The sequence below is a fragment of the Alosa pseudoharengus genome, unplaced genomic scaffold (genome assembly GCF_046254945.1).
Source record: "Alosa pseudoharengus isolate Yale_2024_CS ecotype anadromous, Long Island Sound unplaced genomic scaffold, YU_APseudo_1.1 YU_APseudo_1.1_scf_6, whole genome shotgun sequence".
NCBI classification, from domain to species: domain Eukaryota; kingdom Metazoa; phylum Chordata; class Actinopteri; order Clupeiformes; family Clupeidae; genus Alosa; species Alosa pseudoharengus.
In genome coordinates this window covers 29,292,414-29,364,502 of record NW_027468848.1, presented here as the reverse complement: position 1 = coordinate 29,364,502, position 72,089 = coordinate 29,292,414, and the positions used below count along the sequence as shown (strand labels likewise).

General features: G+C 40.4%; 3 protein-coding genes and 2 long non-coding RNA genes across 7 annotated transcripts in view; 1 reads left to right on the top strand and 4 right to left on the bottom strand.

Moving 5' to 3' along the window:
* Positions 1-16,648: 16,648 nt before the first annotated feature.
* Positions 16,649-22,351, bottom strand: LOC143106046 (arrestin domain-containing protein 3-like). Its single transcript, XM_076270219.1, has 7 exons — positions 21,047-22,351; positions 20,912-20,956; positions 20,444-20,504; positions 20,199-20,346; positions 19,871-19,967; positions 19,395-19,651; positions 16,649-18,001 (listed from the first exon to the last, which is right to left on the bottom strand). Exons 1-7 carry the CDS (start codon positions 21,306-21,308, stop codon positions 17,573-17,575), a joined length of 1,299 nt encoding a protein of 432 aa, XP_076126334.1. The 5' UTR covers positions 21,309-22,351; the 3' UTR covers positions 16,649-17,572.
* A 2,065-nt stretch (positions 22,352-24,416) lies between these two features.
* Positions 24,417-34,721, bottom strand: LOC143106073 (uncharacterized). 3 transcript variants are annotated; one of them, XR_012983619.1, is made up of 6 exons: positions 34,434-34,721; positions 28,538-28,573; positions 25,827-25,875; positions 25,562-25,709; positions 24,921-25,177; positions 24,417-24,774 (listed from the first exon to the last, which is right to left on the bottom strand). It is a non-coding gene; the product is annotated as an uncharacterized LOC143106073 (long non-coding RNA). The 3 variants fall into 3 exon arrangements; XR_012983617.1 differs by having other exon boundaries at positions 25,839-25,875; XR_012983618.1 differs by lacking the exon at positions 28,538-28,573 and having other exon boundaries at positions 25,839-25,875.
* Positions 34,722-52,932: 18,211 nt separating this feature from the next.
* On the bottom strand, positions 52,933-57,171 carry LOC143106072 (arrestin domain-containing protein 3-like). The gene is made up of 7 exons (XM_076270247.1): positions 56,824-57,171; positions 56,668-56,709; positions 56,520-56,580; positions 56,282-56,429; positions 56,084-56,180; positions 54,909-55,168; positions 52,933-54,299 (listed from the first exon to the last, which is right to left on the bottom strand). Exons 1-7 carry the CDS (start codon positions 57,080-57,082, stop codon positions 54,111-54,113), a joined length of 1,056 nt encoding a protein of 351 aa, XP_076126362.1. The 5' UTR covers positions 57,083-57,171; the 3' UTR covers positions 52,933-54,110.
* Positions 57,172-57,940: 769 nt separating this feature from the next.
* LOC143106010 (uncharacterized) lies at positions 57,941-58,602 on the top strand. Its single transcript, XR_012983605.1, has 2 exons — positions 57,941-58,205; positions 58,383-58,602. It is a non-coding gene; the product is annotated as an uncharacterized LOC143106010 (long non-coding RNA).
* A 6,625-nt stretch (positions 58,603-65,227) lies between these two features.
* The window catches only part of LOC143106070 (arrestin domain-containing protein 3-like), an 8,904-nt gene continuing 2,042 nt past the window's right edge, over positions 65,228-72,089 (bottom strand). Inside the window, exons 4-6 of the mRNA XM_076270246.1 lie at positions 71,905-71,998; positions 69,901-70,160; positions 65,228-66,735 (exon numbers count right to left, since the gene is read on the bottom strand). Of these exons, the coding sequence (XP_076126361.1) occupies positions 66,562-66,735; positions 69,901-70,160; positions 71,905-71,998 (528 nt within the window). The 3' untranslated portion in view covers positions 65,228-66,561. The remainder of the gene's footprint in view (positions 66,736-69,900; positions 70,161-71,904; positions 71,999-72,089) is intronic.

Sequence of the window (72,089 nt, the reverse complement as noted above, 5' to 3'; positions counted from 1 at the left end):
TTTATATAAGAGACAAGGCCAACTCCCTGTCTGAATGTTTATATAGAAATGAGCCAAGAACAAAAAACTGTAGCAAACACGTAATGATGAAAGATTAACAATGTCCAGTAAAAAATGGCAACTGTGTTCTGCCCAAATATTAAGCTTATGTATCACTTATTTAATTACTTAATCACTAAACTTTTATAATACTGTCTGAAACAGCATTATTTCTGAAAGGTTGATGGACACAAATTCATCATTCTATTTGAAGAAAAGGCATTACTGTTGAATCAATGTTAAGCCTCTGGGATTTAATCATGAATTATAGTATTAGGAAGTGGTTAAAAAAAGTACACACACCCTAACTAATTATTAGTGCAAAGTTTTGTATTTATTACTGCTAAGCTTGTGGTACATGTTTTGGAAAGAAAACATCTTTGCCCCATCCCATTTTGTTTTTTTAAAGCATGTCGTATTAAGGCAGCCTCACCAACAGACATAAAACATAAAACCAGCGCCATTAGAATCAATACAGTACATAAAGAGACTAATAAATAAACAAATGTGTAAAAGATGAGGGCAATAAAAACATTCAGATGGGTGTGACAGAGTGTGACGTGTGACTTTCCTTCAGTGACACAACACAGAGCCTGGAGTTCCCAAGTTCTATTCGGGTGATTAATCATTGACATAATGCTTATGTTATGAGCAGAGCCCCATCACTAAGTGGATAATTGAATCGGTTTACTTGAGCTCCAGTGAGGCCATTAAAACTATATTATTCCTTTTGTTTGTTAGACAAATGTTGTACAGCCGAACAATAAGTGGCTATTGCTGACGTACATAGCATTAAAACTAATCATGTTCAAACATCAAGACCAGATTGTTCACGACTGCAAGATCACAGGCCTGCATGGCAGATAACACATGGCACAGATAAACTATTTGACTCAATCGCCTGCATCATTCCTTGGAACTTTCCGTGAGTGTAGCAGACATCTGCAGACATGCCCGAGAAAAGCTGTCTCACGTTACCCCCCCCCCCCCCCCCATCTGTGGGTACTGCCATGATGTGGTAATCCATTGGCGTATTCATACAAGATAAGAATGAGAGAGCAAATGAGCAAACCCAGGCCACCGTGAGAACTCACACTGTCACTTCCTATCTGTAACCAATTGGGTGTCTCTCAGACATAAACAACCTGTCACTGCTATGGCTGGAAAGCCAGTCAGCTGTAGCCACAGCCCTCTCCTGTGCAATCACAAGCGATGAGGCCCACTGTCATTTGGACACTTCTTCAGGAAGCTAGGCCACACAGCTGAAGATGTGCATGTGTGCTTTTGATAGGTGCTGGGCTGTTTGTCAGAAGAGCAAAGTGAATCATCGATGAGCTCTTGTGTTTATGAGTGCCATTAACATGGTTGCAGGCAACCATCAGACACACAGCAAATGGCTAACAAATAATGTTGATGAAAAAATAAAGGAGAGAGTGGACAATGAAGGAGACAACAATAGATGAGAAGACAAACATGCATACTGTAAGTGTGGACGTCTGATATCACCTCATTCTTATCATCTTAATTTAAGCAAATATAATTCACACCTACAGTATATATTGCAATTCTGTATTCTCATTTTCAATGTGTCTCCTATTAAATGCCTTTATTGTAACATATCACCTTGTGATTTCATTGTTTGTTTATTGACTGATTAATTGATTGATTGATTGATTGGTTGGTTGGTTGGTTGGTTGGTTGGTTGGTTTGTTGGTTGACAGCAGGCCATCTGGACATCCTACTTATTCTAACTGGTTTCAAAACAAAAATTTGAATCTGTTTTTTGTGCACAAATAAGGGTGCAAAATTGTCACATGGGTGACCATACCTGCAAACACTCCCGTTTTTCCCGGGTTTTTCCTCCTATTTCAAGATCATCTCCCGTTGCCCTCCCATTTTGTTATTTCCCCCGGAAAACTCCCAGAATTTGCATGACCATCAAACTTCATTTGAAAATAAATTACGGATCCATTCATTTTTTCTGTTAGTCTGACATTTCCCAGGACGCCAAATTGTGTATGAAATACACCCTATACATAGCCTACACAACTTACTTTCAATTTCAACCCTTTTTCAAGCCAACCTGCCAACCCAAAACCCAAATAAGGAAGCGAGTGCACACTGCAAAGTCACTGAGAATGCAAATTGTGTCCTCGGAGCATAAATCTGACAGCAGATTTGGAGTTTAATGTTGGCAGATGCACGGGTGTCTTCTCTGAATCCCTCTGGTGGGCCATGACGCCCTCTAGTGTTTAACATAAAAAATAGACTCAGGGCAACACTAGACTTAGTCAGATGTCCCAGGTTAGAAAAACTTTTGAAACACTAAAATGATATCACATGACCCATTGATGAAGAGGGCTGCTTATTGTTATCTGTCTAAGACTGTTCCAGCAACACCGAAAAAACAGGTCACAATATGATACATGAAACATCCCACTGAGTTATTCCACCAAAGCCAAACGGAGGATAGTTGATCCAAAAAGGCAATTAGCTCATCTCCGTTGGAAAGTTACATTAACAATCTTAATGGTTTTTTAATAGTCTTTATAATCTCAGTCATTTTGTTTTCATTAACCTCTGTTTACTTTTCCAATTAAAGAATACTCTGTTACATCCAACAATTACTTTGCCAACTATGGATCAACTGAAAGCATGGACTGAAATAATACAGCTTGGGGTCATTTTATCTTGGCCAGACATGCATTAGGTTTTTGTGCGGCCTCAACCATAATCAAGCCAATCCAACTAAATTCACTCGATTGTGAATAACTGCAAATAAACTGCCTCTGGTGATGATTGGTTTATTAGTGTGTTTTCACTTCAAACAAAGCGTCAGATTGATTGAGTGTGATGTTTTTTTAATGTTTGGTTATACTGGATGAAGTTTTTACAGCACTGTACAAGTAAGCCTGGCATCCGGGCCAAAAGCCATATCCAGCTAAGACCACTTACAGGCCAAATGAGAAAATTCTCTCAAACAGCAATGTAACTTGGTTGTCATAATCAGCTATATGATTCACTATAACAAAACAGTCTCAAAGGAAACCATAGGGTCCTCCACACTCTACCTCAGGCCGGGCTGTAGAGTTGTTAAAGTGTATGTCTGACCACATGGTAAGCTGCTGATAACAAAATATATTCATAGCCTAATGCATACCAATGAAAGTGGCACAAAAATGGTAGATTGATATTTAGATGCTGAGAAGAGCACTGAAATGGGAAGGTTACACATAAGAGAAACCAGGGACACCATAGGGGATTGGGGGATAGGGTGATTCAAATGGCCCTACACTGACATGAGATCCCTAAAGGAAAACACTCTTTATAAATAATGGGGGGAACTATATATATATATATATATATATATATATATATATATATATATATATATATATATAATATTATTGTTATATTGTTATATACTATAATACTATATATATATAATACTATTGTTTCATATGGTATATATATCGTACATACACTCAAAACAATAAGATACAGACTACATCTGTCTCATCTCAATTTGAAGAAATGTAATAAGTCCCTTCTAATTAAATACATGTGTATGACATCATCATCATATCTGCAATAGATGTGTTGTCGGGCCACAGAACACACAAACGTCTGTCAAGCCTTAATTTATGGCACCATCTAGTGGACATGCAGACCTTCTTCACACAGTCTTTTTTTAGAGCTTTACCTTTGCCAATCATTTGTGCTGGTAACTTCTGATATTGTGAAATAGGAACACAGCCTTGCTCTTGATTGTATGATACATTAGATGTCACTCACAAATGACAGACGGTTATGAGTGCTGTGGCCTTCCCTTGTTTTCACATATCCATCAAGGGTAGCCAATTCGGTAAATCACATGTGCAGTTACCGGTAATAGTTTTTGTTCTGTAAAAAAAGAAGAAAGCAAACTGGTGGCAGTGTTATTCAGAGGACATGATAAACCAGCCCTGTTATTAGCACACGTGTTTGTGAATTTGTTTGCATGTATACTATTATCAATAGATCCTTACAAAGCACCTCAAAACAATAAATCAACATGCAAAGGACAACGGTACAATGGTCAACTATTGTCATTCAGATATCATGTTGTAGACTGACCGCACCTTCATTAAGGGAGCTATATGGAATTCTTTAGGCTTTGAGGTGTCCTGTATGCAGCCAAAAGGTACTCATTCATTGGCTTGCATTATATTTCATACAGTGGCCATACAAAGTACAACGTGATATTAGAGAGCCAGTCAGGCGCTAGTTGGTTTGCATGCAAATTGCAGTGGATATCTCGACATTATTGAGCGTGGGGGGGTTTGATATAACGTAAAAACTGTTGTTTTTCACCTTCTGTTGCAATTTAGGTTATTTTGGGTTATTTTTAAAAAAAATAAGTAAAAATATTTATATAAAAGATGTAGTCTATGTAAGAGAAAAACAAGCAAAGTAAAGATTCCAGCAATGTAAAGACATACAACTCAACTTATCTCATATTGAATCTTGCTCATCCTCTATTGGCAGTCATCCAGGGAAATTACATGAGTGAGTCCAATGGATGCCTTATCCTATTGAAAAATAAGTAAAGCTGCCCACATTGAAGGGCCAGCGACGGCCCACTTAGGTAATCCAGCCCCTTAGTCAGAGGGTCCAAGATCCCGTTTTGGTTTGGAAGAGTAATTGCTAGTCCATGGCTCACAGTCCCTGGGTATGCCACCATCGGTTCTCCTGTCATAAATCCCTCTCAACACAAGCCATCTGGTAAGCATGGCAAACTGACAACTGGGTTCTGTTCCTCTTGTTTTTTTTCCCTCGTTCCCCACAGACACAGTGTACAGCAACACATTTGCCCCCTTTGGCCAGTCCATCAAGCAATCTGTCCCCGCTATCATCTTACACAGAAAATTAAAAGGATTTTTCTCACCCCAACATGGCGAGCCAAGAGGGATACCAAAAGAGACACACAATACACATACCTACATGCACAGTATCATCTTTTAGATACTACATTGTATTTTCAGTCTTCCTTCTTTTATTCAGTATGTTTGTTGGGATCGTGCTCAGTTAAGGTGTAATAAAAAAACCAACAAGCAACTGGCAATTCTATCCACACATTAGGTGCACTGCACAGGATTATATAAGGGGAAAAAATTGCACCGCTCATTATACAAATGAAACGATATCTCAACAACCAGGGAACCATATGCGCCATGACACTGGAGCCAGAACTGGGGTGGGGGGTTACCCAAGCTGCCTGACCGCTCCCATGTCCTGCTTCCTCAGACAGACATCGAGGCGAGCTCTGAGCTGCCCTCTAGAGGTTACTGTGCCCAGAGAAGACCAAAATGGCCACTGCCATCAAGCCTAGACACAGAAAGGAAGTGGGGTGGGGGTGTCAGGGGGAAGGTATTAGATTATTCATTGACTCATAATAGGACTAGTTCAGGGACGGTAGTAGTCATGTGGTGAAAGCTATGCAGACCTCAAGAACATGAGAAACCTGTGCATTAGGTCCAAAGAAGGTGTTCTGACGATACGCCTGGATTTGTTACAGACTGAGTAAGAATTCCCCACAATATTGGCCTACTAGCGCCAGGTCCAGTCTAGTCCAATTGTTTTGAGAGGCTGGACACAATGCACAGAAGGGCAGGCCCAAAAAGGTGCTGATGATGGTCTTACCGTGATACAGAGGGTCCCAGCCAGATCAAGGCCAATCTGGAATCAGCACCTTTCTGCTCTGCCCATCTGTGTAAACGTGTGTCATTTTTTGAACCCCTCAAGGTTACAACACATTAACAAGACATACATTTTGTTGTAATGTGATTTTTTTTATTCATCTGATGGAATTCTACCATTTGAAAAACAAATGCAATTTGGAGACATGAGACATTTATATTGCTTTTCATTTAAAAAAAGGATTTAATGGTTGAATATAGTGAGTGCTTATTCATGCAAATGAATCCAGCCTATAACATTCATCTGACAAACACAATATGCCCTGATAAAATGGGATGTTTTAATGTGAATAATTTCTCACTTATGTATCACTGTGGTCTTAGATGTCCTTGAATGAACTCTTCAACCTCAGAAAACAAACTATCTGTGAAATCCTATTTCATTTAACATAATATTCAACTTAGGAGCTTAAGAGTACAAAACGTGTCATGGCTACAGAACTGTGCCATTAGTGTGTGTCTCTCTCTCTGTGTGTGTGTGTGTGTGTGTGTGTGTGTGTGTGTGTGTGTGTTACAGTTACAGTTACAGTTTGGCAAATCTGTCATATGTCATGACATACTGTCATCAGTTTCACTTGCCAATATCAGAAAACAAGACACTACAATCTCTGTCATTACGTAAAGGAGAGAGGGAGGAGCCTACCACCTCCCTCCTTCTCCCTCTCTCTCTCACCCACCCGCACGCGTGCTCCAGCTCTCTCTCTCTCTCTCTCTCTCTCTCTCTCTCTCCCTCACCCACCCGCCTACATGCTCCAGCTCTCTCTCCCTCTCTCTCTCTCTCTCCCTCACCCACCCGCCTGCATGCTCCAGCTCTCTCTCTCTCCTCGTGCCCCCTCCCCCTTCTGCTCAACCAAACCGCCCCCCCCCCCCTTCCACCCCAACGGCACATACACACTCAGTCCCTCTCTCACCACACACACACACACACACACACACATACAGTCTCTGTCCCTATTGGTCAGCGCCTCTCTCCACCCCACCATTGGAGTCTCCATGGGGTCTGCTGCAGCCCTGAGCTCCAGGGGCCTGGAAATGCTGGAGTGAGGGTTTTTTCCCTCCCTTTTCTATTTTTGGTTAGTTATCTTTTTAAGCACACCAATGCTCTCTCTCTCTCTCTCTCTCTCTGTCCTCATGTCTAACCATTGCCAATTTCACTGCTGGCTTGGTGTCGTTGTACAGAAAGAAAAAAAAAACCAAATGAACATTCCAAAGAGGTGTGCCCTACAGTGGTTGTGGCTACCAGGCAGGCACAGACCAACACTTCTAGAAAGAACCAAAGGCGTCTCACACAGAGCGTCTCGTACTAAAATTAAAACTCCCCTTTTAGCGCAGTCAGCGGCGTTGCCTTGAATACAGCAAAAACCCTGAGCCCGAAAAAAAGAATGTATAGAGATTTGAAGACAGAATAGTCACTAAACTAGGACAGCATGGACACAAGTATTCTCCTAGGAACTGTGAATTCTGCCTTTTGCAAAGCTGTGTTGACGAGAACATGAACGCCTGTGTCAGTCATGGACATTTTCTTCAGGCTTGGCTTCCTGCAATAGTTCACATTCTTCACTCACTGCACTGCAGTGCTCCCCACTGAACACCAGCAACTACTCAGTCAGGTTAGCCCACATTTCCACCACTCATATGCAAACCCATTCATATTCTAAGCAGCGTCTTAGATTAGGCTATTTTCCGCCATTGACTTTAATAAAGAGAACACCATACTGTTACAATAATAATTTAGTAAAAAAAAAAAAGCTATGGTGTGTAGAAGGCTGCCTCAACCAAAATGGAGCTTTCAAGGTTGACTTCTTGGAAGGAGGATGGTAGAATGGCCAAAAAGCCTGATGCATGGAGACACAATGTATAGGGGAATCATGGTTCTCTTCGCCTCTTTGCAATCTTGGAGTTAAATCTTTTCAGAGCTGCATGCTCAACCAAGCACAGCGCCAACCACAGACTGAACACGAGGGAGAGAGGGGAGGAGAGATATAGATGACTCCCAAGGCTTTTTAAACAGAGAGGGGAGGGGAAATGACTGGTGTGCTTGTTTGACACAAAGTTTACAATTTCTTCTGAGTAGCCTATCATTCTGCCCTCTGCTCCTCTGATTTTGATAGCTTACTACATGTATTATGAATTAGTGGTAGCTCTCTAGTAGATTGAAATTTCTGTTAGCCACGTTTTGTGATTGTTTGCTCTGCTGCAAAGCCTAAACATGGGATCTACATAAACTGTTGCCGGTAGGCTATAGGGTATTTACCTGTCAAACATCTGCGTCAGGCACAATGTCACGATACGCAAGGGGCTGGCAACTGCTGCCTCCATAACAACGATGTTGTTACTACTAGTCTACATGTGATTAAGGCATGTTGGCTCAGTAATCTTTCATTAAAACTATTGTGTGTTATATCAAGAGTGTTTAAATCATACTAAGGGACATTAACCTTATACCTGACGTTTCCCTGGGCTTTTTTCGAGATTGGTGGCCGGCTACAAAGAGTGGCTAGTGCCAGCGGGCATTTCAACAGCAAGCGGCCATCTGCCAGCCTAGCGAACTAGCAACCCCACCAGCTGCAGTCGCAAAACGCCCTTACAAAGCAGGACATGCAAGCAGCTTCTGACGTCTGCGGCCACACTGCGCTACAAAGCGTACAAAAACCAAGAGCGGAAACAATGAGATTCAAGGCTCCCAAAACAGCATGGTTTAAAGACCAACGAGTTACCCGTGGACGCACATAAGTACATTTCAAATAATTTTTTAATTTGCGGCTAGTTTTGAGAAATATTTACCCCGCTAACATAAATAAAAGACTCATGCAGGGGCAGTTCAATACCCCGACATGGCGGCAAGAAAAAGGAGAGAGCTTTTTACTATTTTGGAAACTAGCGCGGACACAGAAACTAATACCGTCTCCGACAGTGAAGAGTGTCCGTTAAATCTTTCAGTAGATGTGAAGTGGTTCGAGATTCCTTTTAGAAAGCCGGACTCGGACTCGGAGGAAGAAGAACTACAGGAGAACGAGGGGGAGACTGAATTCAAAAGCACAGCGGCAGCAGACGAGACTGCGGACTCAGCCAGCTACATCGCGGGAGGCGGTTGCAATATTATTTTAGTCACTGGAAATGGGATCAAGCACGAAGAGTACGCTGAGGAGTACGCTGAGGAGTCCTATTATTCTACCTCCAATAACTGCTCTGAAACAACGTCTACCGACTCGGACATTGATTTTTCTGATTTAGAGGAGGAAGAACACTCGGGGTTATTCAGTTCAGATGATCTTTTAGACGAAGACTGCACTTCTCCGGACTTCTGGGGAGAGCCCGATCAGGTAATATCAATTGAGCCATTCACTGCTGTCAGTGGCCCTCAGCACTCGCTGGGGGATGATGCTGACACACTAGACTACTTCCGGTTGCTCTTCCCAGATTCATTGTTTGAACACATGGTAGAACAAACAAACAACTACGCCCTCTATAGGCAAAGGAGGAGTGGGAGATCAGATGCCCACTGGCATCCCACTGACCTGAGGGAGATGAGGGCTTATATAGGTCTGAACATTCTCATGGGCATAAACCAACTCCCTGACTACGGCATGTATTGGGCCAGTGACATATTCATAGGTAACGCTGGCTTCAAAAAGACCATGACGGCCCGCCGCTTCGAGAAGCTGAACCAAAACATCCACCTGTGCGACCGTGAATCGGAACCGACGCGCGGCGAACTGGGCTATGACGGCCTTTACAAAATCCGCCCCCTGCTGGACGTGGTGGAGAACACCATGTGGGACTCATACGCGCCCAACCGCTGCCTCACCATCGACGAGTGTGCAATCACCTCGAAAGGCCGCTTCTCGCCCACGCAATACATGCCCTCAAAGCCCTTGAGGAAGGGGCTGAAAGTGTGGATGCTCTGCGACTCGCGCTCGGGCTACTGCCACCGTACACGTGTCTATGTGGGCAAGCCGGGCGAGGAGGCGGCGCTTGGCGTAGCCCGCAAGGCGGTGACCTCCCTGGTGCGCGGCTTGGAGGCCAAGCATCACCACATCTTCATGGACAGCTTCTTCACCTCCGTGCCGCTGCTGCAGCGGCTCCTGCGAGACGGCCTGTACGCTTGCGGGCCCACCCATCCGGCCCGCCGCGGCTATCCGGACACCCTCAAGCCACGCAACGTGGGCAAGCTGGCGCCCGGCGAGTTCTACCAGTGCCAGCACGGCAACCTGGTGGCCACGGTGACACGAGATGCCAAGGTGATGAGCTGCCTGTCGACCAACTCGGCGCCGGGCATCGTGGGCATCAGCCCCAGCAGGCAAAGGGACGGAGACAGTGACGGGGACAGTAGTGGCGGCGGTGGCGGCATTGGCCCCTGCGGCATGGGCCTGGGGGTGCCGCGGCCGCTGCCGCTGCTGCTCTACCAGGAGAACATGCGTGGCGTGGACCTATGTGACCAGCTGCGGGAGTGCTACCAGGTGGGCCGGCCGTGCAAGAAGTGGTGGCGCTACTTCCTGTGGTTCTACGTCAACCTGTGCATCGTCAACGCCTACGTGATCCTGCGGGAGACGCGCAGCGGGGCGCCGCCGGCTGGCTTCAATGGCAAGCAGTTCACCCAGCGGCACTTCCGCGTGCGCCTGGCCCAGCAGCTCATCGGGGACTACCAGGGCGCGCGGGGCATGGAGCGCGCCGCCCGCAAACGCCACGCAGACTCGCCCCTGGAGTACGGCCACCGGCTGGAGCGCATGTCTGAGCGCTCGCGTCGCTGCCGGAACTGTACCAACAAGGGCCTACGGCATGAGAGCGTGTTCGGCTGCAAGATCTGCAATGTGCACCTCTGCCGCGGAGGCTGCTTCTCGGAATTCCATAAATAAGCCTTTTTATTCATATTTCTTTGTTTTTTTAATCTCTTATTTACAGTTGTTTTTGTTTTGTTCTAATGTGACATCAGAGAAAACAAAAAAAACTTCTGAAGTTTGTTATCCAAAGGTTATCATTACAGGTACTGTACATGTCATACTTAGATTTCAGTAGTAATTGTTAACTAGTCATAATTGTTAGGATAGTAACGCACGTTTCAATTAGCAATGAAATCTGTTATCCTTAGTTGCATTAATGTGGAATTCGTCAAATTGCCTTTCGTAAGACAACAAACAAGGCCTTGTGTCACTTTTTTATATTACAAGAAAATAAAAAAATGTTTTATTAAAACACTAAACCTAGATAACTTTGAAGCCATTAAAGTGGGATTTTTTTTTTTTCTGTGAGACCTTCTTATGCTTTTCCAAAATAAATTCTCCATAAAAAAATGGCTTTCCCTCACGTTTTGTTGAAATTAGTGATCCTATAGTCTCAACACAAAAACACACAAGGTTCTCAATGAAAATCAAAGACTTGTAATTGTTGCATCTTGAAGGGGGGACACAGCTTGCTGCAATTACAGGGCCAATAGACTTCCCTCTGGGTTTCGGCTCACGGACAGACAGATTGGTGCCATTTTAAAAGCACCTCAAGCTCCACAGCAAGACCATCCGCGTGCTGATAAGCAGTGTAAAAACCGAGTATGCAGCATGTCAATGAAATACTGTCAAATGGGGGATTACGTTATGGAGAGCCCTTAGAGAACTCCTTACATTATGTGTGCTTGTGAAGAGTGTCTCTGTTAAGTGGGGCCACATTACTCATTTCAAGAGTATCTGGCCGGTAATGGCTCATCCATTCACAGTACACACAAGGTGCGTATTTATCGCAAGTGCTCATCATAGACGGCTTATCCTTTCATCACGCGCAACAAAGTTCTAGCAAATGTCGGCCATCACTTTACAATGGCAAATATATGTCCTTGACATGAAGCGCTCCATTCAGTTTAGGGCATAGCCACTGAAATGACATTTCCACCTGGCCTTTCTCAAGGGACACTTACTCTCCATATCCCTGATGGCAGTGTCATAATAATAATAACACACTACCATGACGTTATATGCGGTTTCATTAATAGTAGTTGTATTGGATTCCTCAGTCACCTTGATAACTAGCCTTGTAGTATCCACTGTTGTAGTGTTCATACAAGAGGAATTAAAAGAGTGGAGTCAGGGGGTGTGGATATTAGGACTGTTAATATAGCCACCATTGGCAGGTAATAGCAGATATGTTGAGTCAACATAGGCACATAACACTGCTTTTTGGTGGGGTTGTGAACAGTTGTCCTTTGTTATTTCTTCCCTTGCAGCCACATGTTGGTCTTCACACAGAAATTTGATACCTTCAATGATCTGTAGAAACGCGAAGGCCTACAAGAGCTGTTTTTCGGGGGAGCATTGGAGCAGGACTTGAGCCTTTTTTTGTCACACATTGTGTCACTTAAGCAATGTCTTTTCCTGCCTCAATGAAAACACACCACAAAGCAGTGCTCTTTTCGAGGCTTTCTTGCAAAAACGCAGGCTCCCAGAAATGAAAATGTTTGGCACAGGGAGCAGCATTGCCTTCAGGCTCCGTGGTAGGGCATTCATCCCAAAGCCAGAGCGGCATGCATGCCACACTTTCATGAACGCGCCTGTATGAATAACCAAGCAAACAGGATTCATTTTGATGGCCATGGAGTGATGCATGTGTTTTCTGTTGGCTTGTTTTTTATCCCCCTTCTCTCTCTCTCTCTCGCTCTCTCTCTTTCGTGGTTATTCAGAGTCCAGGGCCTCTGGTCCTAAGCGAGGGGGTTTTTTGGTCTCTCAGATCTACTGCAGTACATTTTCCCCGCAGCTCCCCAACTGGGAGAGGGTTAGTCAACTGGACGCCCCTCCCGTTGATCTGGGGGAGTCCCACGGGGAGTCTCCATGGCAACCCCAACCAGCGAAGACAGGGAGTTGCCAGCAGGCTCAAACTGTTGTCATGGGTACTCGCTGGCGGTTGGGGTAGGAGATCTCTCTCTCTCTCTCTTTCTCTCTCTCTAAACCACTCCTCCAGCCCTCCTTTCCAAAAACAGCCTCCCCGGCACGGGAGTGGAAAGGGACACTGGGTGTTCTATTGTGACTCTAGATTTGCATGGGCTGCAATGGAGAATGTGCGTACACCAGTGCTGACGAGCAGAGCCATATGGCTTGCTTTCTTTCTGAAGGAAAGGCACGGATGCACGTTCTCCAAATGGTGTTTACTGGCCCACTGATCACAGTAAACTAACATTGTCCCCTGACTGTCATTGTTTTTGGAAAGTTGTGGGAACATGTGAGGGTTGGGATGTTCAAGTGACCTCTACAGGCATTTTTTGCAGTTGCTATGGGTAAACAGACTCTTGGCCAAAACGTACTGTAAATGACAGATAATTGCATCGTTACGTTACCTACATTCTAGAAGTAACACGCAAATACAATCTATATATACTCTATCAATCAGATCACTTCAGAACAGTTATAAATACCCACAAATTAATTAATAATACAGCAACAAATCATTTTATTTCAATAGCAGAGTGTCTGTCTCTTGAGAAGTTATGTAGAAGTCCATAAAAGGGGGGGGGGAGTCTTTGATTGACAGGACTGTTACTATGCATACGGTTCTCATTTCTCTTCTTCTGGTTCAGTTTATGTGAAGGTATTTATGTGCCAAAACCATTAGGATTATTTTATGTATTGTAAACCTTTCACCATGATCTATGTCATTTATGATTTTTATGGGATGCTACACAGCACTGGAGAGAGCTGTTAAAGCCATTAACAAATCTCGATGAAATCTGAGATTTATGGGATTAGTCGTTTCCACAGCAAATGTGCAGGACCTTTCTAATAATTGAATCACTGTGACCCATTGACTTGTTTCCCTTTTAGGAAAAGTATTTTTATTACTTTGTAACGTGTGTTACTAGTGTCTGTGAGACCAAATCTTTCTAAAGTGTAATGAAAGTATATTTACTTAATGTGGACCTGAAGAGCATCTAAAGAGCATCTGATTGTGGAGCAGGTCAGCTTTGATCAGGAGCATGGTCCAAACAAGATCAAAGCTCTGTCCATTCCGTATTTCAGAGGAGTAGCTCTACATCTACCATGTTATCAATTTATCATTCACTGCGGTTGTAGCCGGTTAGTCCAAGCCTACATTCTGTCAGCACTGGAATTACATGACTAATACAAAGTTCACACATTACTGGGGAAAACTGTCAGCTTGATTTCAATACACATGCTGGAATTATCATAATTAGTTTGACATTTCAGACAATCATCTCTTACATTATCTTGCTTTAAATACTTTAAATATCTTAACTCTTATAAAACAGTAAGAGCAATTTGGTATTAATTTCGGACTGTGTTTCTATAACTAACTTTGTCAACTGCGAAACATTATATCATTATACAACATGTTAGCAACAGTGGTGGACATTATTTGAGTACATTTACTCAATTACTGTACTGTTTTTTCATGTATCTGTACTTTACTTGAGTATTTCAATTTTGTTAAACTTTTTACTTTTACTCCAGTACATTTCGAGGCCAAATATCTTACTTTTTACTCCACTACATTTTGTGACAGCTGAAGTTCCTTTTGGAAAAAAGCCTGTCCAAATACATGTCTTACATGTATATTTTCAATTAAGTAAGCTAGGCTTTACATAATGGTGTTGCCTACCCTATGTTATTGTCATATCCACAATTTACTGTACCTTGTTGACCCCTTTTCACAATATTGATGTTACCATAACTAGCCACTTGACGCCATCGAACAAATGATAGACAATGATAGACAATCTGACACTATCAAACACAAAAGGGAACATCTTGATTTGGTCCGAAAGTGTAAAGCATTCAACAAAGAAAAATGTGGTTACTTTGAAGTATCGAAGATAAGACAGTGTTTCCCACATAACTGAATTCTATTTGTGGTGGTAGGTTTGCAGAATTAACTTGAATGCAACAGTTTTTAACAAATTAGCGCAGCATGGTTATGATGCTAACCAGATTTAAGCAGAATTTAGTACATCCTGGAAAATCATTGTGTGGTGGTCAATTTTGATATTGTGGTGGGCCGCCACAAATTAGTCAATGTATGGGAAACACTGTATCACATTCGTTTGTTTTTAGTTCTTTCTACATACAACAATTATAAGCTGATTTTGTCCTTGAATGGAGGAGAAAGGCTCAATGAATGCCTATGTCTGTGCCGAATCATTTCAACAATAGTAAATGCAACTGTATTAGTCATAATACATTTCAGGACTTTTACTTTCGATACTTAAGTACATTTGAAGGCAAGTACTTTTGTACTTCCACTCAAGTGGAAATGTAAAAGGAAACTTTTACTGGAGTAACATTTGACCATGTGTATCTCTACTTTCACTCAAGTACAGGATTTGTGTACTTCGTCCACCACTGGTTAGCAAAATAGCCTGAGTGAGAGTGGATTTGGTAAAGTATATACCCACGGCTGCAGTTTAGCCAGGGGCATGAGTGCCAGTGGTAATCACACATAATGGACTATTGAAATGTGCAATTTTTTGTGACTACTCTAAATCAGTGCAGTGTTTGCCAGTCACCATTGTGACAAAGTAAAAATAAGGCAATTGTAATAACATGTTATATAACACAACATAAAATAGCCCGACCTTATATTTACCTTTGGAATGTACTTTTTTTGATATAGTAATTTCATTGGTAATTTCATGCAAAAGCTGACAATAAGCAATGACAGTTGGCATTAGTTAATTTGTACTCATAATTGTTTATAAAGGATGTGCTACCAAAAATGTTACATCATGAATATCAATACATATTGCTGTGTTATAAAATTATGTAAGGTTCATAGGCTTTTGTCTGCTTTGGCCCGAGTGTGTTTGCAGCTAATATCAAAAATGGCGAGTCATGCTTCTCCTTTCAGGCTTTTTGTTTCTCAGACCACTTCTAACTGAAGTTTGACCTGTTGGGTCTCCATACAGAGTGGATATCGGTTTTACTCTGGGGCCCACTGAGCATGCTGTGACCTGCAACATCTCACCAAACAGCACAGTTATGTGGAACTTTGGTAATTTATGGAGCCGGATTTCAGAGTTCAAGTTAGCCAGTAGGTGGCACCCTTTACAAAGTAATTACAAAATAAACACTTCTCACTCGAAGGGTAACAGCATTGTTTTGTGGGGAATTATTGTGGCTGAAAGTCAGCATACTAACCATGTACAGTATATTGAATACATTTAAATGAAGTTGGTATGGTTTGTGAAACAGTGGTAACACTTTCTATGAAGGTTGTATTTATAATGCCCTATGAATGCATTCATAATGTTTTATAAGGTGTCTATAAAGCATTGTAATGCTCATTATTACCATCTATATGTATTCACAAGTCGTCATAACCAACTTCATGATACATTATGACAGCTAATTATGAATGATTATAATTTTAATCTGAATAATGCATTATAAATATGTCAAGATCTGCCTACTCACTTGTCACTTTTATGATGCATCATAACTACTTTGCTTTGCTAAATGCGTATAGTGATGCATACAGAGTTTTGACTTCTAGTGTAGTCCTATATATCTATAGCTATAAGTATATGTAATAAAGTTATAATCATTTATACATCTCCCTATAGCACACAATTATAAACAGCTATGCAATATCACAAGTGTTATTTGTCAGCTCTAAGTAAAGTGACAAGAATATGACCCTATTATTAAGAGATATAAGTTTACTGAGTAATTAAAGGGTGCAATGAACTAAGTACCAAGTCTAGCATCTTTACCCCATATGCACAATATTATAAATTACTATGTTAATGTCATAGGTGTTATTTGTCAGCTTTAGGTAAAGTAGAGCAAATGAGGTGTTGTTATAAATAGATATAAGGTTATTATAAACAAATATGAGGCACAATGAAATGAGAGCATGGACAGTAAAGACAAAAGGAATGCATTTAGTTCACTTTATTTTCATTTAAACCAACACACATAATCAGACTGATTATCAATGCACTGAGCACATTACACAAACACAATGAGACAGGCCAAAAAAAGTGGCACGACATGGTCCTATATTTTGTGGTGGTTATTATTATTGGAATAAAACTCACAATGCCACTGAAATCTATCTTGGGTCATTATGAAAGATCGTTCGAATCAAAATAGACCTTTGGTTTAAATGAAAATAAAGTGAACTAAATGCATTCCTTTTGTTTTTACTGTCCAGGCTCTCATTTCATTGTAGGATAATAGGGTCATATTCTTGTCACTTTACTTAGAGCTGACAAATAACACTTATGATATTGCATAGCTGTTTATAATTGTGTGCTATAGGAAGATGTATAAATTATTATAACTTTATTACATATACTTATAGCTATATATAGGACTACAGTAGAAGTCAAAACTCTGTATGTATCACTATACTCATTTATCAAAGCAAAGTAGTTATGATGCATCATAAAACTGACAAGTGAGTAGGCAGATCTTGACATATTTATAATTCATTATTCAGATCAAAATTATAATCATTCATAATTAGCTGTCATAATGCATCATGAAGTTGGTTATGACGACTTGTGAATACATATAGATGGTAATAATGAGAGCATTACAATGCTTTATAGACACTTTATAAAACATTATGAATGCATTCATAGGGTGTTATAAATACAACCTTCATAGAAAGTGTTACCGCTTAAGTTTACTGACAAATTCAAATGACATTGGCACTACTTTTCTCTGTGCCCCTGATAAGATCCTCATAAGAACCCAGGTAGGAAAAATATACAGTACATTATTTGCATCTTCTTCTTTTTCCTCTTTCCTCTTTGATCATCTACTGATAAATATTATTCATCACTATTTGGTCACTCAAGGTTTTTCAGAATAATTAGGTAATGGAGGATACAGTGCATAGGACTCATAGGCTGGAGGAGGAGCAGCAGAGGGAGCAGAGGGAGCAGAAGGAGCCGTATACGGTGCTGCAGGAGGAGCTGTATACGGCGGAGCCGTGAACAGCGCATCAGAAGGAGCATTATACGGCGGAGCCGTGAACGGCGCATCGGGAGGAGCCGTATACGGCGGAGCCGTGAACGGCGCATTGGGAGGAGCCGTATACGGCGGAGCAGGAGGAGCGGAGTACGGCGCGCTGTTCCACCCTGCTTGGCCAGGGTTCCAATAATCCCCAAACCCAAAAGATGGAGCTGGTGGACCAAGCTCTCCCTTGGATGGTGCAAGCGGAAGAATGACAACAGGAAACTTGATCTCGGGGTCAGAAGCATATGGAACATCAAGGTAGACCTGGAAAACACCGGCAAACATGGATTACATGCATGGCAATGGGAAACAACGTCCGAATTTGAGCTTCTTTACCACCATTTAAAACAATGGCATTTGGTTATTGTTGAACCATGAACAGGTAAACTGGTTTATCACCCACTCTTGCAAATATCCAATGCATTGACATGACCTGACACCTTTTAGTGTCTGCCTGCATACTGCTCTCTCTCCAGTTCAGTTTGTGTGTGTGTGTGTGTGTTTGTGTGTGTGTGTGTAAAAATGAAATGTCAACGTAAGCTTTTTACACACTGTTAACTGCATTAAACAGTGTGATACTGAATTGCATATTATAAGATAATGTTCATACTCTCATATGACTTGTGGCTTGAACACATTGCCTGTGTCATGTCTGCGGAATGGGTCCGTTGATTTTCATTTTGGTGCCCATGTTAACATGTCACAGCACAGCAGCCAACTGTGCATCTCAGGCGCGATTCAAACTGTGCTGCAACCGCGACCCAGCTAGCGATTAGAAAGTTTATCTATTTTTTCTGCTTTACGCGAGCGACTCTGTGCAAAAATACATCAACACCAGTTGATAGTCAAAATTTGTGTTTAAAGGAGGGAAATGGCTAATGTAGGGTTACCAGCCCAGACCAGACTGTGAAAAAGAGTCACTTGTGGCTAAAAGTGAGGTCAATTGGACCAAAATGACACCCCATGACATGTCTGCAAACATACCAGGTCTTGTTCACCAATACGTTCAAATGCAGAGACAATGTAGAGAATACCAGTGATAGCATTTTTTTTTTTTTTTTTATCATCGCTACGTATAAACCTTGTTTGTAGTGGAACACTTGTATCCGCTACCTATAAGCATGCACAAAATGCCCAAAAAGGATGGCACTCTACCTAGGTCCTGACAGAAGCCTCAAAATCCAGACTGTCGTGACAAATGTTCACCATAGTATTTAGTCCTTGCATAACGATGCCAGTTATTTGCAGTCATGAAACTAAGAATATTAAGTGAATGATCAAGGATGGACAAAAAAACTTCACACAGTGTCTGTCATGCTGGTATAATGTTTCTTTGATGTGCATGGAAACTCACATGGTTAAGAATGCACATATTATTTGTGCCTCAAACCAGATCAATGACAATGATATTTCACATTTCAGTCAGTTGGCATCCACTTGGCCATTTGTTTTCACAAACAAGCCAATCAGATCCCACATAATTGGTGGAAACAAAAATATGGATATATGGATATTCCCATGATTTGGCAGTTTCCAAGCTAGCAATATCAACCAATCCATATGAACAACATCATGTGTGGCCATCTGTAATGTGTCACAATTGGGAAGGCACTTCATCATTCTCTCCAAGTCTATTTAATACCTCCATGATTCTTACCTTGAGTTTGTATTCAACCTTCAGGATCCTACAGATGAGTATGGACATGGTGAGACTTGGTGGGATGGTGAGGATTTTGGTTATGGTCTGATGTGTGGATGGTGCAATGGGCTCTCCTTCCTCTTTCAATATCTCGTGAGTGTTTAACCTCCTTCTGCCCCGTGCAAAGAAACTATGCTTAGAGTAAAGGCAGTACTTGGGTTTGAGGGCCCGAGAGGAGCTGTTCTGAACATCGGCCACAACCTTAATTCCTTCACCTGTAATAACAACAGGGTTGTCACGGGAAATTAATTAATATGGAAGAATAACAGATATACACTATAATTGACAACCTACTATATCAAAACCAGCACCTGCAACCATGTCTATTTAGAGCCTCTGCCCAAGGGTTATTCACACACACACACACAGAGAGAGAAAGAGAGAGAGAGAGATATTAGTGGTCTGGACCATGTCTCCATGTTTTGAAATCTTACCCAAAGAGTAGCCCATTCTCTCTGTGTGGATAGTGAATGACACACTTCCAGAGGTAAACAGTTTCATCTTCTTGTCTTTTGTACCATACTGGGGTGTCTGAATGAACAGAACAATGTGTAACATAAGGCACACAACAGTGGTTGACCAGAAAGCAGACCCTGGCAAATCAATTCAGAGCAACTTTATATACCCAAGTGGTAAAGAAACAGTACAACGTGCTTACAATAAGACAACTGATTTGCAGTGAGCAGCACATATATTGGTAATGAAAAGGCAGGGTGTATTGCATGAAGTGCTGTATTAACGAATAAATCACCATGGGCTTACCATAAGAGCTGGATCTGTCATGTCTGGCTTTGGAATATAGCATATCTCCACTTTGTCTTTGCTTGAGATTCGCATTGACCTGCTCAGTTTGGTCTCCAAGAAGTAGCCAACATATCCCCATGCACCTTTAAAGGATGCTGGGAGAGTCCTGGGGAAAAGGGGGAGTAAAATAAAATGGCCTCAGGTCACTTTGTAACCTGATGTCTGCTACAAAATTAGGTGTCTGCTACAGTATTAGGACTCACTGCTGGGGGATCTGAAATGTGAAAGGGTACACATGAGTCCCAGGGGCAACGACGTCACAATCTGGAGAAAAAGTAAAAAGGGGAAATCGATTTTTACAGCACAGTGGTAGAGAGTCGGATAGTTTAATAGTCCAGGTCACTGTTTAAATTAGTAATCAGGTTTTAAATTTGGTGTTAAAATGTGTGTAAAAAAATCTAAAAATGGTGGAGAAGTCTGTGGAGAAATACAGCAGGTCAGTATTACTCCCAAATGTTATGTAGGGCGGATCAAAAAATACCTGAAACATGATAGACATAGTAATTTATGTTAAAGAAGTCCACAGTCCACCTTTTCACACTTTACTTGTTTGATCACATTAGTTGGATCATTAGGCTATATTGGTGAGGAATGGTGTTAAGTAGGCTATGAAATTGAAATTTTGGAGTGTTTGGGCATTTTAGTTACATTCAGATGTGCAAATAACTTACAGGGCTGTCCAGCTTCATTTTTCAACAGACCTGGGGCAACGTCATCTAAAACATTAAGCATTAAGCACAGGTTACGGCCACGACACATAGGCCTAGCACATTGGTTCACTATGACATTCTACTTATACAACTTGCCGTTGCCTTTGTGTTCCCTTATGAAGTATTGCTCCGAGGTAAAGTACTTCTCCTTGTCCCAGTAGGTGTGTGTTGTTTTCCCGTGACGCTCGGTCCAACGTACGAACGCTTTACCTTTAAATTTAATGAGAAGACTGTCTATTTTCGTGTCCTTTGCTACTTCAACGGTAACTCGTCCGTGTAGTAAATCTCCGTTGGTGAACGTGTTGCTGGGATTCAAGGCATTGTAGGAAATTGAAATCCTCTTAATAGTTTGTGACATATTGTTCTGGCTGTTCACGGTGCGAAGGTGTACCTGTTGCGTTCAGTCACGGCACGGACTCGCCTTGCTACTCATATTGTGTTTCAACCAGACAGACACACCCATATTTGCTTGGTGTACTCGGAGCACCTCGGAATGACAAGGACCGCCCCCATGCCTACTTTGTTTTTCCGACAGCAAGTGTTCATGTGCTTTGCCATCGGAATGTGTGACAAACACGGATGCCACAACAAAGGTTAAAACATACACTCACTAATCCTAAACAAACAACTGTATTTGCTTAAAATATAGGGGAGAGCGGGGTTAGATGTCACACTTTTTACTTAAAATTAGTTTCCACAAAAACCGTGTCCTGCACAAATTCCCTTTCACAAAGGAAGCCTCATGTGTCAGGTAGGCTAAATGGAGGGACCTTGATCTGCTTGAATCCAGTCAGTTAGAAGGATGTGGGCTGTCAAATGCACCTTGCACAAATGTGACAACCATCCCCATCACGGGGTAGGTTGGGGTTAGTTGTCCCAATGTTATTCCAATGGGATAAAAATAAAAAATGGATACATTCTTAAAAATAATGTAAAAAGTTTAATTTCATTGAAATGCAAACTACATACATCTTATGCGTTGAGAACATGAACAGGAAACATCAAGTATGTTCTTTTCATTAGTATTTTATGTTTTAAGTTGTTTTTTAGACTATTTAGATTAAATCCCTATTGAAACTAAGGTAATATGATATAATGAAATACTGAAGAGTCCATAGGCCAACATGTTACAACTAACCCCACACAAAATGTGACAACCAACCCCAACTGACATTGCTAGCTCTTTTGATGGCCAGCAGCCACATGTTTTAGCGTAGCTATGATGAAAGGTAACTGAATTGTAGCTCTTTCTTTATACTTCTAAATGGTACTAATTATTTTATTGTCAACCCATTGTGTAATGAGTTAGAAGAAAAAGACTGAATGTCTCAAAATTTACTTTTAGACATGAAAAACAGTTAAAGTTGTCTCACATCAAGGTAATAAATCTTTCATTTTAAATTCCAACGTGGATGACCTCTGACACTAATTCTGATAATTTCTGTAGTTTTGACCAGTGCCCTTGAGTGGCTGAGATCTAACACATGTGACAACTTACCAGTGTGACATCTAACCCCGCTCTCCCCTAGTGTAAGATGCTTGTGAAAGAAAGATATGCAGCTTTCAAGTGACAAAAACGGCAAATTCCCAAGTTCACATTAAAACTGTTGGACATGAAAGGCCACATGGACTACAAACGAACTAAAACGTGACGACAAAAGTGATGACGAGCCCCTAACTGGGCAACTCTGTTAGCAAAATCTAGCCCCAGTTTCCGACCTCTGACCACTGATCTATAAAGAACAGATATTGTAGGTCTCGTGACGACGAGGCTTTCCCGTTTGTAAAGCAATGTTGCTCTGTATTCGGGAAGTAGGCCTAGCCTGCCACCATCAAATAAAGTTTGTTATTTTTGGTCTGAGACACCAGGGAAGACTGGAAGACAGACATACCTATTAGTCCGGCATCCAAATACCATAATTTAGGTGAACCTGGTTTTGTCGGTTAAAGTTTTTTTTTTTTTTGCTGTTTCTTGTAGCCAAGGGGTAACTCAATAAGATTAGAGAGGGTGCCCCAGGGGGAACGAGTTTCAAAGTGCAGGGACCAGATAGCAGAGTTGGGTGTAACACGTATCACAGTTCCTACAGTGTGTGAGCAAAGATATAGCCTACAGAATTCTGGGAGGGCGACAAGAATATTGGCAAAAATAATATAATAATAATACGTTTATTTTATATAGCGCCTTCCTCAAACCCAAGGTCACTTTACATAGTAGGAAGGCAAGATAACACAACAGCCCAATCGCCTATTTGTGCAATAAAATCAGTATCATCATAGCAGTATTATCATATCATCGATAATTGTTCACATTTTACTAATGACTAATAGGCTAATGACAACCACTGTCCCACAGCTGGAGCTGCAGAGGAGTCTCCAAAGTACAGGGAGACAGAACACAAATGACAAATGAGTATGAATATCACACTTTTTGAAAAGGGGAAAAAAGATGAAGGCATGATTAAAGGGTGAGGCTATTGGAGGAATTGTGTCTTGTTGCTGTAAAGGAGAATGCGAGAATGACTCCCGATAGAGTTTCTGAGTACAAATATATTGGTATATGACAAACTCACATTTAATTACCATATAGCCATTAAAAAACTGAGAAAAAAAAATGGTTTCTTCTACAGAAACAAAGCCAACCTCCCGGAATGTAGGAAACAAGTTGTTGAAGCAGTTTTTGTTAGTTCTAGACTATGGTGAGGTGATTTATAGAAATGCTAGCCTACTGCTTGCTTAAAGCCCTGGACTCAGTCTACCACTCTGCCCTGAGGTTCATTACTGGTGATGGCTATAGCACTCATCATTGTGTCCTTTATGGTAAAGTGGGTTGGTCATCTCTGACTGAGAGGAGACATAATCATTGGTATCTGTTAATTTACAAAGGTATTGTTGGAAAATTGCCAGATTATATTTCAAACATGCTTGTTTGGCATTCTGGTCCCTATCAGACCAGATCAAATGACTGTTTGATGCTCAAGGTTCCTCGTAACCACACCGAGTTGTGAAAGTCGGCCTTTTGTTATGGTGCCTCTACTTCCTGGAATAATCTCCAATGTAACATAAAAATGAACTCTCTTTACTTTCCTATAATCAATTCAGATCTGTAATCACAAACCTTCCTATGTCAAATTGGATCTGTTTTATGTAAATGTTATATTATTATTGTTATTATTTTATTATTCATATTTTCTGTATTTTTTATTTTTTCTCTTCCTCCCTTATAATGTTATGTAGGTTATCTTATTATTTGTTTTATTTTGTTTTATTTTCCACAATTATTATACTACCCTCAATGAACCTCCGAGAATAAATAGAAAGATTGAATGAATGAATTATATTATTTATGCAAATTCAAATTAGACAGTAACTTTGGCCTACTAATATTCAAGCTGTAATAAAGAACAGTCCAAGCTGTCTATATTCTATGAGTGAAATGAGTAGAAAACATAAAGGACAACATCAGGAGTGGTTCATATATAACTTTAGTTAGTCTTATCAAAATGTACAACCTTCATCAATATGGAAGAAAATAGGATAACTGATTATGGAAATATTCACAATGCCAAGTGTTTATCCAGCATGCTAAATCTTTAAGATTTTCAAGGTTAATTCGGATATGGGGGATAAGCCCCATAGGACGCATAGGCAGGTGGAGGAGCAGTGTAGGGAGTGCTGACCCATCCTGCTTGGCCAGGGTTGGAATGACCCTCAAACCCAGTATTGGGCTGTGGAGGAGCTGACAGGTCCCTGGTTGGGAGAATCGGCAGAATGACAATTGGAACCACAATCTCTGGGTCAGCGGCATAAGGTACATCAAGATAGACCTGTAAGACACAGATCGCAGAAAAATATATGTGGCATCTCCCATAAACTTCTGAATGAGATAGGTTTTACCAATTGCTGCAAGGACAGTAGATATTTCACTTGACTCGCCTATGATTTTTGATGTTTTACCTCGTATGGTACTCACCTTGAGGTTATGCTCAACTTTCAAGACCTTACAGTTAAGGATGGATACGTTGGCACTTGTTGGGATGGTGAGGACTTTGGTGAGGGTTTGTTTTGTGTCAGGTGGAATGGGCTCTCCATCCTCTTTCTGTATCACATGGGTGCCTACCTCCCTTCTGCCAGATGCATAGTAAGTGAGCTTCTCGTAGAGACTGTACTTGGGTTTGAGGGCGCGAGACGAGCTGTTGTGAACCTCTAACACAACCTTAATGCTTTCTCCTGTGAAGGAAACAGGAGCAGAAAGACATGGCTATGATTGATGTCACAGATGGACACGCACGCACGCACGCACGCACGCACACACACACCCATACAAACACACACATGCTAGTCTCAGCATTGCACATTAGTCTTTCTCTCTTTTTCTCTCCCTCTCTCTCTCTCAGTAAAGATGTCTCCTACACACACAAGCACACACACACAAACACACTGAATAGTAGCCCATTCTCTCTGAGAAGAGGTGAAGAGCTTCATCTTTTTGTCTGTCATGCCATGCTGTGGGGTCTGAATGAAAACAACAGGTGGAATTGGCTAACTGCAAAACATAGAACATAGCACGCCCATTCATGAGCTGTAAAGGCAAAACCAAAATAGCATCCTCACCATGAGGCCTGGAATTGTCAAGTCCGGTTTTGGCACGTAGCGGATTTCTTCTGCTGCTTTGTTTGGGACTCTCATTGACCTGCTCAATTTTGCCTCCAAGAAGTAGTGAACATATCCATGTAACACTTTAATAGAGGCTGGGAGAATCCTGCTCAAAGAAAACAAAGTAACTTGCCCGGCATCATTGGCAGATGTGCAAAAGAATGAAACCATATAAAGCACCCCTCCAACCCCTTGTCTTCTACCACATACAAATCGAACTTACTGTTGGGAAAACTGTTGGGAAAAAGTTCCAGGGGCCATTACATTACACTCTGGAAAATAAGAGGCATTATGTTTTAAAGGATGTTTGGATTTATTCATTTGGTGATACTCCCCAACATTGAGATGTTTACAAGTATAAACAGCATGAAACAAAAACATGGAAGAAAAGTTTTACTGAGCATACTATTTACCTACAGTATAGATAGATAGACAGACAGACAGACAGACAGATAGATAGATAGATAGATAGATAGATAGATAGATAGATAGATCACAATATTTGGTATCTTGATTTTGGTAGAATTTATAGATCTACATGCCATAACAACAGCGTACGCCCCCTTCAAATCCAACCACATCACAATATCAATGGGCCACATGATTTGTTTGTGCAAACTAAATGGTTATTGTATTTGCATCATTTCTACAGGTGTACAATATAATAGAACTATACTAATGAAAACTTTAATAAAAAAAATCCACTATTTTACAAAACATTACGGTTTTTTAAAAATATATAAACACAACACTTTGTCACACCAATTTTTTTTTTACCACTGATAATGACTCATTTACTCATATCATATCTAATTTAGAGTAGAAATAAAAGTGTGGTGCCTCCATCAGCCTCAATTTGTGTGCACACAGCCCTGCAGTATCATGCCATCTTTTGGGGACTGCCGACTGACGGGGCGTTCACCTAATTGGAAACAACTGTCACGTCCTGTCAACTTTAGAAGAAATGGGATACAGCATGATAAGAACAAAACTGAATGATTCTGAGGGTTAAGAACACCTTCGTTAATCTGCTTAAGAGTTTCTGTAGGACCTTCGTAAGAACAGTTAAAACATTTCTAAGATATGGGTGAATGAAGCCTATTGGGCCTCGTTCTTATCATGCTGAATCCCATTTCTTCTTAAATTGCAGGGCGTGCCAGTTGTTCTTAATTAGCTAGGTAAACGCCCCCTCAGTCACCATAAAAGGGCATGATACTGCAGGGCCATGTGCACACAAATTAAGGCTGAGGCAACATGCTTTTATTTCTACCATAATATAGAGCAGGGGTGTCAAACATACGGCCCGCGGGCCGGATGCGGCCCGCTAGATGGTTTAATCCGGCCCAGACTTGTAGAGAATAAATTTCTGACGATGTCAAAAAAAAAAAATCTCTAGCCCATTCCTGTGAGGAGTTATGAATTTTCAAAGAAATAATCGAAATGCTCAATTCATCCGCTAGGCGCAGCCAAAAAACAAAAAAAAAGTTCGGAGTTGACTGGTCCTGTGCTGTCAGTTTGGCTACATTGTCGGGAGAAAAGCAGGCGTTGCGACAAAATTCAGAGACAAAGTGCAGCCTGCAAACGGAGGACAAGATGTTTGGGCATTTTATTGTATTTTGCACCAGGAAGTGTTGTGTTGTAAAACACTAAACTTGGATCATGTTAAAGTGTGGTTGTGCAAACTGTAAATTTAATCAGGTCGCGAGGTCTGACTCACCGTCAGTTTGATTAGTGATAATGGCATTCTGTCTAGCTTACCATACCACGCTGTAGTACGGTGGTTAAGCCGAGGTGCCGTACTCAAGCGTTTCTTTGAACTACGAGAGGAAATTGGACAGTTCTTGGAGAAAAAAGGCAGACCAGTAGCAATTTAAATGCCCGGAATGGGTGCAGGATCTGGCCTTTATGGTGGATAGCCTATTACACAGCACCACCACCTAGCCTACAAAATTATTTGATCTGATGTACCTAATCGTATCAGTTGATCGTATTGCTCATGCACTGCTAACTTATGTTTGTTAATTCATTTTATTTTTCATACATTTGCACATTTACATTTTTAAGGCAGGATGTTAACTTTCTTCATAGCTCCCACTTGAGTTTAGTGTGGTGAGTTGGTTCAGGTGGTCAGATGTAAAAATGTAGGCCTATCCACTCAACTATAAAAATAAACCAGTTGTTTATGAGAGTGAAATGCATTTTATTTCAATTTCAATTTCAATTTATTTGCTTAGGGGGATAGCCCCTTGAGATAAGATATCTCGTTTTCGTTTTTCGAGGTTTTCATTGGCCTCTCTGGATAAATGTGTAATAATCTAATATATCCCTTGTGTTACATACAAATGTAGGCTGAAGGGTAAAGCATAGCCTACTGAAAAAAACTAAGCTGTGGATGTTTTGCAATTATTTCACTGGTCCGGCCCACTTGAGATCAGATGGGCTGTATGTGGCCCCTGAACCAAAATGAGTTTGACACCCCTGATATAGAGTATATGAGCGAGACAATTTGATTACCGTATATGGAAGCTGCTGCCGCAGAAATTTAACAGTAAACAAGTTGTTATATTTAGTAGTTGGTATAAATGGTGTATTTGGTATTTGTAATTTTACTAAAACATATCATAAATGATCAAAAATATAGCTGTAATTTAATTCTATTATATCTTACACCTGCTGAAATGATGAAAATGCAATAACCATTTTTTTGCACAAACAAGTCAGTGCTCAAATGTGCATAAGAGTGCTCTTGAGTGTGCGTAGATTATGTTCTTACCTAAGAACAAAATAAACAAATGAATGCCAGAATCTTTGTAAAAAATGACTAAGTGGGTTTTAAGAACAAATTTCTTCGTAAGAACGGTTGGTTAATGAGGCTCATTGCTCTCTATACAGGCATGCAAAATTACACAGGCCCACATCCCAACTGTTACTTACAGGGCTGCCCTTCTTCAGTTTTCAGCAGAACTACATCTGTGTCATTTGAAAAAAATAATTAAGTTATTACCACAGACATTGGTAATTAGACCAAATTATTGGAGCTTTATTGGTCTTGGTCTTTGACCAATTAGATCAGATAGCCTAAACAAATTAATAATAAACTGAAATAAAGTAAGGGTTAGTTAGTTGAGTGGCTGCTGTAACATAGCACAATAAAATGGACCTGAATAGAACAGGGGGATGAAGCTAAAAGGCCCAAGAGGCTGTGCAGCTAAGGGGCTTTCATAAAATGGTTACTACATACAGTGCATCAGAAAGTATTTACAGCGCTTCACTTTTTCCATATTCCGTTATGTTTCAGACTCATCTTAAAATGGATTCATTTTTTTCCCACATCAATCTACACACAATACTCCAACATACCACAAAAAACTAAGTGTTTGGAGTGTTTTGTAAATGTATTATTATTATTATTATTATTATTATTATTAAAAGACTGAAATATTCCATTTACATAAGTATTCAGACCCTTTGTTATGACACTTGCCATTGAGCTTTGATGTATCCTACTTCTATCAATGGTCCTTGAGATGCTCCTACAACTTGATTGGAGTCCACCTGTGCCTAAATTAATATTAGGAGAGGCACACATCTCTTTATATAAGGTCTCACAGTTGATGTATGTCAGGTGTCAGAGTGAAAACGACAAGGTCGAGAGAATTGTCCGTAGACCTGCGAAACAGGGTTGTGTGAAGACACAGATCTGGGGAAGGGTATAAGACATTTTCTGCACCATTGGAAGTGCCCAAGAGCATGGTAGCCTCCATTTTTCTCGGATAGAAAAGTTTGGAACAACCAACAGTCTTCCTAGATCTGGCCGCTCAGCCTAACTGAGTAATCCGGGACAAAGGACCTTGGTCAGACAGGTAACCAAAGACCCAATGGTCACTATGAATGAGATCTAGAGTTCCTTTGAGAAGATTAGAGAAGCGTAAAGAAGGACAAACATCAGCTCAGTGCTTTGTTGGGAATTGTGGCCAAATAGTTCAGTCTTTGTTTCATCAGACCAAAAGATTTTACTTCTCTGAGAGTCAGAGGGCCAGATGAACGCTCACTTCAGGCGTATTTGTTTCGCAGCGTGCGTGGAAAATCATTGCGAGGTATGAACAAACAGGCCGCAATGATGTAAAAGCACAAACTGCCTGTCACAGGAGCTGAAAATGGCAAATTGCGTTTTTCGTGTCATGCATATGCATTCATGGGAGGATCCAGGAGAAAGTGGGAGTTTAGCGTAAAGAGATGGCAGGGGAAGCGTAAAGATCGCCTAATTATGTATTCCGCAGTATGTAAGTCTGCTCGTGAAAGCGCACGTCTATTCTGCGCCTAAATACTTCCGTCTTGTAAAAGCAGGTGTTACGTAATCCAAATTGCAGTTCAATGTGTCAATAAGAGAAAATATCAAAGTCAACAGAATCGCTATTTAGAGCACCAGTTTTTTAAGTCTTTGTACTATCAAAAGCAACCTTAACTTTCGTTGGCCTTTCGGATGTCTTACTTTCACTTTCACGTCATTCACTTAAACTTTCCTACTTGCTAGATTCGACCAATCTTCCATAGCCTAGGTGCAAAAGTAGTTTGAGTAGAACTACTGATCTTCATTATCTCCCTGCTTGTTGACATCTTATCATGTATGGTATTATTTCATGATCGCTAAATGTTTCTTTTTAATGTTAACTTCATTCAACTGTGCTTGTATGTAAGCTATTCCGTTCAGTTGTGGACCTTCGTAATTAGGGTAATTATTAAGTTTGATAAATACAACGTAACCTTGGGTCTGACAGCGTTCGCAATCGGCGGTTTGTCCACGGCGCTGATAACGCCACGTTCGTTAATGTACGTACATCTGGCCCAGAGAGTCGTTCAGGTGGTTTTTGGCAAACTTTCGGCAAAAAATGGCTTCCATCTGTCCAATCTAAGGCCTGGTTGTACTGCACTGATGTTTTTCCTTCTTTACGCTTCTCTCATCTTCTCAAAGGAGCTTCAGGGGCTATATTTTGGCGATCTAAAATGCATGGTCACTGGCGAATAGCTTAAACAAATTTCGGGGTTTGTCCAGTCCATATTGGAGGTGGTTTTGTTATCAAACGTCTGCGCCTGGCGCAAGGTTGGTCTTATGTTTCTTAATCAGTCATGGGTATGTTTTGGGCGTAACATCCTTTAAACCAGGGGTGTCAAACTCATTTTGGTTCAGGGGCCACATACAGCCCATCTGATCTCAAGTGGGCCGGACCAGTGAAATAATTGCAAAACATCCAAAACATCCACAGCTTAGTTTTTTTCAGTAGGCTATGCTTTACCCTTCAGCCTACATTTGTAGCCTACATAATCACAAGGGATATATTAGATTATTACACATTTATCCAGAGAGGCCAATGAAATTGAAATAAAATGCATTTCACTCTCATAAACAACTGGTTTATTTTTATAGTTGAGTGGATAGGCCTACATTTTTACATCTGACCACCTGAACCAACTCACCACACTAAACTCAAGTGGGAGCTATGAAGAAAGTTAACATCCTGCCTTAAAAATTTAAATGTGCAAATGTATGAAAAATAAAATGAATTTAACAAACATAAGTTAGCAGTGCATGAGCAATACTATCAACTGATACGATTAGGTACATCAGATCAAATAATTTTGTAGGCTAGGTGGTGGTGCTGTGTAATAGGCTATCCACCATAAAGGCCAGATCCTGCACCCATTCCGGGCATTTAAATTGCTACTGGTCTGCCTTTTTTCTCCAAGAACTGTCCAATTTCCTCTTGTAGTTTAAAGAAACGCTTGAGTACGGCACCTCGGCTTAACCACCGTACTACAACGTGGTATGGTAAGCCAGACAGAATGCCATTATCACTAAGAAAACAGTCAAACTGACGGTGAGTCAGACCTCGCGACCTGATTCAATTTACAGTTTGCACAACCACACTTTAACATTTTTTACAACACAACACTTCCTGGTGCAAAATACAATAAAATGGCCAAACATCTCGTCCTCCGTTTGCAGGCTGCACTTTGTCTCTGAATTTTGTCGCAACGCCTGCTTTTCTCCCGACAATGTAGCCAAACTGACAGCACAGGACCAGTCAACTCCGAACTTTTTTTTTGTTTTTTGGCTGCGCCTTGCGGCTGAATTGAGCATTTCAGTTATTTCTTTAAAAATTCATAACTCCTCACAGGAATGGGCTAGAGATTCATTTTTTTTTTTTGACATCGTCAGAAATGTATTCTCTACAAGTCTGGGCCGGATTAAACCATCTAGCGGGCCGCATCCGGCCCGCGGGCCGTATGTTTGAAACCCCTGCTTTAAACCAATGAAAATGACATCTGTCATTCCCTTTAACAGCAAGCAGCGCAACTTCAAACAGTGCATCAGTATTTTGATAGTCAGCGGTGCATTTGAAGGAATCTGCTTGCACGCGAGACCATATGGAAAAGGTATTCCACTAAACCATGCTTTACTAAAACCTACACGTATCTGCACTCGTCTATTATTTGAACTCATAGGCAAAGTGAAACTAACTTCACCGTGGTGCCAATGTCAATGACAAAACAGTTATACACACTTAAAGGAACCGTATGTAAGAAATGTATTTCAATTAATCATAAAATGGCCCTGAAATGTCACTAGACATTAAGAAATCATGTTCATTATAAATACTTATATCACTGACAACAGTAGTCCGGCCAGGATATTGTCATTTAAAAAGTGAAGTTGCAGCCCTCAACTGATGTTGATGTTGATGACAGTTGGCCTTTGCTAATTTGGCAACACAAATAGGAGGACACGCCAGCCCATTATTAAAGGACAATTCCGGCGCAAAATTAACCTAGGGGTTAATAACACATGTGTAACGAGTTCGACCGTTCGCTGGGATTTGTTTTCATGCTAGTCGAATGTGACCAGTTTTATTGCAAACCGCTTATTAGCATTTAACGCTAGCCTTCGGGGCACACGTACAGTAGAAAGAAATCGCTATTTCTATACCACTAACAAGGCTCAAAATAGCACCACACTTACACAGTAGCATAATGAGGGTCTCTACATGTAAACCAAAGCATTGAGAACTTTGTAAGTGTATAGGCAGTTTATTAAAAAGAAACACATTACCGTTCACGTCTGGTTCACATATACAGGCAGGCGATGTGAACTAAAATCAAACGTAATTTACGTAATATACGTAATACGTAATTACGTAATATACGTAATTACGTAATATACGTAATTACGTAAACGTAATATAGGCCTATCAGAAATAATAGCTCCGATGTAACATAACTTGTATAGTGTACTTAGTTAGTGGATGTCCATTTGGTCCCTCTGGTATGGATCGCCGCCGCCTGTGTGGCATTGACTACAGGTAGCTTCTAGCTCTCTCTCTCCTAGCCCTTTCACGGAGCTCCCGCAGCTCTTCGTTGGTATATTCCGACTCGAAAAGATAAGGACGTCCAATAAGGGTTCATCCTCGATGTCTTCAAATTCGTTCAAATAACCTGCCATCTCTTATGTCTCCTGTTGCGTTCAGTGCTTCTCTTTTGCACAGTCCTTCTGCAACAACGTTTCACCCGAGATTCACTTCACATCCCAGAGTTCTGTTTAACCAAGGCGCCTGCCTGTATGTGAACCAGACGTGAACGGTAATGTGTTTCTTTTTAATAAACTGCCTGTACACTTACAAAGTTCTCAATGCTTCGGTTTACATGTAGAGACCCTCATGCTACTGTGTAAGTGTGGTGCTATTTTGAGCCTTGTTAGTGGTATAGAAATAGCGATTTCTTTTTACTGTACGTGTGCCCCGAAGGCTAGCGTTAAACGCTACTTCGCGGTTTGCAATAAAACTGGTCACATTCGACTAGCATGAAAATACATCCCAGCGAACGGTCGAACTCTGTACACATGTGTTATTAACCCCTAGGTTCATTTTGCGCCGGAATTGTCCTTTAATACGCTATTCTAGAATTAATCTTTCAAAACATAAACGAAAATTCCAAGAGATTCTGCCCCGTAACTCATTTTTTTTTCATGGGTTTTACGGGTTATAGTAATGTTGTCAAATAAGCCATTACTTCAATTCATTGTGTTTCCTTACTCTCTGACAACATATGGTGATCATTTTTGGAATGGTTACAGTTTATTTTCCATTATTTCCTACATACTGGTCCTTTCATTACTATCAAAAACATCCTGAAAAAAGCAACACTTACCCCAATAATGTTCGAATGACTGAATAAAAAACCAGGAAAAAACATTTATCCTACAGAGGAGTTTCTGCTTACATCTCCTGACAGTGCGTCTTCAGCTGTGCTCCGTATGCACCTTTCGCTATAGACCAGGTTTTTCTTGGTCAGTGGTGTAATGTTTTTTAGATAGTGTAAAATAGCTATTTGTGAGTGTACGATAGGAATACACTTTGCGTCGGGATAATAATACACTTTGCGCCGTGTTTTGCGTCGCGAAAATAGGGCCCTAGATCTCAAAGGAGCTCTAGATCTCAAAATATGGAAAAAGTGAAGCGCTGTGAATACTTTCTGTATGCACTGTACAGCTGGTGATCTTTCATAAAAAAACACGCAGCAACAAAAATGCAATCACTGGATTGCAAATCATAATTCTTCCGCCAAGCTGTTCAGCGATCACGGTTGGCAAGCCACACACAGACCCAGCAGCATAGTCTTTGTGTGACACAGTAATACTAATGCAAACCGATCACACATGTGTGATTACTGAGCATTTTGCAGTAGTTTCCAACACGGCTCAATTAATCATGATCAAGGACCAAAACTATCTGATTTATTATTGCTAACTTTTCACTCCTTCATCAAAACAACTTACCATTATTTGTGTGTTCTGTCATGAAAAATTGCTCCAACTTGAAATACTTCTCAGAAGCATGATATCTTTTCCTATCCCTGTCTTTCCCTTTACGTTCAGTCCAACCAACATATGCTTTACCCTGAAGTTTAATCAGAAGCGTGTCAATTTTAGTGTCTTTTCTGTTCTACAATAACCCGTCCATGTATTATATCTCCGTTGGTAAAAGTGTTGCTGTCATTTATGGCATCGTAGGTAACTGAAAACTTCTTAACAGTCTGCGACATCTTGTAATCTGAATGTTTACCCTCTAAATGGAAGCTCTAGCATACATTCTATCAGGAGGATTCATCCGGGGGGAGCTCCGCCCTGTTCAATTTGACCTGGCAGACGTCTGTACAAGACCTGGATTGCGGCCAGGGGCTAAGCAATTGTGTTTACCTAAATTTTATATTTACATTACATTACATTACATTACATTACATTTGGCTGACACATTTAACCAAAGCGACTAACAACATGGTAAACAGTTTAAGTTTTAAAGCAATTCTCTCAACAATTTTAGGGCAATTTAAAAACGGTAGAGTACAGTAAGAATAAGTGCATCAGTGAGTGCACATATTTCTATGTCATGCAATTAAACTTCGAGCCGCATTTTAACTTTTAAAAATGATATCTTTCTGGTAGAAAGATAGTCTTGCTGTCATCTATTTGCACTGTTCTTCCTGCTTGCAGATAATGAATGGAATCCTCTGTGAGATGTATTTCCTTTACAGACACACCCATATCACAATTACAGGATTAAGCCTTTTGACTTTCCGAAAAGGTCACATTAGGTTTCAGGTGTGTTTTATGATCAGCGAACATTACAGACAAAAAGACTGCAACAGTTGGGTTACATCAGTATCTGTCACACCCTTAAGGGCAGGAAATGTCACTGTGTAGGCCTACTTTCTTGAACAGTGTGCACAACGAAGAAACACAATAAGATGCTTGGTTATCTTTTGTCACCAAACTTGATCACATTGTTAATGCACTGGCTGGCTTTTGCTGGCTGCTCTGTTCTTGTATACGGAAGTGTCTACACTAGTCCAACAGTCAAAGAAGCGGAAAAACTTGTCTAACCACTTTAAGAGTCTCCACTCCAGCAACATGCACATTTATTTAGTGTCTGTTGTAAAAAGTAAAATGACTCACCTTTTTCTTAATATGATTGGATCTTTATCTTCTTAGCTTAGAAAAATTTACATTGGATATACATGAAATTTAATCATATTTCCATCTGCACACAGCACTTCGTCCTCGGTGATCTCGGTACTCTCGGTGGTATATCTTGCTTGCTTGCTTTCCAAATCAAAGAATCAAAAGTTGAACATGCCATGCACAGATCAACTATATGCTTTTGAATAGATATTTCTACCAGCATGCTTCAGGAGTATTTTTCCTTAATATAAAGGCTGACATTAGAATTTATGCAAGCATGATCACATCATACTTTTCCAGATAGTATAAGTATATATACTTTTTTGATCCCGTGAGGGAAATTTGGTCTCTGCATTTAACCCAATCGGTGAATTAGTGAAACACAAACAGCACACAGTGAACACACAGTGAGGTGAAGCACACACTAATCCCGGCGCAGTGAGCTGCCTGCTACAAAGGCAGTGCTCGGGGAGCAGTTAGGGGTTAGGTGCCTTGCTCAAGGGCACTTCAGCCGCGGCCCACTGGTCGGGGCTCGAACCGGCAACCCTCCGGTTACAAGTCCAGAGTGCTAACCAGTGGGCCACAGCTGCCCAGATATGGGTAGCCCAGACTAGTCTAGTCTATAGCCTAGCATATGAAGAGCTCTTTTCAAAAAGGCTAAATCCATTTTTGTAAACATTAATAAGTCATGTTATTTAATTGTGTTTTTCAGGTAATATCAATAAAAGTGCAGCTGCTGTTTTGATTGAGTAAATAACAATTACCCAATTACAGTTCCGAAAACAACATTTAGTGATTTAAAAGTAATTTATGACAATGCATTAAAATGGAGGATTTAGTGTTTAGGAGTCAAACTCTTCTTATATGGCCCTCACAATGACCAAGATAAGAGCTTAATAGTAAAATAACACTGAAAATAGACCTCAATGGACTATTATACAGTATGTGATATATTACAGTGGGAAGCCTACTATTCATTTAAATATTTAAATTATCACCACAGTTTTGGTGTGCCACCCCAAGATTTGCAATGGCCTCATCTGGCTAGCCATGTTAAAATGTTCTGGGGGCGCCACTGCTCAAACCCAGATATCATGTTTCCTATTATCATTCTTTCAGCCAGGTGAATATCATGATTTTCATGAATATCATGATGAGGTCAGCACCACGGACAGAATGAACTACGGACCTGAAGTGGATAAACCAGCATCACTGAGTTGAAGTACTTTAGCATGGAGAACTCAGAATATATGAATAGAAATAAAAAAAAAACTGAAAAAAACAGAGAAACCTGCATGACTGAAGAGAAATAGTCCAATATTCCTCCCAATTATTGCTGATAAATAAAACTGATAAAAACAAAGTGACTGGAAACGTTAGAGTGAAATTAGTGAAATTATCAGTAATGAAAGGAGGATCTCATTTATCGTATATAAAGTGTTTAGAGTGACTGTTCACATGTCTTTCCATATAACTTTGCTGAATTGTCATAAATAACTATTATTAAAGCCAGGATATCTGTGAAAAAAGTTCAATGAACTCAGACATTCTGACTTCAAAATGTACTGAAACTACTAGTTCCCTACTCCTCAACATTTTCTTCCCTATCTCCTCAACTCCTTGCAGTCACCTCTTATGCTGTTGGATGGATTGTCATCATACCTTCTAAATCTTGTTGTTGCTTAGTGGGACTGTGAGAACCTAGGTCACAGTTTGCAATGTGAAGGATATGATTGGCTCTTCATCCTGTTTCAGAATCTCTTCTGTGTATACATTCCACACAGCTTTTGCACAGCAGATCGTACTTTACACAGATGTTGTAGTTGCGTTGGATGGCAGCATTTGTTCTGACAATCTGTCAAAATCTACGGTCCTCTTGACAACAGGAGAACCCCACTGAGCAAGCAACGTCTATGGACGTCCAAGAAAAGTTGATATCACGTCGGTCCGTCCAGGCTATGATCTGGACGTCTATTTGACAGCCAGAATTAGTTGATAAATTACATTGAGACAATAGTCCAGGCCAACCCGGTTTTGAACGTCAATAGACAACCAAAATTAGTTGCAAGTAGACGTTCTGCCTGGCCATTATTTAGACGTCTATTTGACAGCCAGAATTAGTTGATGAACTTGTCCTGCATGTGACAAACCGACAATGATTATGAGAATGGTAAACAACAAAGGTGTTTTGCCTGCAAGATGGCTGGACTCAGTATTCTAAAACTGAATAACAAAATGTAGCCTACACTGTAACATTTTTTGTAAATGTAGCCTCCTAGTATTTTACTGTAAGACAGGCATTAAAGCAACACCAAAGCACTTTTTTCACTTGGGACAGCGCCTTTGTAACGTCGAACGTAAGAAGCAGCGTGTTAAGAACCTTCCTAAGGGACACTTCGGGGAACACACTTAGGAACATAAACAACTTTGGAAAGATATATCTTTTGAGTCTTCTTAGCGCGCTAAGAGTGAGCGTTATCGGGGAACCGGCCCCTGTCCAGTCATTTTTCCGACACCAAAGATGCAAGATGCTTATGGCAGGCATTCCACGTAGCTACAGGTTACAAGCCTACTGTACAGGCAATGGACAGCAAACCCTCCCTACCAGATAACCGCAACACCTTTTTCCCCTGGTTCGAGGTTACAGATAACAGAGCAATACAAAGGCAGGCACTCCCACCTGCCAACCAGGCACAGTGTGAAGAGGGTGTTCTCCAACATCAGCCCCCGGAAGGCCGCAGGTCCAGATCACGTCCCAGGCTGTGTGCTGAGGGACTGTGCAAAACAGCTGAAGGACATCTTGCAGACATATTCAATACCTCCATCAGTCAAGCCAGAGTGTCCACCTGTGCGCCACCAGTACCTGTACCCAAGACACCAAATCCAGCCTCCATGAATGACTACTACTCTGTAGCCTTGACCCCCATAGCCATATAATGTCATGAAACACATCAAGCCATGCCTTCCGGTCAATCTGGACCAATTACAGTTTGTTTATAGAGCGGACTGGTTTACAGAAGATACCATCTTCACCCTGCTCCATCTCACTCTGACTTACGCCAGGATCCTGCTAATCGACTTCAGCTCAGCTTTAGCTTTCAACACAATATTGGCACAACAGCTCATTGAAAAGTTGTTGTTACTGGGTGTGAATCCTTGCATGTGCAGATGGATTATGGACTTTCTGATGGAGAGATGGCAGACAGTCAGATTAGGTAGTATAACATCTAAAACAACCACAGTGAGCACAAGATCACCACAAGAGTGTGTACTGAGCCTGTTACTGTTTATGCTGCTGACACATGACTGTGCTGCTAGTTTCAACACAAACCACAACATAAAGTTTGCAGACACCACAGTTGTCGGCCTCATCACCAAAAATGATGAGTCAGCCTAAAGAGGTGGAGCAGCTAACAGCTTGGTGCACAACAATCTTGCCCTGAACACCAACAAGACCAAGGAGATTGTATTTGACTTTAGGAGGACTGGTCACCTGCACCATCTCCCACTGACTATCAGCGGCTCTGAGGTGGAGACGGTTCACAGCACCAGTGCAGGGTGTCCATCTGACAGACAAACTGACCTTCAGTGACAACACCACAGCTGTCAGCAAGAGGGCACAACAACATTCCAGCCATGACTGTATTCTACATTGGAACTATTCTCACTTACTGCATTTCTTCATGGTTTGGCAGAGGAGAGACACAAACTGAACAGGATAGTGAGAACTGCTTAAAAAGAAAATCATTGGTGCTTTGCTGCCACGTCTGCAGAAGGACTTTCACACTGAGCGATTTGTGCGCAGAGCAAATGGCATGAAGAACTATACACATCCCTATCATGGCTTGATCACACTTTTGCACTTATTCTAATGCAAAAAAGATACAGAAGCATCAAATCAAACTACTTCACTGTTAAACAGCTTCTTTGGTGTCTGCAAACTTTATGTTGTGGTTTGACAACAAATTTCCCCCTGGGAACAATAATGTATGAATCTGAATCTGAAGCAATCAGACTGCTAAAACAGAGAATGTGAACATTAACATCATAGCAGGGACTTTTAAAATATCCTTTTAAAACATTTTAGAATATTTAAATGTTTAATTAAATTATTGTTGTAGCTAAGTTATAAATGCTCTTATTTATTTATTGTCACATTATTGTATAGTCTTAGTTGGTACTGAACTTTTGAACTGGTGGATGTCTGAAACACAATTTTGTTTTTATGTGGCCTATAAAAATGACAAATAAAGGAATCTTGAATCTTTATCCAAAGCGGCATCCAAAGTTAGCTGTTTGTGTTCCTTTAAGGCCAGTAATTTGGATACGTAAACCAGTGGAAAGGTCTCATGTTGACAAAAGCAACAACACACCCGTTTATACATACAGTGAAGTCTCTGGTTTCAGCTGCCATTTGGTCTTGGTTCCTGTCACCCTGCTGAGGGGCTTAACTCAGTCCCGGGCCTGTCTTAGACCACAGGAAAATACCTGAACTCTAACTATATTTGTCAAAGGAGAAATTATAATCTGCTTGTCTTTGATGTAATTTTTTACGCCAGTTGTAACCTGGAATATTTGATAGAAATTGATAATCGGTGTTATCAGTATATCGTTTTAACTGTCGCTCTAGGCCTCCACCTAGTAAGATGAGCTAAGTATGTCACACCTGCCCTACATTAGTAGTTTATGTTGTGTTAGGTAAACGTGTCATTCCTTGTCAAGTGTCTTTTCCATGTCACATTGGCTAACAGAAACAGATTAAGTATTTAAGTATTTGATCAATCATTTCACCACAAGAGGGCTGGCTGTGGAAATGTAGTTAGTCATACCAAAACACAGGATTTAACTAACAACCATAAACATTACAAGACGTGAATTGTATCATAAAATATCCATTAAAGGGGTCCTAGAATGAATGACCAGATTTTCTTTGTTATTCTCTGATCTTAGAAGAAATGCAACTTTCTGCTGTAAAAAAAGCTCAGATTCTATTTTACAAGTCCATTTACACCTCACCTCACTTTTATTAGTTATTTTTTCAAAATTGCCATATAATAAAGAGCATCCTTTCGAGCCTTTTGGATAACTGAAACAATATGATCATGGGGGAAAATAGTGCAAGAACATAGCGGTCATAGCCTATAGCATTTAATAGACTAACACACAGAATTTACAGAATAGCATTGCATAGGCTACAATTAGGGCTGCACAATTAATCGAATTTTAATCACGATCACGATTTTGGTCTCACGATCAAATTTGCGTGATCGAGCGATATTTCAAATGTGTGCTCTACCCATAGAACCAACCTGGCAACCCATAGAACGCTCCGCTACAAAACAAATCAAGCGCTCCTTAAACCTGTCTGACCATGTGCCTGCATGCAGCCTACCAATGACAGCTGTTCCCTGCACTGCTCAGCCTGATGCACTGTGGACTAGTGACATTATGTTATCTATTAGTAGGCTAGTTAGACTATACAATAAACGACGATCAAAAATCAAATGTGTGACACAGCAGAAGGCCAAGAGCTTGTCCCTCGAAGCGGATCATCCATTGTTCGAAAATATTTCGGATTTAAGTTAAGTTAACCAAAAATATAAGCAAAGCAGGGCTCTCAACTAATACCGTGAAACACATCACATGACGTAAACCACACATGCCTTTTTTATCACGTTAACTTGTAGTCCTTGTTTGCTTCCTCTGATAGCCTATACTGTAATAAGAGTTGAGCTAACGATGGGATCCGTGAATTTTATTCATGTATTTTATAAGCTACATGTGCAACCTACAATGCATATGCGTTTCAAGACACAGCCTACTCAAAACGAGTGAACAATCTATCTATCTATAAAGCAAGAAGCGTCTGTGTGTCTGTGTGTGTGTGTGTGTGTGTGTCTGTGGCACGCATATCTCGCTCACCGTTTGTCAGACTGATTACAAATTGGCAGGTGTCTTGCTACGGACATGAGTAAGTGCACTGCCGAATTTGACGTTGTTTGAATAAGAAATGCAAAATATATCGTTAAATAGCCTATATCGGTAAAAGAAGCACGCATTGGCTTTCGACGCTAGCCACTCCCCCTCCCACACAGCACTGTAGGACTGTAAGCTACCAGTGAGGATAGAAGCAGGGCTTTGGCAGAATTGGATCAGTGTAGGTTACACGGGTAAAAACTTAAGCGAGTGCAAGATAACTCCACGGATTTTGCAACAACACGCCAACATGCCAACACACACAGGTAGGATATGCAGTGGCTCTTCAAAATGACGTAAAAAAATGATGTGCAATCATAATAGCCCAGGCTACTTTGGACTGTCTTTAGACTTTGAATAAGCACACGACAATTCAAACTGCAAGGTCCTAAATCGAAACTAGCGATAATGGTCCCGAATCAAAGAACGTCCCAGAATGCCACACATGCTAAGCATAACCAGCGACAAGCAACGTGGCAGACAGTGTGATATCACTTATGAATAGCCCAGGTTACTTTGGACTGTCTTTAGACTTTGAATAAACAAACGACAATTCCAACTGCAAGGTCCTAAATTGAAACGAGTGATAATGGTCCCGAATTAAAGAACGTCTCAGAATGCCACACATGCAAAGCATAACCAGCGACAAGCAACGAGTGGCAGACAGAGTGTGATGTCACTTATAGGCCACCAGAGACTGTTTTTGAGTCACACCGTTGCAAAGTCCATATGATGCATCATTCCACAAAATGGTTTGTTTTCTCTATCATCAAGTTATTCAATAGGCTAAGCATATAGCCTTGACTCAAAACAGCTGTTATTATGTCATTTTGATTTGTAAAAAATGTCACATGCAGCCATGCTTAAATTCTGCTTACTTCACATTTATTATATTATTATATTATCTGTAGGCCTATTCATTATTGAATGCTTACCTGGAATTATGTTTTTCCCTATCATCCTATTTTTAAAGCAGGCCTACCTGCAGGCATGTAATTGGGCTACAGGAATAGCATGTTTGAACGGGCACTGCACTAGTAATGAAAATGTAGCCTACACGTCAGTGTTTTACATATCAACGAATGACTAAACCAGGGGTGTCCAAACTGCAGCCAGCCATGCACTTTAATCCGGCCGAGCATTTATTAGTTTATCATAGGCCGCTCGCTATTTTTTTCCAGCGATAGACGACGTTGTGGTTAACTTTAGGCTACTGCAAACTGCTTTACACTCTTCTTAGAGAACGTTTACAATGTCAATGTCAAAACAGCTTGTCACATCGAGATACATAGAAGCTCCATTGCAGCAGGTCTAACTACGTTATGCTAGTCCATTTAATTGGGGACGCATTTGAGCGTGGGAGAGAGGGCGATGGCAACAGTAGTTCCCATTACTGACCATTTATAAACAGTGTTGGGAGTAATGCATTACAAAAGTAATGTAATTACTGTAATATATTGCTGTTTGCGGTAATGCGGTAATGTAAGGCATTACAAAAAAAATGGGTAATATTTACTCGGTACAAACTTCAGTAACGCGCGTTACAATGCAGTTTAACCCAAAATTAAGCGCTTGTTTTGTTTTGATACATATTCGCAAACACCGCAAGAACAACCGAGGAGAAAAAATCCGCGCAAAATAGTAGAACGTTATCTCCTGATACTGGTTGAATATGACTGTGGCTGCAGCAGACTCGCAGGCGGACTCTATTTGCGGGATGGACATAAGCCTACGCTCATTATTTTCAGCTTGTCAGAGACAAGGCTATGAAGAACATAATAGTTAGTGCACTTTGTGTGCGAAACCGAAAGATCTCAGCTCGCGAAATAGCACAAGTAAATTAATGAAACATCTAAAGTAGTGCCACGCTAATCTTTTTGATTCTTGATAAAACACAAACTATGCTGTTGTGCATGTCATCTTTGTGCTGTGAACTTAAATTGAAGAGAATAAAGGGATAGAAATGCAGAAAAAGATTGTGTAGCCTGGCAGTGCCACCGCTCCCACCACGCGCATCACGCACTTTGCGTTGGGCACCAAAGGACAGAGGGGGCACCCAAATGTAACCAATGAATAGTAGCTTTACTGCAAACTGCGTTTCACTCTTCATCAATAACGTTTACAATGTCAAAATGCACTAACACGATGTTACATGCAAGTTTGATACCTTTTGGGTTCTCTCAATCACCACGTAGTACTAGAATTGGTGGGTCTTCAATCATTCGTTTTCCAAGCATTTAGGCTACACGAAGCACATGATATGCTGAGTCGGTTGAAACGCATTCCATTCAGATAGCTAGGTGGATACCAGGCTCATAATTCACTTGTATTCGCAAAATTAAATGTGAAGCAACATGTCATTGCATACTTCCATTTCCAAAGCAATGAAGGTTGCTTAAAACAACTTAACATTGTGCATATTATTGTTAATATTGTGCTATCAATGTAACTCAAACAAATAAGGCTTGTAAACAAGAGCTGGCAAAAGGGCATTATGACAACGTAAAGATCAATGCTCTTAAAGTGACAGTGCACCATTTATAAGTAAAACAGCATTTCTTCAGAAATGAATGTTTAAAAATACACATTAATGGTCTGTAAATAATAGGCCTTTTATTTTACTTTAGGTGTTTGAGGTATCATTTAAATGTCACTCACTCAAAGCCACTCACTTAGGGCACCGAAATGGCCAGCAGGCCACCATCTTGACATGTCTTTATTAAAGGAACCGTATGTAAAAATTGTATTTCAATTAATCATAAAATTGCCCTCATATGTCACTAGACATTAAGAAATCATGTTCATTTCAAATACTTATATCACTGACAACAGTAGTCTGGCCAGGATATTGTCATTTAAAAAGTGAAGTTGCAGCCCTCAACTGATGTTGATGTTGTCATGTTGTGTTTTGGCCTAATGCGCCACCCTCCACCTATCTACTAATCACAAAGTCAGTAGTGTTTCGTCATCCGGTTGCCAACTCTGCCAGTCAGAGGGGAGGGGAGGGGAAGGGGATACACCGCTCTACAGTAATTTGAAAGTGATTGTAGTACCTGTTTTGGCCACAATCTTACATATGGTTCCTTTAAGCTTTGATTTACAATATAGTAGGCTCTCTATTGATTTTAATAAGTAGGCCTAGGCCTTAAAGTTACAGTATTTCTATCACAATTTACCAGACTTTGACCTTTTGTCGGTTTTTAACAAAATTCTGACTATGATTGTTCCTTGTATTGCATTATGAGCACTGTGCCTATTGCATTCTACTGTTGCCTTAAGCCTAGCTCAGTCATTATGCTATACCACATCTCCCTCCATTGGAAGAGCAAGCTGAATTGAGCGTAATAAACTGCATTTAGAATGGCAAATCCATATTTCTAGATATTATGGTGAAAGTAACTTAAAAGTAATGCAATAGTAGTGTAATGCCTTACAATTCAGAGACAGTAATATTATAATGTAACAAATTACTTTGAAATGACAGTAATAAGTAATGCATAGTACATTACGATTTTGAAGTAACTTGCCCAACAGTGTTTATAAACTGTGAGAGGGCACAGCCATAGGCACAGCACTAGCCATAGGCTATATTTGAGTGGAGCTGGCAGAGTCTTAAAGTGACAGTGCACCATTTATAAATGAATTAAACAGCATCAAATGAACAGTATTTCTTAAGAAATTAATTTTCTACAACAAAATTATTTTGTCATTTAAATAATACTAAACATTATTATTATTATTATTATTATTATTATTATTATTATTATTATTATTATTATTTGTGTGTGGCCCGCTGGCCAATTTTCAAAACCCAATGTGGCCCTTCAGTCAAAAAGTTTGGACACCCCTGGACTAACGATTACAGTAAACTCATGAACACGAAGCAGAGCTTAAGTGGCTAATGGGGAGCGTTGGGAGGATTCCCGGTGGGCGTTTTCCAAAATATTAACAAAGTAGCACGCACAAAACATTTGTTTGGAAGTTGTTTGGAAGTTTGGAAGTCGCAGTCAAATTTATATTTGCAGTAATTTAGGGGAGTAAATGTGAGGGGAAGAATGTGGGTGAGCCAGATAGCAAGTCCAATATGTTTAGGGAAAAAATATTTTTGTCACTAAAATTAATTAAGAATCGTGATAAATAATCGTGACCTCAATATTGATCAAAATAATCGTGATTATCATTTTGGTCATAATCGTGCAGCCCTAGCTACAATACAAGTAAATAGGCTATAACAGACTCAGTGGCGGTTCTACACGGAGGCCTAGGGTGGCCTGTGCCTCTGACATTTCCCTGGCCACCCCTGCTCTACACAATGTTGTGATGTTAACCGTAACTTCATCCGTCTTGGCAGTTGCATTGCGATAACAAATACATTTGAGTAAAGTAGTGATCAACAGTAGGCTATCTGCCTGAGGGATGGTTAGGCAACGAAATGCATACCCCTACGTTTTTTTCCTTCTAATCATGAAACGAGGAAGGGACATAGCGTCTGTTTTTGCCCCAGTAAACAAAAAAGGGAGAGAAACAGCAGTGAGAAACAAGCAGGGAGAGGGAGAGGGAGAGCCAGAGGAGTCGGTGGAGGTTGGAAAGATGGCATGTGATGCAAGTCAGGGTTCTGACACAGAGAGTGAAATTCCAGAGGGTGAGGAGCATGAAGAAGATGGAGAGGAAACATACAGGGACAGAGAGAGGAACAGCCAGCTAATGGATCCATGTGGATCAAGTACTGCACTATCAGGTTTGTGAAGAAGGTTCTTCTTACTATTTGCAAAGCAGTGCAATTATAATTTCATTGTAGGCCTTAAAATAGTGCTTTCTGCTGTAAATTATTTTTTGTGTTAATATGGCTCTGATGTTTTTTTAAGTAAATATTTGGCCTACATGTTTAATTACATGCCGATATATAAGTTAATGCATGTTGTAGTTGTGCCCTATGTTTAGCCTACTGTACATCTTTCTACAAATATCAGCAACTCCAAGAGTACAGCCCAACTTGAATATATTCCCAACCACTTTGGAGGACAAAAGACAGAGCTTCAGGCCAAACTGGTATAATCTTCATCAATGGATTGAGTATTCTGTCATGAAGGACTCTACATATTGCTATGCATGTAGACATTTTAGCACACCAAATGCCCCAGTTGAACTGAATTGTTTTATTGAACCATACAGGGAAGTTTTCTTTGAGCTCTTTAGACTGTGCAAGATTGCTGTAACCCTTCCTGTAAGCTTCTGTTGCTGTAGAGAAGTGTATCTATATTTCATTAAAATTCAATTGATCCCGCATTGTGCCAATTCAAATACTTAAGCGTGGACTCAACTGTGGAATTGACACCCTGTACTGTATTTTTCATTTTTTATGACCCTACCTCTCTTGCACCTGCACTCACTCTTGTACAAAATAAATATATGATTTTAAAGTAAAATAAAGTTTATAATTTTTAAATATAATTTCTTGCCATTTTTTTTTAATGTGCCCCTCTGGTTAAACACTGGCCCCTCCTTGGCCCCTGTAGTACAATTTGTCTAGAACCACCACTGAACAGACTCACCACTAGCAGGCCTAGGCTATCTCATTCCTGTGTCTTTCCATTCATTTCAAAATGTTATTGTAAGATCCTGCTCAAAAGGAAATTTCACATATTGATAATATCGCAACATTGCATGTAGGCTATGTGATTGCTCAAAATGTTTTTTAAAGTACAGAACGAATTCTAACACATTTACGAAGTGGCTTAGCCTGACGTTGTCATAGTCAAATTCTAATCAGAATATGAGTCTGATACTGCTCTATTGGGACGTAATTATGGGGCGTGTTTCAACCGATAGGGAAGGGAATGCCTCTGCACTCAATTGGATAGACCTAACCAATCAGAGCAACGAAATAGCTTACCATGAGATGTAGGAAGAACACACAAACTATCCTTCTTCTCCACAAATGCCTTTTGTAAAAGTTATTGTGCCATCAATATCTCCTACAACACTCATTAGAGAAGAGATACATAGTAGGGTAGGCTATTAGGAAAAAACTGATAGCCTATATCCCATCCGTTTTTAAAAATAATTCCGTTGAACACTGATATGCTACAAACATGTTATAAACAGCTGGGAAAGGCTGTCGCAAATCCCTCGAACAAGTGGTCAATCAGAGATTTTAAACAAACGAGGAAACATGTCACAATGCAACACACTGTTTTCCCTTGATGAAAGTGTTTTCCCTTGACGAAAGTTTTCCCTTTGGCCAAAGTTTTCAGAAATAATCGTTTTCAGTGATAAAACCTTATTAAAAATAATATGCATTTTCCATATGGGAAAGAAGCCATCTGTCTCCTTCTAGCCACAGCGTTTTTGTTGCAAACATAATCAACCTAAGCCTGCTCAGATGACGTGATAGACGAGGCGCTGTTGCTCACCAGCCATCATTGTAAAGCCTGATTTGATGGGTCTGCCCACCTCTGGTGCGAGCATAGTTGCTGCACAATGGAGCAATACCAGACCGAACTTCCCGTCCTCAAATGTTATGGGTGGGACTAAGTTCTGCTGGCACCCAGGCAAGAAGTGGCTAGGTAGAGGCACCAAATGTGATGGAAAGTTTAAGAGCGAACAGGACACTGGGCATGGCTATTAGTATTTTGTGCTGCTCTGACAGTCCACTTTTATGTGCTGTGTTGCACTCACTAAAGGGCGATTCCATCTCCCCTCTTAAAGTGGCCTACATCATCCAAAGCACGATAGATCTCCGTTGCTCGAGTTTATCATTAGCACTGGACAATATTGGAAAATATAGGAAATACAGTTTGACCCTTTATTTCTTTACGGTTTCTGCTATTTAGATCAACAGCTCATGGACATGGATATGCTCATTTGGCAATGCAGGAGTGGTGGTAAATGTATCGGTGGCACTCGGTGGCACTCGGTGCACCGAGTGTGGAAAATCCCTCTTCATGGCACAGCTTGCGCACACAATCATAGCCGTAATAATATGTTTTTTTTTATGTCAGGGAGAGAACTCGGTTGGGAGTGCAGGGCACACTGGCTTGTTTGGCCTAAGGCCCGCCCTTGACGCCGACGCTAGGCACCTTGCTTTTTGTGTGCCTGCTCCTACTCATGTTTTTGAAGAGGCGCAAAAAACAAAGCAAAAAATTGCCTGATGTCATTAGCGTTTTTATGAAAACGTAGTGCACCTCATATTTTACAAGCGGCTAAGCGCGTCTGGTCTGATTGTGCCCTAATTAGTGTAGCTGTGCAGCCAGATGATATAATCAAGGATAACACACAGGCCTCTGAAAAGCTGAATTTTATTAGGTTGAGGCAGCGAGTGAGAATTTTTTTTTCAAAGTGGGGGCCGGGGCCCCTGGGGGGCCGCGAGGGGGTGCCAGGGGGGCCTCAGCAAGTTGGAGGGAAAAATAAAAGCAAGAAATAAATACATTTGAAACATTTAAAATATACTATGAGGGTTGTTATACAATGCCATTATAATAATGTGACACATCTGAACATATTTCCCATGATAATGACTGGGAATAATAGTAGAGTGATGGCTCTCATATAGCAGAAAGCCCCAAATAAAATGTTTACACACTGTATGCTCCATCGCGATGTGGTTGTGGCTAAAATAATTATTAAATTAGCTTAATGTATTTTTACATTTGCCGTAGTATTGTCGATGGGTTTAATTAATAAAACATCAAGGGGGTCCTTGGCCCAAACCTAGTGGTATTTGGGGGGCCTTGTCGTGGAAAAGTTTGGGAACCCCTGGGCTAGACTACTCTGAATAGCAGAGAAAAAAAACAATTAATTTTTTATTGGCTGTGGAAAAAAGAGCCGGTCTGGGCCCAATGGGACCCGGAAACCGAATTATCAGCACATTATTGCATCATGACCGGATAAGCTATCTGATTAGGTCATACCTCTTTAGTGTAGGAATTGTAAGTCAGTGTCAGTCGCTGTGCGAAGCCTGCTTGAACAAATTGAGCAGTAAGCTCAACGCACAGAAAACGAGTTTTGTCTATAAAAATGGAGTGGGAATACATGTTCATGCTCTTACATTACTACATATGTGCTATGCCCCATCAAAATATGGATTTACCTCAAAGTTTACCGCAAGTTACCTCAAAGAAGCAATGTATATTTTTTTCAAATGTCCACCACACAGGGTTTTTTGTTTGTTTGTTTGTTTGTTTGTTTAGCTCAGCATACAGTTAACTAGCATGATAGTGGGTATCCCATTTACATTAGTAAACCCTATGGGTTTAAAGCACACTTAGCTAACCGTAAGTGCTGTTTTTTCCCAGGCAGTAACTTAGCTTAGGCAGACATTGGAAAGATGTTTTCGGTTTACAGATCTTATGGTCATTCCCTCCATCGTACCCACACTTGTTGACTGTTTTTTATTTTTTTCAAGAATCAGAATGACGAGTCTAGAATTTTAATTAGCCATTGCTTGTCTCACTTACCAAGTATCCATAGATATTACAGTGCATACGGAAAGTATTCACAGCGCTTCGCTTTTTCCACATTTTGTCATGTTTCAGATTCATCTTAAAATGGATTCAATTATTTCTTTTTTTCTCATCAATCTACACAAGATACACTGTGTGTATGTTATACCGTGGAAATGCATGGATTCCAGCTGCTACTGGTGCTTTTTCAAAGGTCTCAATGTCTCGTTTTAAATGTCAGGGCCCTCGGAAGTCTACCAAGTGTGGAGCTACTTTGAGCCTCATAAATGGTGTAAAACAGTGATTTATTTGCATGGCAAGTCCGATGCCCGAGGCAGCCCCATTGGAAACCTGTTGGTAGCATCGGCTAACTAGCGCCAGATTTCTGAGTGCAGGGGACAAGCCGAGATGAGCTATGAGACAAAAGTTCACACTCGGTATTATGTTTTAATATACTTTAGGTCAATATCACACCGAAATTCTGGTTTTAGGCACTCTGCAAGCGTGTTATGCCTAACAACGCTAGCCTAGAAATCTAGACGCGCCCCTAGTCTAGCAACTCTCCGTTGGCTTGTGCGCTCCAGAAATCGAAACTCAATCGTGAATGAAATCGTGTATAGAGTCGTTAGGTGGACTTAACATAATGATTGATGGCAGAGTTGCAACGGTTTGGCTTGAATTCCCTGCTACTTAAAAAACAAATAAGATGGATGTTGCTGTTGGCGAACAGTGTGACACGAGTTAAGCTTTTATTAAGTTGGCAAACGTTTGAACTAGCCAACTAGCTCCGCTGGTGGGAAACGCATGTGACTCATAGCACTGCCGCTGTCCTATTGCGTGCAGAGGGAATTTGAAAGACAACTGATTATCCCACCCCTCGGACTGAGCACTGTGAACGGTGAGTGCCCAGACCCTACATTTTAATGTGGGTCTGTCTCGTCAGGCTATAACATACATGGGCAACATACGGCCCGCGGGCTTTCCCTGACCGGCCCGCGTAAGGTCCGTGAAACAACAAATAGTCAAGAGCCTAGCATAGAGATAATGCACGCAAATCAACATCGTTGCTTTTATTTTGAAAGCGACTGCTATTTGTACGCCCATACATTTGTGCGTGGATGCATACGATGTAGGCCTAAACACCCTCACTGAATTGTGCTGGTGAATAGAATTTATGCTTCTGCGTCGACACAGTGCAGTTGCCTTTAAGTCGGCGTAAACCTTTCAAAGTTTTGTGTGTCTTATGTCTGCGTCGCTCACCACCGCAAAGGTTGTCAGAACGAACTCCTGCTGTTTGTTGGCGATACGAAGTGTTAATTTCAAAACGTTACTGGCAGATAGATAGTTTACATTCGGATAACCCTGTCATTGTAACCAAAATATGTCTGAGTTTATTTGCAAAGCTTATGTTAGCGAACTAGTATGATGCTACTACCCACAGGTTGCTTGAAGCAGCCGGCTCAACACACAGGGCGAGTTGACCAATCACAGTTTTGTGCATAAAGTTAAAGCAAAAACATAGCCTACATTTTTAAAATAGTTTTCTTTGTGCATGTTGATTAACTAATGACAGCCTACTATTGTCTGCTCCACATTTTCATAGTCTAATTCTGCATAGAGTTCATTTAATGATGGTAATGATTTAATGATGAAATACTGCTGAGTGTTGATGAAATGGTGGCACAGGCCTATGGTTGTACTGACTCTAATTATATAGATTATATAATTACCCTAATTATATAGATATTGTAGTACTTTTTTATATCAGTCTTTGAAAACTGAAAAAAAAATGTCAATGTCAAAAAAACATTTTCGAGAATGAGGATTAAATACTGGACATAGATTAAATAGCCTATTGCTGTTTTTCCTTTGTCTCCCTCACATTTTCATCTGTTCTTACGAGTAGTAGTAAACAAAACCATATGATTTAATTAATGTTATACAAGAACAGAATAGAATTGGACAGAATTGAGTTCAGACTTGAGTTCGGTATTTTGGGTCCGGCCCTCGTCAACAGTCCCAGTTTGTCATGTGGCCCCTTGGGGAAATTAGTTGCCCACCCCTGGGCTATAACAACGCCCCATTCGCCTTATTCACCCGGCGGCCATTACGAGTCTGAGGGGTACACTTACCATTACACCTCAGTCCAGCAGATGGTGGTGGTAATGCACTTACCACTCAGCCTCGTTATGGCAGCCAGGTGAATAAGGCGAATAGCTGTTGTAAAATCAGTGTAACCTATGGACTCTTGGGGCTTATTGCTTAAATTTATGCAGGTGAGCAGAGTACAGAGTAAATAAATGTGACAGGTGTTATAATGCTATCAGATAAATGCTACCCAAATGTATCAGAAAATTCCATTGCCTACAACCTGTTGAAATGACCCTCTTGTCATATAGTGCTATCATTATGCAGGTGAGCTGTTTGTTGTGGCAGGTTTGGGTGAGTCATTATGTAACAGAGTAGGCTAAATAAACATGACATGTGTTATAATGCTATCAATGAGATAAATGCTACTCAAATGTATCAGAAAATGCCATTACCTACAACCTGTTGAAATGACCCTCTTTTAATATAGTGCTATCAGGTTTATTGTCATGAGTCATGTGTTTTCAGGTCAGAGTTCATTGCTCTGGATGAGCCACGTGAGCATGTTTACATAAGGCTCTTTTGTGTGTTTGTGAATGAGAGACTGTTATGTGTAACTGTGAAAAGCATTCATCAATAAATAAAAACTTGTTTTGACTACAAGGACAAATGCACCGGAAAAACAAAACATACCAGTATGCTGCTACCAATATGTTCAATATGTAGGTCACAATTCATAACAGTATAAATGTTAAATAAAGATTTTTACTCACAAGTTACGTATGTCATGATACATTTTAGTCATGTAAACTCAAGAGATGCTTAACAATTATTTCTGTGGAAATATTAGAAACGTTACTAGCACTGCCACCCATTCTCCTTACCCCTTGGAACTGTGACCAGGGATTGTAGTTGAAATGTTCCCTAATGGTAACACTTCAAGACCCTGATACATCACATTGATGGCTATTTTCAGAAGCAGACAGAGAGTTGGCCTGACATTTCCCTTTACAGTCTATGACATTTCCAGTATGTTTATAGAGATCTCCACCAGGTGGGTCTAGGCATCATATACCACACAATGGGGTAGGTTCTGTGGGATACGCTGGATTGGTATTTCACTTTATATTCATGCTTAATCAGCTTATCAGTCAGGCCAGTTCAATAAAGAGGCATTAAGCATAAAGGAAAATGTATCTGTTCAGCCTTACTAACTAGGAACCAAATTATATTTCCTATTGCCTGGATGTTAAAGGCCCCCTATGCAACCCTATTTTCAACTTCATAAAACAGTTTAGAAATCATTGTAATGGTTAAATGACCTGTTGTGGTAAGAATGACGGCTGCTCCCTGCTCCCCCTACCGTCTCCTAGCGGAAAACCAGCCTTGCAAGATCAGCCCTAGCGTCCTGCAGTGTCTGAATCAAGCAGTCCCTTGAGAAGCAAGAACGAGCGAGAAACACAAAATGCTTAAAATTCTCTGGACATATACACGCCCCCCTCAAGCACCGGTTAGCCAAGCTGGCTAGCTATAAGATGGCTTTCTTTTTAAGATGTTCATCATGGTAGAGCCAGTGAAAAGACCAAAGTTCTTTCTAGGTTAGTGTGCTAAAGGAGATCCACTGTATGTTGTGTGAATTAGAAAGTCCTTTTATTATTTACATACAGTAGTAGAGTACCAGTAGAACTCTAATTAACCCTATAACTCCGTTAGAATGTTTAATTGGCCAAATTCTGCTACACATATACCACTGTTTGTACAAGTAGTAGTTATTCTAGCTGGTGGAAAATACAAAAATGTCACAATATATTTTACAATGACAATATGACACATACTACAGTTAATATCTTCACTGGTATAAGAAAAGCATATCATGTAAATCACAGAAGAAAAAAATAAATGGGGCTGCATAATTTAAAAACAAAAAGGGGGGAAAATCTATTTTCCAACATTCTATTTGCAATGAAATGATGAAACCATCACAAGCCAATTATGCCCAAGAACTCCCTGATGGGTTGGGTAGGGTTGGGTATAGACTGTAAGCATTATATGGAGGAGGTGGCTCTGTTCTTTCCAAGGCCTCTGATGTTGCTGCTCCAGCTGTGTTCTGTGGGGCAGCAGCGATGACCAATGGAAACTTGATCTCCGGATTTCTGGAGTACTTGATATCAAGATAGACCTGAGAAGTTGACAAGAGGTTGAATTGATAATCGGTGGGTCAAAAACATTTAAACAGAACATCCCATTTACTGATGAGACTGCAGCTACTCTTACAACAGTGCATTCTGAACAGCATAATATGTCTGGAAACATATGGAATTATAGTCCAATCCCATTAACAATTAAACACCTACCCATGTCAAGTCATAGGGCCTGAGCAATGGAGGTGCAAAGCCCTATTGTTTCTGTAAGGATTATTGATTTGGGGTTGTGTAATGATCACTATCAATAGCAACGAGTTTTGTGCTCTGCAAGTAGTTAGTTCGCTCATCGCAATAGAACTTCATTTAAAGCGAAAGTGAGCAAGTAATATGTTGCCATGCAACACCTGCAACTTCAAGTTCTATTTGTGTGGTGAACTAGCTATTTGTTCTGTCAACAGTAGCCACGATATGGCAACAAAAATAATTTTAAAAGACCCGTTGTGTTTGCGTTAGATCAAAATCAAATTCAATACTTTTCCATGTGTGTAGGTTATAAGAATTCCTAATTTCGATTCATTCATAATGACACTGCATAAGAAATAAATACAATTACCTATAACTATTTGACAATGACATAGGCCTACCTTGAGTCTGTATTCCACATTGAGGACCTTGCAGTTGGAGAGAATGGAGGGGATGGCATCTGACGGGATACTTAGTAATTTGCTAACGGTTTGATTTGTTGATGGTTCAATTGGCTCTCCTTTCTCTTTGAGGATATCTTTAGTGTGAACCCGTCTCGATTTCATTGCAAAGAAGCTTTGTTTCTGGTACAGGCAATATTTAGGTGTAATGGCACAAGAAGAGTTGTTCTGAATTTCTGACATAATCTTCAATTCAGTTCCTGTAGATGATAAAAGTGTACAATCATCATGCCACTTTCTCTTAGGAATGCTGCAGATATTGCAACATCCAAAGTCTACATCAACCTTATTAAATGATGCAGTGTATGTGTTCTTGTAATTACTATGAAATTATGTTTATTTTATTATGTCAGTAATTATAACATATTATGAATAAACAATTACAGAAAATAGAGTCTATTTATCTAAGCCCCAACTATTTTGATGAGTACAAATGCATTTGTGATTCATATAAAAAGTGGATTTACAGAAAATAAGGGAGGGATTCATAGACTATAGAACTAAACAGTATGGAAACAAAGCCGTGCATTCATTATAAGTGGGGTAAAATTACTATACTATACATGCAATGACTAATACAGTCATTATTAATAATCATTGGTTACATAAACACATGCTTATAACTGCAATAACAACACTTGCTTGCGATATAAGCCTTAGGTCTAATTCATAATGAAGTGAGCTACTTTTCAAATTAATGGCATTACTGTGCCTGTCATATTGAAACTGTGTGTGCTTAATATGTAAGTTTAACTGAGTGTGAGTGCAATAGACATAGTGTTAAAAAACATTATTGTCTGATGTATAGTAAAAATCCTGGTTATATTTAGAAGATGCTAGAGCGGGACTGAATACTACATAAAACTACATCATTGTCGCCCACTACACCCGTTTACTCCAGGAACTGTGGTTTCTGGGGTGAAGTTACTCATGGTGTCTGGTTGCTTTGGTGGACTCTGAAAACTTAGGGGGCTACAGCTAAAATATGGGTTTTAGACATGTTGTCTCTGTGCTTGAAAGTGATTCAGTAAATTTAGTCAAATTGTCCCATAACAAGAGTGTTATAATGGTGAAAAAAACAATAATCCAAATCTAGAGCACTCTATATTACCTACCTGGGTAATATTTCATGCCGTCAATGTTTACATTAACAGAGACATTTCCATAGTTAAGAAACCTTAACTTCTTGCCTGCGGTCCCAAACTGAGACTCCTGTGAAGAAAAGACAAATTAATGTCAAAGGTGTCATTAAGTGTACCTTTTAGTGCAGAATAGATAAGTAACGGAGAGAGAAGAAGTTCTGAAATATTTACTTTCATATCTGGAACATGCACATCTGTCTTGGACAAAAAAGTGAACTTAGTTTTGTCTTTGGTTGACATCCGCATAGACCTGGTCAATTTTGCCTCTAAGAAGTAAACCACTTTTCCAGCTCCACCTTTGAAGGAGGATGGCATGTCCCTATGCACACACATTAAAAGGACCGTTATGTCTATTTAGTATTTCAACACTTGTAGGCCTATTTATATTCTAAAAATGAACAAGACTTACTGCTGAGGTATATGAAAAGAGAATGGGTACACATGGCATCCTGGACAAACAACGTCAGAATCTGAATAAACATAGGGTAGTAAATAATCCTTTTCTGCATTATATAGTTTTCTGGTGGTGTTGCTGCTGCTGTTTTTTGTAAACTTACACATCTCTGATTGGTCTTGCAGAAGTGAAAATCCATCGTTTTCTGGAGAGAAAATAATTAGGCTTGTGATCACTTTCTAAATGGGAAAGTGTTTTGTAGACTAACATTTTTGATAAATGAAAACTGAGATCAGAGCATTCAGCAGGCCTATTTTACCTTTATGTTTCTTCTCATGTATGAAGAAATGTTCCGACTTGAAGAGGGTTTCTTTGTCGTGGTAAACAATAGTAGTCTGTCCACATTGTTGAGTCCACAAGACACTTGCTTTACCTTTTGCTTTAATTAAAAAAGAATTTACCTTAATTTCCTTATCAACCTCAAGAGTAACACGTCCAGAAATATAGTCACCATTACTGAAAGTATTCGTTTCGTTGATTGCGTCGTATGTCACTGACAAGCTCTTAATCCCACTCATTTTTTGAAAGTTGTAGGTAGGCTAGGTTACCACCAGTCGTGGATATATCAGAGGTAAACAAATCAACTTGGAGAGGAGGCAGTCGTAGACTCGCCCTCTTCCTGGAAATTGAATATATGACAAGATGCGCAATCGGAAAGACACGGCCACGTGACCGTCATTAAATTGGAGAAGTGAAATGGTCCGTTCAGGCAACCTGGGAATATCATGGGTCAGCCCCGCGATTGCGTTGTTTTTTCCACTGCAAGTGTTCATGTGCTTTGCCGTGGGAATATGTGAAAAACATGGATGTCACAACAAATGTTAAAACATATGCTCACTAATCAAAGACGCTTGTGAAAGAAGGATAGGCAGCTTTCAAGTGACAAAAACGGCAAATTCCCAAGTTCACATTAAAATTGTTTGACATGAAAGTCCACATGGACTACAAATGAACTACAACGTGACGACAAAAGTGACGACAAGCACCCAACTGGGAAACTCAGGTAGCAAAAATCTTCCCCCAGATTCCCATCTCTTATAGTTATATAGTTATAATATAGCCTCTGCCTTATAGAACTGCTTACTATGGTTGAGCAAAATGTCTCGGGCGAGTGTTTCTATCTAGTGTTAATTTAGTGATTCATTACCTTGCCTATTTGTATGCTAATGACAGTGAGATTCCTCTCTTGTGTTGTGGCCGCAATGGTTGGAGAATATGATAGTGACGTCAAGTCGAGTAGCCTACCTCGGGGCACAAGACTTCCGCACAGGTCTCCGAGCAAAAAATAGAACCCGACTTTGCCGACAAGTCATTTTTCCTCTGTCGGAGGTCGGAATTTCTGAATATCCGATGTGGCATGAAGTCGAGTATTATGCTGCTTTCGAGATGTCATGTAAATCCGCCGCCCGAGTTGCTCTGACGCGTAAACGTGACGTAATTGCCACTTATAGTGTTCCAAATGCGTCTTTGGGCTTTTGCTACAGGACGAGTTGGAAAGAACATGGATGCCACCAGTGCAGCAGCTTCCATGCTAATGCTGGACGTTTTCCTAGAACATGAGAACAAGCTCATAGCTCATCTAAACAAGCTCCTGGAGCTCCAGAAAGAGGCGACAGAAGTAGAAAATAGAATACGAAAACGGTACGTTCACATTTCAGTATGTTTGGTCGTGTACAGACTTGTTTGCAAATGCATTTTTAACTCGAAGGCTAGCAACTAGCTACCAGTGTGCTAAAAACAATAGCGACGTGACTGTTGTCTGTGAGTGTTGATCTGCTTCTAGTATTCTATGCAACGCATATCTTCTAACATCTTTAGAAGAAAATGCATTTTAGAAGCTGGATGTGAAGAACTCCGTCTTGGATGTCCAAAAGAGGAAGATGAAAACGACTAAGAAGTGGTGTTCTAGAAAAGTTTGGCCAAAACCAAAGACAAAGTTAAATATATGCTTCTATCAACATTGTGTTGGTTGTATTACGTATATGACGTGTCTTGCTGACACTATTCCTGTGTTTTGTAATAAAAGTGTTAAACCTTACATTTTATGTTTCTTTATTTATAAATCAGTATAATGAGGGGGACATGGAAAGGCTTGTGTCGCACAGTAATCACATTGTAGAACCACATAAAGCCATTCCAATGAATGTGTATGAAAATGTCACATTCCAGACTCAAAATGGGCCATTTCAGCCATTTGCACCTGTTATTTTTAAAAGGCATAAGCACTTAAATCTGTGTGTGCATCAGAAAAGGTCACATTCCAGACTCAATGGGCCATACAGTGGCAGTGTCATGTCACTCTTATGTAGATACATACCATTATGAAATCCTTCCAGCTTCATCACACCTACTTACAATTAATGTTTCTGTCATTATAGACCAGTCTATTTAATGGGGGGAAATGGAAAGTTCACATTCCAGACTCAATGGGCCATACAGTGGCAGTGTCATGTCACTCTTATGTAGATACATACCATTATGAAATCCTTGGCCACAACTTTGCACTGACATGGTTCACATTATCTGCGGGTGTGATGGCTCATATGATTTATGGGTGTGATAACAATGCAAGGTATCCTTTGCATGACTGCAGTGAGGTGCCTTTGTAACTAAACATACTTGGGTGACATAAACACTCAGGCTTGGATAAGTTACACAATATGTGTTTATTTTGAATAAAAAAGTTACAACAATAGCAAAAGTGCAAAATAAGATTACAACACAAAAGGTTAATTTAAGTTAAAAAATAGTACCAAATGTTACAAAAAAAGTATAGTCAAAAAATCTTCACAAATCTTCCCGCCTCACTTGCTTCTCCACCATCCTGCTGAACAACTGGATGAGGGCACTTCTATCTTCCCTCATCGCCCTCATCTCCGCCAGGGTCTGTTCATGGCTCTGTGCAAGCCTCTGTGCAGCAGTCAGCAGACGTGTGTCAGCAGAATCAGACCTCTCGAGGTAGGCCAAGAGGCCATCCTCGAGCCTCTGCCGCTTCGGCGCCCTCGGGGTGCCAGAGGGTCTGGTGGGGACGCGAGCTGGAGTGCGCCTGGCTGAGGGTGAAGCTGGAGAGGGAGAAGAGGAGCTGGTGGACTGCACTGGAGAGGGAGCTCTGCCAGAGGGTGTGGTGGGGTCACGAACTGGTGTTCGCCTGGCTGATGGTGAAGCTGGAGAAGAGGATGGTGAAGATGGAGAAAAGGAGCTGGTGGACTGCACTGGAGAGGGAGCCGATGAGGGATTCGAGTGTGGTGCGCTGGACCGCCTCAGAGCCTCAGGAAAATAAACACAATACATGGTACAGATATTGTAACAGATATAGTATTCCTATACTTATTTTGTATTTTGGGACATACTATAGAAGTACTATAAAACTACTATAGTGGCTTTAGGATATTATAGAGGTATTACAGAACATAACAAACGTCTGAGCTGTACTGTAATCACAGAAGTAGTCATATAGTACTTCTATAGTAGGCCCTATGCCTGTCCATTGTCTACTAAACCACTAGCAGCAACACACATTATAATGTTTTTCTACAGAACATTTCAAGTAATTCCATTGTTGCAAGTCTTACATTTCAGTACTATTTTGCCATTTTCGCCTATTTCATTTTTCAACAAGTGCAGTCGCGTTTTTCTCGAGCCACCAGGGGCAGTGGCAGGCTAGTTGTTGTTATTGTTAGCAACGTAGCCTTTTAGCAAACCAGTTGGAAAACAAAACGTTACATTGTATTGCACGCACAGCAAAACCGTGTAATGCATACATTGGTGACCGGACTGAAGCAGCAATGTAAATAGGTGTGTACGAGCATTTAAACATTAATTTAAACGACATTAAAACGACCAACGTAGTACACATACAAAGACAATACAAATCAACTTACCATGAAATGTGGGCGCAGCCATCTTTGTTTATCTCTGTTGTGCGAGTCGTACTTTCTTTCTGGTTCAGCTCGGAGTACTCTGAGGAGCCCGAGTCGGGCGGCTGATATTACGACCTAAAGGGGGCGTGTCTTCCCAAAATGCCGCAAGAAAGCTGGGTAATTTACACTTTCCAACCCGGGCGGCGGATTTACGAGACAAATAAAAAGCAGCATTATTCACATGTGAAGTGACGTGAATGATGACGTTTTTGGCTGGGTCCAATAACGGTAAAACATAGTTAACTTTATTTGAATGAAAACTGTGGTCGTAGGCCTACATACACTCATACAAAAATAGCGTGGGCGGGGCTAAGTTCGGCTGGCATCCAGGCTAAGCGCACTACTTATATAGTCAAAACTAGAGGAATTATTAGGGGTTTGCACCGCGTGTCCTCAGATCTGGACGTCGCCATATTGGAGATAAGCGCCTCATTAGAAAGCATTAGGCACTGAAGTAAATCCCTAACATCGGCAAGGAAAATGGTTAATTATTGCCGTGTTTTAGGTTGTACCAATAGGTCAGACTGAGAAAAACATCTGGTGTAGGTATCGACTTCCAAAAGTTATTAAAAAACCAGGGAGAAAGGAGAATAATGCCAGAAGTTATCAGAGGAAGGGGGGCACTTGTGGTTGAACTTGGTACTTCGTCTCCCTCACCCAACTCATATGGATCTGCGCTGCCAATGATCCGTAATTTCTCGAAATATCGCGCCTTTTCTTGTGGTCCAAGTCCTGCCCTATGCCTTTGCATCTTGCATGCCTTTGCAGACGCATTTTGATGAGCTTTTCTGTTGTTTAGACACGGCTACAATCACATAAGATATCCAAAGTGCATAATACTCCATTGTACTTCATTAACTGAGAATCGCCAATTAGGGGTTTGCACGGCGTGTCATCAGATTTGGACGTTGCCATATTGGAGATACACGCCTCATTAGAAAGCATTAGGCACTGAAGCATAGGTGCCAACTCTCACGCATTGGCCGTGAGACACACGCATTTGATTAGTTTCACACGCTCACACGTCACGCTGAAGTGTCAACCCGGTCGGTCAGATGCCTGAAAAATGAGTTTAGCCTATCTATAGATCTACCTGTTGAGCCACGGTTATGCTTTCAGAGACGGTGAGAGGGTTCAAGAGCACCCCCTGTCTGTGGAATTTTCAAAATGTTCTCTCATTTGCGATGCTACTTCAGAAGCCATCCCAGGCGCATCCCCCCGCATTTCCCCGGCTTCAGGTATGCTTTGAGTATTATTGAGTATTTTTCACGCTGTGTCAACCTGGTAGGTCAAATACCTGGCAGATGAGGTTCAACTAAACTAAACCTATACATATGATATCACACATCATGTGAACGTGCGGAATCTAAGCTTTCCAATGATATTAGCGCCATAAATGGTTCGCGAGAGAATTAACATTGAACCGACGTGCAATTTAGGCTAATCATATTTGCATTTACCCATTACTCTCGGTTTAATATTTCACTAACCCTTCACACAACACGTGGAAAACCCTATTTCACAATAAACAGCAAACCTACCGAATACGAGGATATAAAGCATGCCTCTGTGCAATAAGTGGTTCCTGAGTAATCCGGTTTTGAAATTGCAACACATTTCTGCATAGCCTCATTGGGGCGAAATTATAATGTATTCTAATGTAAACTATTTGTCAGTAGGCCTACATACATTTTTGTAAATTGCTCAGCCATAGATTATCCCACTATCATGGTTCTTATATTGTCAGGTTCCAGCCAATCCCATTACAGATAAATTAATATATTTATATTGGCATGCTTCCTAGTGACATTAATACAAAAATATGAAGAAAATAACGAGACACAAATATTGATATAAAGCCTGACATAAGCCATATGCAAACATTCACATCATGCAGATATGGGTACATCCTGAAAAAGGAATAGCATGTAGGCTATAGGCTATGGCCATTACAATGACCAATATATTATCTTAAATAAACTAGCTGAATAACACAGGTGACCACTTCTGCATAATTTCATGGAGTGCTGAAATGTACACACATTTTTGAACATTTCTGAACTGTGAAATGTAGCATATGTTTTTGTGGTTGTGAACTTATTACAATATCACTATAACTATTCCACCTGTGTGTGCATGGTTATAATTCTGAAGTGCAAAATAGCTTAGGCTACAGCACAAATATTTCCATAAAAATAAGCAAGTCTGACCTCTGAATTTATTTTGAAAGTGCACCTGATTGATGCATTTAAAAGTTAAAATATACAAACATTTCTTAAATTCTTACAAAACACCCACCCACTTTTTAAAATTGTTAGTTTGGACCCCCCCCCCCCACACACACACACACACTTTTGCCGTGCGAAATACCAGTGCTGTTTTCAGCATCTGTTTAGTGCGTCATTGTCATTTTCATTGGATTCTCCCATTTGCGCGTAAATCGCTCATAAACTTTTTTTTTGTTACACGCATTCTCCCATTCCGCTTCGGTCACACACACAGTGACAAGCGCCAAATCCCCCGCAGTGTTGAAGAGATCAGTCGTCCCCCTCACTTTTGATAAGGTAAAAAGCCTTATAGGTATACGCCAAATAAATAATAACCTATAGGTTTACACTAGGCTATGTAAAACTCCCCATTAACAGCATCACGTCACTAACCACAGCTAAGACTGCACAATCTCTATTCACTCTGTTGGATATCTGAAGCCAGTTTGTCTACTTAGATACAGTAAATCCTCAAATTATGGCCGGGGTCTTAAGACAAAGTACAGGCCTTTAGGGGCAGGATTGTATTTGAGACAGCCCTTTATTTCTTATGCGAGTTTTATTTTGAGACATGCGTTTCTTGGAGCGGCATACTGGTAGGCCTTCAAAAGCATGACATTTTCGGTTTAGTTTGATATTTAATTTACTTTTGGACTGTTTGATTATATTGTTAAATGTTGGGACTGATGGGCACTGAAATCTGGGGAGGTATTTGATGATCACTATTACGTTCCATGTAGTTGAAAGAGTGTCGGGATTTCAAACAAACCATCCGCTTTCATGCGTTCATTGAACGTCGGCGGTGCTGTAATGGAAACCTTATTGCGTAGCCAAGTAGCCTATTGAGTTATTTTTAAATTATGCATGATTTACTTTTTATTAATTTCGTAGGCTGGCTTTATTTTGTTTGGTTGTACCAATAGGTCAGACTGAGAAAAACATCTGGTGTAGGTATCAACTTCCAAAAGTTATTAGAAAACCAGGGAGAAAGGAGAATAATGCCAGAAGTTATCAGAGGAAGGGGGGCGCTTGTGGTTGAACTTGGTACTTCGTCTCCCTCACCCAACTCATATGGATCTGCGCTGCCCATAAACTGTAATTTCTCGAAACATCACGCATTTTCTTGTGGTCCAAGTCCTGCCCTATATGCCTTTGCATCTTAGACGCATTTTGATGAGCTTTTCTGTTGTTTAGACATGGCTACAATCACGTAAGATATCCAAAGTGCATAATACCCCATAGTACTTCATTCACTGAGTACCGCCAATATGGCCGCGCATGCTGGGTTACCATGGTTACCTGCCAGAACGTGACGTCCGTGCAAACCCCTAATATGGCCGCGCATGCTGGGTTACCATGTTTACCGGCCAGAACGTGACGTCCGTGCAAACCCCTAATGTGCAGTTCATGCAATATTATTTAAGCAATAAACCTCGAGAGGCCGTAGGTTACACTGATTTTACAACAGCTAAGGGGTGTTGTTAAGCACGGCGCGCTAGCGGAGTGCCTAAAACCCCCCTTAGCTGTTGTAGAAATTACCCTCTTTATTGGCTATGTAGGGTGTGTTTTAGGTCAGAGTTTGCTCTGAATAAGCCATGTGACCTGTTTCCTGTTTCCATAAGGCGCTTTTGTGCACATGAATGTCGACTGTTGTGTAACTGTGAAAACCAAACTCATCAATAAATACATTTTATTTTTGATTGCAAGAGCAAATACACCTGAACAACATAACATACCGGTATGCTGCTACCAATATGTTGAAGGTCACAATTCATAACAGTAAGATTCATACTCATAAGTAAATCTTGTCAATCATAGGCTACATTTTGGTCATGTAAACTCAGGGACTAATTATCAATTATTTTATAAATATTGTGAAGGTCCAACACATCTGTGATCAGAGGTTACTGTACTTTCCAACCTTTCAGGGCACAAACAGTAAGAGACAGCCGTCAGCTGTCACATTCCTCAGATTTGTCAGAACACACTTTATGGAAATTCACAATGGCAGTTTCACCAACCTTGTCTGCCCTGTTGACAGATTAACACTATTTCATGGTTGCAGCTACTGAGGTGAGTGGTGTTAAATTCCTAGTGCTATTCTGCACATTATAAAAGTATGGCTTCGTAGTAGAAGAGTCCAGGTGCTAAAATGGCCTATCTGCAGTACAGACCTGTCACATTGATTAAGAAGACCCCAGACTGAAAATAGCTGAAATATATTAGGCAAGAATATTCTCAAAACTCAAGCAACTGGTCTCCTCAGTTCCCGTTTCCACTGAAACATGACCCTGTCCCAACCTTTTTGAGTGCATGAACATACTGTATATTTTCCTATAAAAACAAGTCTTGGAAAATGTCTTGGTTTCAACAAGTTATATGTATTAAGGTTAACATGATTTGGGGTTGTAATATACCTGCAGTGTAATAAATCACCCAGCATATTCAGAAATGAGCTGCTAATATGACCAGGATATAATCAAATATAATAATGAAATGTTTATTTAACAGCAATAATAGTAACAGTGATATAAAAAAAATCATAGTACAAAAGTACAGGTTCAATACCCAGCCTCCATCATTGTGCACTTGAGCAAGGCACTTAATACTGAATTGCTCCGGCAACAGTGGCCCTTGTAACATAATTGACAAATTGGATAAAAAAACGTCTGCTAAATGAATAAATGTAAAGGTAAAAGCATATCAAACAATAGAATATTATAGATTACAACAGCAGTTGACCATAATTCTGTACATTAAGACAAAACAAACAGAGAAATCAAAACAAGAACTTAATGCTTCATAGAGTTAATCAGGTAAAAACAATAAGTTTAGGGAGACAGTTAGGAGGGTCTGAGTATTCTTGCTGGGGTATATTTATGTAACAGATCTGAAAGATGTATAATTTAACTGTAAGATCTTAAAATGAATCCTATTGTACACCAGCTGTCTTTTAATATCTCAAGACACCTTTGTCTTTTCCCCCACTTGCATTCAACCTTCCTCAAGGGCGTAGGTTTGGTCTCAGCTTTGGTAGGAACACAACCCCATAACAATGACAAACCTGCCACTATCTCTCCCATTCATGTGCGTTCAAGTTGCGTTCCCAATTAAACAGGGTAGCATAACATTCCAGTAGATGAGCTGCATAGTGGAGATTGAGAGGACCCACAAATCGTCCTTGCATGTAACATGCTGTTGGTGCATTTTGACATTGTAAACGTTCTCTAGGAAGAGGGGAAAGCAGTTTGTAGTAAAGCTACTCCTATGTAATGGCTAAATCTGCCCCTTTGCTTGTCTTCTCTGAGTCTGCCACAAACGCAACAAGTAGCCATGTGATTTGACACTTTCATGTGAGCATCTGATAAATCCCCTTCGGTTTCAGACACTCAAATGATAGTTTAGCATGTCTAAACTGGTTGTCCTGGAGATATACACTTTATGAGAATATGAAAATTAATAAGCTATATCTTCACAGCAAACATGATACAAATGAGCTCGCTAAAATATTGGTAGGGACAAAATATTGGTGGGGACAAGTCACCATGGAAACCTACGCCACTGGGCCTCTTACATTTTCGTCTAGCAGCACGAGTAATGCCATTCAACCATGCTTAAGATTTGGATTTACTTTACATGGTTTTGAAAGGAGTCAGTACAGTCAAGACATGTGATCAGAGAACAGGCCTTTGATCAGAGAAACAGCACTGCATACATCTGTGTTAGTGATAGGAAGACCAATTGATAATACAAGATCTAGTCTACATCCGTTCGCATGTGTAGGACCCATTACAGATTACATGTTACCCATTAAGAACTCCCTGATGGGTTGGGTAGGGTTGGGTATAGACTATTATATGGAGGAGGTGGCTCTGTTCTTTCCAAGGCCTCTGATGCTGCTCCAGCTGTGTTCTGTGGGGAAGCAGTGATGACCAATGGAAACTTGATCTCCGGATCTCTGGAGTACTTGATATTAAGATAGACCTGAGAAGTTGACATGAAGTTGGATTTCACTATCAGTGGCTCAAAAACACTTAAACAGTACATCCCATTTACTGATGAGACTGCAGCTACTTTTACAACAGTGCATCTGAACAGCATAACATGTCTGGGGAACATACGGAACTATAGTCCAATCCAGTTTGTTTATGTTCTACAAAATTCTTCCAGAGATAAACACCTACCCTTGTTAAAGGTGCTGGGTCATTCCATGTCAATTCAACCAGGGCCCACACACAGTAATTTCCAAGATACAGCCAGTTTTACAGGGGGAGGGGGGTGTCCATTTTGTTCGGCCTCTTTTTTTTGTCAAAGTTCACAAACCCATTGCACAAGAACTAAACCATGTAGGAGGCTCAAATTTTGCATGCTGGTACATAAATTGGAATAGTATGTAGCAAAATTGTCTCGTTTGGTCTGGATGATCCTGCATGGTCATAGCTGTCCCTCAAAATGGTATCTTTCTTTTTTACTTTCCACCCTGAACATGGGCAAAATGCACCATTGAGATCAATGTGTTTTGTATAGTTACCACAGGTTGCTCTATACAACCACAGGTGGCACTGTGGTAACTCTATATAAAACATATTGATCTCAATGGGGCATTTTGCAAATTAAAAAAGAAAGATTTGCATAAGACAAGTCAAATTGGTGTTTTTAAAAAGAATGGATCATGGAGAATAAAGAAAAAAATATTAAAAAATCTTTGTATATTCCCACAAGGTGTTTGGGTGCTCTGAAAATGAGAACAATTGAAATTATTTTTCAGACTTGTAAGGTCTGCTGTTCAGACCCTGAAGGAATTTATTTTCTGTTCATTGCTGTGAGAGTGTTTCTACTTATCTCAATAAAGAACATAAATCAAGAGCCTATGTTGAGTACAAATATGTCTTCTGAAGGCCTAAACAGAGCCCAGCCAAAAACTCCAATACAATTTTGATCAACTTTGAGGGACAGTTATGACCATGCAGGATCATCTAGACTAAATGTGACGATTTTGTTACATACTATTCCTATTTATGTACCAGCATGCAAAATGAGCCACTTAAATGGTTTAGTTCTTGCGCTATGGGCTTGTGAACTTTGACAAAAAAAGGCCGAACAAAATCGACACCCCCCTCCCCCCGTAAAACTGACTGTATCTTGGAAAGTATTGATCTTACATAAAAGTAATTTTACAGTGTGTCTCCTGGGTAACACAGGTACACCTGGTAATGTTTTCAGAATTTTTTTTGAGACCTAAGTGCGTGGGCCCTGGTTGAATTGACGTGGAATGTCCCTGCTCTAAGCGATGTTACGTGGATTCTAAGCTAAAACATTTTTTGTCACACAGCAAACATCTCCTAACAATATGCTACCTGCCTGTCACACTGAATACACTTGAAAAAATGCAGTCTCTGTACAGCCCAGGCTCCAAAAACAGCCTGATGCAGCCTTGGCCAGGATCATTTTGTTGCCGTTTTTGGAGCATGGACTGTCAGAGACTGTGTTTTCTTTACAGTGTATTCAGGGGACAGGCAACTAGCGTATTGTGAGATGTTTGTTGTATATGACAAAACTTGTTTTAGCTTAGAACATCACTTAGAGCACCTTTAAATCATGTATTTTTTTGGATTGTATATCAGTGCTGGGCGGTATACTGGTCTTCCCGGTGCACCACTCTGAATTTTCGCAGGTGTGGAATTTCCACATACTGGTGCACACCTTTTTGATATAATGTTGCCTGCGAGGCCACGCAGTGACGCTGCACAGTGAGATTCTATTTGTTGACTCACTTGTGTTTTGAAGCCTACCTCCTGACCGCCAGGGGAGTCTTTTCATAGTGGATTTATCCCTGTTGCGCTAGTCACAGACCGAGAGTTGTAAAGGCTCAAGGCGAAAGGGAGAAATGTTGAATTACTGTGTACTGGGCTTGGCAGTTGGATACAAGACAAGGTCGCTTTAATATGGACAGTGTATACTGTATGATGGTTCACTGATGGCAGATGCCTCAGAAATGACCTACATATTTTCTGGTTTCTAATTCTTGGTAACTTTATGAAATCTAAGGTAAAAAAAAAAAGGCCAAGCAAACATATTCTTTGTAAAAAGACAACTATCTACTGGGTCTACTAGCATTTTAGCAGAGAATAGCAGTATATGGAGAGTATATGGACACAATGGTGTAGGGCATTTGCCAAGACTACAGCCTAGATCATTCCTGCCAACACTCCCGTATTTTTCCCATATTTTAATGTCATCTCCCGGCATCCTCCCATTTTGTAATTTCTCGCGGAAAACTCCCGTAATTTGCGTGACCATCAAACTTAATTTTAAAATCACTGATACATTCATTTTTTCTGTCTGACATTTCCCAGGTTGCCAGATTGTGTATGAAATACACACATACACAATCACTTACTTTCAATTTAAACCTTTTTGTCATAAAACCTGGCAACCAAAAACCCAAATAAGGAAGTGTGCACACTGCGCAGCCACGGAGTCTCGCAAGCAAGCGGACTAGTTGAATAGCCTACTCCACAACTAGCTGTTGTCAAATTGTTAGGGAAGAAATTTTGTGATTAACTCATCACATAAGCTGTTATTGAGTGTTGTTGACACACAATAGGAAACTTGTGTCCTCGGAACATAAACTGACCAGCAGTTTTGGAGGTGGTGGATACATAGCTGGCATGCGTAGGCCCATCTGTTTCGGTAAGGTAAAAGCAACAACCGAAATGCAGTGTTGCAAAGAGTGTATGTAACATGTTAAATATGCAGACAAATACCACGCCCCCCCCCCCCCCCAAAAGAGAAAAAAGTTTTTCCAAAGTTTTTGGAAAGCTAAATGTTGGCAGGTATGGCCTAGATGGCACTGTCGCACATCTTGCCTTGCTCTATCTCAATGACATCAACCTCCCTCTGGTCCGCTCTCTCTCACATATTGGTGAGCATTTTGGCAGTTTCAAATTTTAGAATGTAGATGTGCGATAGTTTAGAAACACATCTTATCTGCCATACTCTCTTCTTTTTTTCCATACTTATCCAGACTGGAAAATACTAAAATGCCATACTTTTTATACTGTGCATTAGGATGCATAATTCATATATTCATTCATAATGACACTGCATAAGTAATAAATACAATTTAATTATTTGACAATGACATACCTTGAGTTTGTATTCCACTTTGAGGACCTTGCAGTTGGAGAGAATGGAGGGAATGGCATCTGACGGGATACTTAGTGATAGGCTCACATTTTGATTTGATGATGGCTCAATTAGCTCTCCTTCCTCTTTGACAATATCTACATCGTGAACCCGACTCGATTTAAGTGCAAAGAAACATTGTTTCTGGTACAGGCAATATTTGGGTTTAATGGCACGAGAAGAGTTATTCTGAATCTCTGCCATAATCTTCAATTCAGCTCCTGTAGATGATAAATTTAAATAAATAAATAAACTTTTTAAAATGAATGCTTATAAAAGTTTACAATCATCATACCATTTTCTCATAGCAGTGTTCGTAGATACTGTAACATAACCTTCAAATTCTAAATCAACCTTACTAAATTATGCAGTGGTGTCTGTGTTTTTGTATGTAATTACAGTTAGATTATATTTATTTCATTATATCATGGTCATGATAACAGATTATAACATTATAACAGATAAACAGACTAATTCATAAATGTCTTTTCATTTATGCCCCAACTACTTTGATGAGTACAAATGCATACAATGTAATTAAAAAATCTAAAGGGACATATGGAAAATAAGGGAGAAATGTATAGACTGGTGAACAAAACAGTATGGAAACATTCATTATGTCATGTTTACTATAGTTAACATGCAATGACTACATACAGTCATTGGTTTCATTGGTAAATCAATGCCCTGCAATAAGAACACTTGCAATATGAGCCTTAGGGTTAATTCATTATGTATCAAGCTAGTTTTCTAATTTAATGGTATTTCTGTGCCTATCATATTGAAATTGAGTGTAGTTACTTTGAGTGTATGCAAGTTTAACTGAGTGTGTGTACACAACAGACATATTGTTGAAAAGCATTATTGTCTGATGTATGGTAAAAAAAGGCACTGGTTAAATTCAAAAGATAGATGCTTAACACCAGGACTGAATACCAGGCATAAAACGACATCATTGGCTTTCACCACATCTGTTTTCTCCAGGAACCAACATGCTGGTCTCTGGGGTAAAGTTATTGCGTCTGGTTGCACTGATGGGTTGCTCAGGAACCCTAGGGGGATACTGGGTGTATTCTACAACTAACATCCGGATTAAAACAGTGTTTTGTCTCTGTGCTTGAAAATGGTTCAGTAAATTAAAGGATAATTCCGGTGTTTAGCACTTTGAGTCCTTTTTCTGGTTTGTTTTGGATGAACTAGAGTGGTGGACACCGAAATTTTGATGATGGGTCCTGTCTCGACTTTTCTGACTCGTTTTGAATCGCCATTGACTACTTCAGAGTGGCTGCCTACAGGCATGCACAAACATGTCCTTAAAACAACCCTTAACGTTCGTCAAATCTGTGCAACTCACCGAGTGGTTAGTGGTGTTCTTTGATGTTCCAAAACAAGTAGCATAGCAAAATACAGTTTCTGTCGTGTTTTATTTGGCATTTTGTAAAATCCCATTGATTTCTGTTGGAAGACTCATTGCACGTTGATATTACTGTGCCGCCGTCTATGCTTCAGGCTAAGATATTGAGCGGAAGTTTATACGCAGTTGTGAGGTGTCTGAAAAAATAGTTCCGCAATAGCAAATAACACGGCTGGAAATCATACATTGTGCCGATATATTTGATTTTAATAATCAACGGATACCACTAACCACTCAGTGAGTTGCACAGTTTTGAAAATGAATGTTAAGGGTTGTTTTAAGGACATGTTTGTGCATGCCTGTAGGCAGCCACTCTGAAGCAGTAAAGGTGATTCAAAACGAGTTAGAAAAGTCGAGACAGGACCAATCGTCAAAATTTTGGTGTCCACCACTCTAGTTCATCCAAAACAAACCAGAAAAGGGACACAAAGTGCTAAATACCGGAATTATCCTTTAAGAAAAATTGTTGCATAACAAGACTGCTTACATTCTAAAGGGAAAAAACTATAATGCAGTACTAAACCAACCAAAGCATTCTACATTATACTTACCCGGGTAATATTTCATCCCGTCAATGGTTGCATTAACTGAGATATTTCCAGAGTTAAGAAACCTCAAATTCTTGTCTGCTGTCCCAAACTGAGACTGTGAAGAAAATACAACTGAATTAAGGCCAAAGGTGTCACCAAGTGTACCTTTTAGGGCAGAACAGACAGATTAACAACAAAATTGTTGA

Bases quoted from the DNA above. Each gene is read 5' to 3' on its own strand.
- LOC143106072 (XM_076270247.1), bottom strand. From the start codon at position 57,082: ATGAGTGGGATTAAGAGCTTGTCAGTGACATACGACGCAATCAACGAA. The intron at 56,710-56,823 runs GTAAAATAGGCC...TTTTCTCTCCAG, and splicing joins ACATGAGAAGAAACATAAAG to AAAACGATGGATTTTCACTT. The intron at 56,430-56,519 runs GTAAGTCTTGTT...GTGTGTGCATAG, and splicing joins TCTTTTCATATACCTCAGCA to GGACATGCCATCCTCCTTCA.
- LOC143106046 (XM_076270219.1), bottom strand. From the start codon at position 21,308: ATGTCACAAACTATTAAGAGGATTTCAATTTCCTACAATGCCTTGAAT. The intron at 20,957-21,046 runs GCAAGTTGTATA...TTAATGTTTTAG, and splicing joins AAGGGAACACAAAGGCAACG to ATGACGTTGCCCCAGGTCTG. The intron at 20,505-20,911 runs GTAAGTTATTTG...CTTTTTCTCCAG, and splicing joins AAATGAAGCTGGACAGCCCT to ATTGTGACGTCGTTGCCCCT.